At 36.8% G+C, this 72,089-nt stretch overlaps 1 protein-coding gene across 2 annotated transcripts; it reads right to left on the reverse strand.

Moving 5' to 3' along the window:
- Positions 1-18,641: 18,641 nt before the first annotated feature.
- On the reverse strand, positions 18,642-36,323 carry SPACA1 (sperm acrosome associated 1). 2 transcript variants are annotated; one of them, XM_072832102.1, is made up of 7 exons: positions 36,017-36,323; positions 30,134-30,190; positions 26,615-26,716; positions 25,389-25,495; positions 24,617-24,752; positions 19,615-19,735; positions 18,642-18,889 (listed from the first exon to the last, which is right to left on the reverse strand). In XM_072832102.1, exons 1-7 carry the CDS (start codon positions 36,234-36,236, stop codon positions 18,733-18,735), a joined length of 900 nt encoding a protein of 299 aa, XP_072688203.1. In that variant the 5' UTR covers positions 36,237-36,323; the 3' UTR covers positions 18,642-18,732. The 2 variants fall into 2 exon arrangements, with proteins under 2 accessions (XP_072688203.1, XP_072688204.1); XM_072832103.1 differs by lacking the exon at positions 36,017-36,323 and adding an exon at positions 35,822-35,971.
- Positions 36,324-72,089: the final 35,766 nt, after the last annotated feature.

Here is a 72,089-nt window from a genome sequence, read left to right on the forward strand (position 1 = left end):
TATTCTCCCCTCCCCATGTTCTCCTGACAGGAAATTTGGAGATGGCTGGTGGGGATGAGGTGGTAATGGCCACGATGGGGTGGTATGAGAGCTGTGGTCAATTCACCTGGAAGTTCATGAAGACAATGGGAAATACTTGGTCACTGGAGTCCACCTGGTCTTAGTTTCTTTTGGACTCAGGTAGCTCCTGCTAAAATATGGTGATGCAGGGACAGACTGAGTGTGACTAGATGGACGGTAAGTCGGTATCAGTCATTAGGAAATTTGGCAACGAAAACACCAGTATGGAGTCTATATGTCTCCATATATGTCTATGTCCAGTCTTGCTTCTCTTGCCTCTATTCATCTCCACTCTCCAGAGTGGAAGCCACTGAACTCTTCCTCTCCTTTCTACCTCTGCAACTTCCCCTTGAGTCTGCCTACCACTGAATTTAAAGCAAGAAGGATTTTGCAGGATAAGCCTCTCTTCCACTGAATCAAGGTTCATCCAGGGATTCTTTAGTGTGGAAGCACTCTATCAAATCACTTGGCTGAGGTATAGTTTCCCAGATTCTCCCCAAAGAAGAGATCACAGATCCACATTCTCTTCCACTCAACTTGCTTAAGGTCCCAATACCTTAATTTAAATCATCTGATACTTCGTTTTTATCCAAAAACAGATTAAGAGATTCACGTTGTAAGGAAAATGATTTGAGAGAGAGTCTCTTTCTTCTCTAGGCACTCAAAACTCTCTCAGAGGGCTAAGTTCAGTCCTAGGGAGGCTGTCCAGTTTGCACCTAACTTCTGTCCCTGTTCACATAAATACCTTCTCCACGAATCACTGTAATGTAACACTTCAATCTTGTCTTTATGTTTTATTCATAAAAATAATATTTGTTCACAAGAATGATAGATACAAAAAAACTAACCAAATAGCAATAAAAATAGAGAATGAATAACAAAACATATTAAAGCCCCTACCATTACTGAGAAGGATTAGAAAACCTAGTTTTTTTATGTTAATTCCAGTATAGTTGACATGCAGTGTTATATTAGTTTCAGGTGTAAAACAGTGATTCAAAATTCTATATATTACTCTGTTCATCATGATAAGTATACTCTTAATCCTCATCACCTATTTCACCCTTTCCCCGACCACGCTCCCCTTAGGTAACCATAAGTTTGTTTTCTATAGTTAAGAGTCTGTTCCTTGGTTTCTCTCTCTCTCTCTCCAAAAAGCTAGTTTTACTAGTTTTAAGCTTCCTGGGAGTGGAGGCAAAAAGGAAAATGTAATACTTGGAAGGAGAAAGGTTGTCACTTTTTTTAAAGATTTTTTTTATTTATTCATGATAGACAGAGAGAGATAGAAGACAGAGAGAGAGAGACAGAGAGAGGCAGAGACACAGGCAGAGGGAGAAGCAGGCTCCATGCAGGGAGCCCGACGCGGGACTCGAGCCCGGGTCTCCAGGATCCCACCCTGGGCCAAAGGCAGGCACTAAACTGCTGAGCCACCCAGGGATCCCCCGGTTGTCACTTTTTTATGAGATAAAATTTATCCTTCTTTCTAACTCAGAGAAATTATTTGCACAAGCATTGTCTAAGAGGAAGGAATGGTTCAATGGATAAGGTTCTCAGCCAAAGTTTTATAGATAATAAAGAAGGAATTTTCATAAAAATCATTTGTATAGTGACCTTTGGCAAAAGTACTACAGGGGACCCAGGGGAAAGAACAATGGAGTTTGCCACAGCATGGAGCAAAGGAGCCTTGAAATGAAAATGCAGTGTTAGTGCTGAGTGTAATTTTAGCAGATAGAAACAAGAGAACAGGGCCTTTTTAGAAGGAATGACACAGAGTTTATAAAGTTCTACAAGTTAGTTGCATGTTCAGTGAAGCATCAAAAGCCAAGTCAATTTGGATCGAAACATAAGGAACAGAAGAAGATAGGCAGTATAGGACCAAGATGTACATCTTGGGCCCTTGCCTTTGTTGGATATCCTACAAGTTTGCATAAACCATGAATCAGTGGTATTTGTGGCTCTCCTAGCTAAATAGAGAATTCCTTTACTATTCTTGAGCCTTTGCTCAAACTAAAAGTCAGACCTATAATGCTTTCAGTGTAAAGCGGAAGATTGGCTATCTTTCTGGACTCAGGCTCAGTCTAGCTATTGGGATGGAAGGGCTCTGCTTTTTGTAATCTATAATTTTTCAGACAAACTTCAGGTTTTCTTTGGTCTAAATACCAAAAGAGGGCAGCCCTGGTGGCTCAGCGGTTTAGCGCCGCCTTCAACCCGGGAGTGATCCTAGAGACCCGGGATCGAGTCCCATGTCAGGCTCCCTGCAAGGAACCTGTTTCTCCCTCTGCCTGTGTCTCTGCCTCTCTCTCCCTCTCTGTGTCTCTCATGAGTAAATAAATAAATAAATCTTATAAATAAATAAATAAATAAATAAATAAATAAATAAATAAATAAATATCAAAAGACTGATGAGGAATGGGGAAGAGGGTATCAGTTAATAAATTCAGCTACCTGTGGCCACAGATGGTTAAAGCGAGTCACTCCTCAGCAGAACACAGAAATCCCCAGAGACAGCCTGAGGTGAGGTATTAAAGGGGAAATAAACTGTCTCAATGTAATGTGACTCTTAAGAGTTTTTGGGCTAGGGTTATGAATTGAGGAACACTTGGTTTGAAAGTCAGATAAATATCTTCCATGTGGAGCCTAGACAGGAGACCACCTTTGTCAATGACTTATTGACTTACAAAAAGAAGAAAGCTCTATGTCAAATCATCTTAGGTGGAAAAGAGCCAATATTTAACAGATATTTTGTGTAGTTTTGTGATTGGAGTTGACTCTGTATATGCCCAGAAATGAAGCATTTGAAAACTCACAGCAGAAGAGAGTGGAAAATATGGCAGCAGACATGGGCATTAAACCCCCAAACTAGAGCCTCCTCTCCTCTTGTACTTAATTTCATGGGGAATGATGCAAGCCCCTGAGCTTAGCCACAAAGAAGACAAATTCAGCACTCCATGAAAACATTCTTGGGCTATCCTGAGTTTTAATTCTACACTCCTTTTGTGAGTTTTCATTTTCAATAGAAAAATCTGGGGCTAGTTTTGAAAGTTCTATAGCAGCATAGTATCATCAAAATAAAAAAGCTTGGTATTGTAACTTGTGAGTGACGGCTCTAACTACTTCTCCAGGGTAAAATTCCCACAAATTGCTTATTGATGAATCAATTGCCCTGAATGCCAGTTACCATTACAAGATGTTACCAAGAGATATGCTAATTCCTCTCCAGAACACTACTGCTTTATGTCCATTGCTAATCGTGGGAGGAAAAGCTGTGCTAGTTTCTAAGATAAAAATAATCCAAAAGCTAGACATATAATAATCCTTGCCCTGTAAATTCCATTCTAACAGTCACTTGTGTTCATGATAATAGAGTTTGAAGATATGTTCTAACCTGTCGAAGAGAGTTCCTAATAACATGCAGAAATATGAACTAGATATTCTGAGTTATTTCTTGAATATAAGAAGTACCTTATGAAGCAGAATTAACACTTTGTATCCCTGGTTTTTGAATACAACATTACAGCCTTAATTTAATGACCAGCACTTGCATAACCTGAAGACATAAATGTAACCTCCAGATTTATCTAAGGGTTCTGAAAAGTTTTGCAATAGTAAAATTTAGTTTAGTTCAAAATGTCTGTCATTATGAATAGTAACTCACAGTTACTGTTATTTCTATTTGCCAAAAAATAAATGCAAATGTTTTTGTGTAGTCTTTAGTATACCTGAACAGAGGAAGTTGCTCTCTACATCATATTAGTTGAGGATTGTTTTCTTCAAAATTCTTCTTCACTTCCACCATTGCTAGGAACTAGAACATGTATCCAAGAAATTCTTTATACAAAAAAAGATTCCTTAGGAGAATAGACATGGTAAAGTATTGACACATTAGCGTAAATTAGGTGGCAGTAGATTAATTACCATTTTCATCTCTGGGTTCTTAATTATGTTATTACTCTTACTACCTTATACAGGGTTCTTTCTTTGTGTCTGTGTCTTCAGAGATGGTGAACCCCTCAAAAATTGAAAATCTCCTTAGTCATCTCTAAATCCTCTTGTCCCTACTTCCTCTTGACCTCGTGGTGTCTGGCAACATGACAGGCAAATAGTTTTCAATAGATAGCTATTGAACAAAAGAATTAATAACTAAAAATTAAAATATAGCTAGTTGATTCAAAAATTTAGGAATGGAAGTACAGTAGCATATTTCTTTTTATCATAAAAAAGTCAAATTTATTTTAAATTATTTTATTTTAAACAAAATTATCCCCAATATCTGGTTACTGTAATGGAAAGGAGTAGATTAGGATAAAGACTGTTCTATCCACACATTGTCCATTCTACCCACCTTGAATCATTCTAGAGTTTCCAAATATCTCTATTGTGCATCATTTCCATTGAACATTTCCAGAAGGAGGGAAAGAGGTATGTTCAGTAGCTTGCATTGTGCTTCAGTATGATGGCCTTGACTTGGAAAGTACTACTTTTCTTAGGCAATAAATCACAGTTATTACTAAAAATCACAGATAAAGAGCAAAAGAGTCTTTTATCTATGATTACCTTGCTTGTAACTTTTGTAATGAAAAGAAATAGAAAAATTTCACAGAGACATTTCAGCACATATACTATGTTGAGGACATCCAATATAAGCTTGCATTTGTTTCCAGTAGAGTTACCTGAACAGCTTTGGTATATTTCTAGATTAATTTGCGACTGAGGTGAGATGCCAGTCACACAATCTATGCTCAGGTAAAGTAGAACAAGAACCATATTGCTGTATTTTATCATCAGAGTGGTTTTAATATAGAAGTAACAGAAAACTCAACACGTTTAAACAATAATATGTTGACATTGGCTAGAGTACAAAAGTTCAAAGGTAGGATTGCTTGAGGGTTAGCTAATTTAGTGGATCCCATTTTTTTCCCTTTGGTGTTATGTCTCTGAATATACTATATGTTAGCCTCATCCTTAAGATGAAATCAGGGTGGCTGCATCACTTCTGGGCCTTACAACCATGCAGGATAATAACAGGGGAGCAAAAAAAAAGCTGCCCTTTGCTGTGTTTTCACTTAAGATGGAAAAAATATTTCCAAAAGTTTGGCAAATTTCATGTGATATATTATTGCCACATGCCCAACAGGAATACGTCACACCCTGAAACTGAGGTCATCTTTCCAATCACAGGACTTCTATGCAATGTGAGGGCATGGAATGGGCATCAAAAAGAAAACTATCATTTCTAACAAGAGCATCATTGTGCCATGACTATAGAACAACTATTAAGAACAGTTCTGATGCTTTCAGCTAAAAATGAAATTTCTCCCCTTTGAAATTTACCCAAAATAGCAAAAAGGATACAACAAGGTGGGGGCACAAGCCTCAAATCACACACTGTAAAATGTCTGCCAAATATTGTACAATTGGGGTCAAATAAATAAGAGAACTGAGAGACAATATGTACTTCCTCAGACCTCTGGCAAAATATTGATAAGCTAAAATAAGTGTCACTGTCCAAAAAAACCCCTTTCAAGTATATTGTAATTAGAAGAGCAAGATTTGTCTATATATCAGGGAGCTGGGAGTGGCTATAATAAAACCAGGTAATATGATTTGACAGAAGTGATAAACATGAAAGCTAAACTGCCAAACAGAAAAGATGGTACACTCAAAAAAAAAAAAAAAAAAACAAAGAAAAGAAAAAAGAAAAGAAAAGATGGTACATACACATGGATGAAATTTCTGAAGAATAAAATGGAACATATGAACAGAGAAAATTATCCAACAATAGAGTAGAAGAAAACTCTTCTGGATAACTGATAGAATTTAATCTACAGGTTGAAAGAAAAACCTTGACCCAGAAAAAAAAATGATACAGAATAATCAATACCAAGTTATATCCTGATAAGGTTACTGACCTTCAAGAACAAAAAGTTAGAGTTTACCCACAAGTAGAAAAATAAATTTCTGAAGGAGGCCAGAAATAGCCACGTGGATCCCAGAGACTTTGGTAACAATTAATACCATAAATCACAGATCAGTGTCTACAAACTTCTAAGAGAAATTAAGTACATACAAGAATTGGAGAAGGTTTTAAGGAAGTGGAGCTTTTTTTAGATTAAATGCTGTCAGGAAATAGCAGTATTTGTGTGATTGAATACCCTAATAATTCTTATCTAAAATTTAAGAAGAAATTAACAAGGCTAAAGTTGTGATTGGTAAAGAATCAGCAATCACTCAGATTAGACAGAACAGGGAGATATCTGATGGATTATTTTTGTGGTTTGGACAATGTTCTTGTTTTTGTTTGAAGATGGTTTTCTATGAAATTGTCTGTGTTCAGCAGAACATCATGGCCTAGTTATGAGTTTCAGGCCAGCTCCCAGTGGTCAGGGACTGCTGTCCTCTTCCTCAATTGTCTGTACTGTGATTATGAATTTCTGTGTACTGTGTTTTGGACTTCTGGTATTCCTGGGGAACTTGAATCATGCAGATACAATTGATAGAGCATTGTAAGTTGATATAATGAGCAAATGTGGTTGCAAGATTTCATTATGTTACACATCTGCTGTTATAATTTTTTGAATGTGGGGTTCATGCTGCAGTAGTTACAAAAACTATAGTAGTAATAGTAATAACAGCTGATATTTATTGTGTCTATGATGTACCACATGATGTATAGATGCTCTATCTTTACATCTCTTTTACCTCTCTCAAAACCCAGGGAGGTAGATATAATTACAGATAATGAAAGATAAACTCAGAGAGTATACATAACTTCACCAAGGTTGCACACAAAATATGTGGCAGAGACACAATACATTTCCATGTCTCTCTAACCTCAAATTCCATGTCATTTAGGTTGATAAATGTTAATACGTTTTCAGAAACCTATTATCAAAACAGAACAGGAAATACTAGAAACAGCAGTAGCAGTGGCAGCAATAGCATAGAAAGTACATTTTTGTTAAAAAAACACACACACACACACACACACACAACTCTTGAGACTACCTCCTTCCCCCATATGAGGTTTTTTTTAATCTGAAATTTATCAGATTACCTGATATTTGCGTAATGACTTTCCTGTAATCATTGTTTTCTTTCAGCTGTTCTCAACTTCTTGGTTTAGAATGACTTTCCTTTTCTCCAGATTTATAATTCCACTGGTGGGTAAAATTTAGGTAGTAAGTTTCTTCAAAGCACAGTGAGGAACCCATCTGTGGTTGTATAAACCACATATGATCACAGGAACAAAGTTCCTGACCTCGGTAGCATCCGAGAGCCCTCCTCTGTTAGTCTCTTTTGGTATGTGCTGATGAGCTGAGAGGCCAAGACAAAATATGGTGCCATCTTTGGCTCATAATTCTTTGCGATTTCCCTTTCTTGAGCTGCCCTTGAACTAAAACAGTTCATAGTAGATGCCATCTGGCCAATAAAACTTTCCAGGAATTAGGTCACCAAGAATGCTTTATCTCTTATAAAAGTTTACCTCAAGCTCCCCAAAAGGCTCCTAAATGAGGGTTGAGTCCTTGAAGTTCCAACACTTTCCCATAATGCCTTGTCTGGGTTACAAGTCTCTGATTGCCCTCTATAATGTTCAAGAAATAGCAGAGGAGAGATGAGGGTTATATTGGTTTAGGGGTCCTGGTGAAGGGGTAAGCTGCCTTTAAAGATCTCAGCCCTTCGGTTATCTAGTTTGACCTAAGGGGAAACACCAGGTACAGAAGAAGATGCTCCAGCCTGTCCAGAGAGATATGATAGTCTGACTCCAATCAATAGCTGGATGAGCCCTTTTGTTTGGACAGAACAGAATAAGAAAAATCAGTGGGAGAAGAACTGTATCAAGGTATGGTATGAAATGGGGTGCCTGGGTGGCTCAATTGGTTGAGCATTTGCATTTGGCTCTCAGGTCATGGTCCAGAGACCTGGAATCAAGCCCTGAGTTGTGCTCCCTGTGAGCCGGGAACCTGCTTCTCCCTCTCCCTCTGCCCTTCCCCCTTGCTTGTGCTCTCTCCCTCTTATGCTCTGTCTCTCTCTTAAATAAATAAATAGAATCATTTTTTAAAAAGATATTGTATGAACCAATCAATAGGAACAAAGAATTTTTAATTTTTATTTAGTTGGCAATCGGAACTGGCATTTATGTGTGAAATTCTTACAGAGAGGAAAACTTTTTGGTATTTTTGTGTCAAAATTTGAATTCAGCTGTCTCTTATCCTTCTGCATTTCAAAGATGGTGCTTTTTTTCTAAGGCCTGGACAGCAACAACTCAAGTTCCCAATCCACTTGACCACAAGAGTCAAGCCCTTTACAAGGCTTCCCTCACCAATTCCACCAGGAATGTTACAAATTGCAGAAACCTGTCTGTACCCTATCCCCTCCTGACCCTTTACCAACTACTATGTCTCCTCACACTGCTGCCTCCTTTCTTTTACTACTTCTCCCAAGAGTGGGCACTGATCTATCCCTCACTTCTCCAAAGCTCAGCTAAGACCATCACATTTAGCTACATCTTACTGCTGGCTTAGGAATCACAAAAGGCAAATAAAGAAATTACAAAAAGTTGGAAAATTGACATATAACTAGAATATGCCCAAGGCCCCAGATTGTGTACCTTCAGGGTCTCCTCATTGGTACCTCCCTCCTGGTGTCTCATGATCTTCTTTCCAGACACCAGAGCCAACCTGAGCATTCTTTGTCACTCAGTCTAATCCCTCCACCCCTCAAAGGCTTCTTCTCACTCCCAGACTCAGAGAAGTTTCTGCTGAGATCTATCTCCTTTCATAAGGGGGACAAACTTTTGGCTGCACGATGGAAATTGTGCCTCCTACTTTTATCACTTAAAACAAAGAAAAAAATTTTTGCTTCATCTTTACTTAACCATGAAGCTAAAATAGATGTTTTACCAATACAAAAAAGGGCACTTTTAAAGTTGAACTCATATCCCCACCTGTAATAGAAGTTTCAGACTTTTCCCCGACCCTGTCAAAGAAATGGAGGGTCCAGTCTCAGGTTGAGCACTCTGTAAAATGAGACATAAGCAATATACTGTTGATGTTACCATAAATGTTATCAATTCCACTGTTAAAACAAAAAGCAGTTGATCCTACCAGATTTTATAGAAAAAGAAAAATATATTGATGGATATGTTTTTCCCAATATCCTTTGTTCTAGAAAGCATATCTCTGCAGAAGATCCTTTGGACCAGAATAATGTCAGATCTCTGACATATTATGGAATCGTATCAATTTGCTAATAAACAATTTAATAACGTAAAGGCACTTTTTTTTTCCTAGTGACAGCGTATTTTGTGTTTGGGTTTTTAGAAAAATGCACATGAGAATGAGCAAAGGGGAGGACCACATGTGGGGCTGGATCTATGACCCTGAGATCATGATTTGGTCTGAAATCAAGAGTCGGAGATTTAAACGATTGAACCACCCAGGTGCCCATGAAAGCATATTTTAGAACCATTCTTAATCATGTTAATGAAAGTTTCAGTGGGCTCCCAACCAACACAGCAGAGAATCTGGGATCTAATTGGGTCTCCGTAGTGAAATTAACACCACTTAAAGCCATGGTCCTTGTTTAAAATTGCCACCTCAAAAATTTCTTTTGTCACCCAGCCTCATCTGAGACTACCATTTTGCTAGAAGCCTTTAAATTATTAATGATTTTAGCACCTCACATTTCTTTTAGCTCTTTATGAAAAGATCTTAGCCCTAGGTTTTGCCAATTTCATTCAGCATGGCCACCTTTGTTAATTATGTAAATGGATTTTGGGTCATCTGTAGTGAGTTACTTTCTCATGCTCCCAGATTCCATTTCTCTTGTTGAGATAGTTGTTTCCTTGTATTTATATGACTCCTTTTACACCTTTGTCTTTCTCTGGAGGGTTTTGCATCCTGACCTCATCCTTAACCAACAAGATGACAATCCCCTGACTATTCATATGTAATCCCTTCTTTTCTTTTTTCTGAAATCCTTCAGCTCTCACTCTGCTCTCATGACCATCTTCCATTGCTCATTTTAGCTTTCCAGACAGCTGGCAGAGTCAATGTATCGGTCTCAAATTTGCCTTAGCAATTTAGTATCTAGAACCATGACCTTTAGCCTTCTGCAGTAATGGGGTGTTTTTACTCCACTTGGGTTAAAATACTACAACATGGCTTCTGCTAGGTCTTACCCAATTTCTAACCAAAGAGTACAGTTGACTGCACGATTTCATTAGGTTCCATGGCTTTGCTTATTAAATTCTGCTTTCGTTTTTAAAAACATCAATCCTATTTATGTTCAGAATTTCAGTTTATCTTATCACTATCTTAAATGTAGCATACTCATAAATTAGTGGTGTGTGGGAAGGAAGTTAGACTTGAGGTCAGAAAACTAGAGTTAAAATCTGCCATTTAACCTCATATATATTGGTAAGTTCTTTAACCTCCTCTAAGCTTTAAGTTTCCTCATCTTTAAAAGCAGGCTAATACTGACCTCACACCTATGTGACAAAGATTCAGTGAGATCATGAGCCTGGACACAAACCACTCAGGTCTGTTGATTATCATTCTCTCGAGGATATCTTACATAGCATGAAGAAAATTAGCCAAATGATGTTGAAGCACTTTTAGGTAAAAACTGTAATATGCATACATATTAAGCATATGCCACATAATTAGATCATTTTCTTCTGTTATCTTATCATCCATTGCATCTGGGAAGGATCTAATACCTTGCTTATCAGGGCCTTTCTGTAAAAGCAGGAGTTAGGTGTAGCATTCTAGTATAGTATAGGAAAAAGGAGAGCTAAGGCTGTATAGTTCTGGGGAATCTTCTTTTTTTTTTTTTTTTCTGTATCAAAGAATTGATGAAGCTGATGAAATTATGAGGGTCTAAAAGCTCCAATGCTCCTCACTCAACCCCCAGTCTTCCCTTTGGTACTGCCACTGGTTGGGTACAAAGGGGAGAAGGAACTATCTCTATATTGTAAGTCAGTCATTATACAGATCACCCGGGCAGCCTGGGTGGCTCAGTGGTTTAGTGCTGCCTTCAGCTCAGGTCGTGATCCTGGAGTCCAGGGATCCAGTCCCGCGTTGGGCTCCCTGCATGGAGCCTGCTTCTCCCTCTGCCTGTGTCTCTGCTTCTCTCTCTGTCTCTCATGAATAAATAAAATAAAATCTTAAACAGATCACCCACGGCAACCCTTGGATTGGACATAGCAGCCAGAAGTATGCATTATGTTTGCACTTTCCAAGTGTGTAGGAAAACCTTAATAAACATAGAGAAATCAAGAAACATATAGAGAATACTGGGTCCCACCATTTCTCATTTTAAGCCTCATTATATGAGAGTATTCACCCTTAAAGAGCAGCCACACACTCCCTCTTCAGCCTTCTCAGAGCTTGCAACACTCTACCTGCCAAAAAGTTTTAATGTACTGTTCAGAATAGATTATTCTTGCTCAGCTGGTGCCATAAATTCCAATCATTTTCAAATCTGAAAGGCATAATCATCACCATAGTTTGTGAGAACAACCATTTTTACACACCCACTACGTACCAAGTACAATGCTAGACATGTAAGACACAAAGACTACATAATGCTGTTAGAGTCCTCAAGGAGCTTATAATTTAGATGGAAAGGTAAGAAAAATGTAAACAAATGAGCATGATTCAATGTAAGCAGATCAGTACAGAAGATTAGAGACAATAGAGATCTTTGTGGGGTTGGTTTGTGGTTATAGCACAGGATGCTAATTCCCTCTCCACTCCATTCAACACTGTCTGTACTTCCCACCTAGCATTTCCCCCCTTCTTCCTTTTAGTAGTAGGGCACTGAATTTTCCTGGGATCAGACTCCCAGGTGGAGATCACATCTCCCAGCCTCCCTTGTGTATAAGTGTGGTCATGTGACTAAGAAGCATGACTCATGAGATGTGAATGGTAAATGTTGTGAGCAACTTCCAAGTCATGCCTTTCAATAAAATCTGCTTTATCCATTATTTTTTCTTGCCTCTATTTTAGGCTGGAACTTGAACTTGTACCTTTTGACCTCACTAAAGTTCTCACCATATAAATAGAACGATAAGATAGAAAAATCTTATTTATCTTATTGACAGGAGTGGCCTAACCTATCCAGACTGCTTGCCTACCTCTAGGCTATTGTATAGGAAAGTAAATCTCTATCTTATTTGAGTTATTAAATACTGTGGTCTCTTGATTATAGTAGCTTAACCTGTACAGGGGTAAAAAGGAAGTATCATGATGAAATGTCTTGAAGTATGGCTAGGATTTAGATGAAGAGGGAAGTGAAAATGAGGGATGGAGGGAGAAAGAAAATAAAAGTTCTGAATTTTAAAATGAGAGCAAAGATGTGGATATAGCATATGAGATGCTTGGGGGGAGAGTGGATGGATCAATTTTGTTGAAGGTAAAGATATATACACAGCAGGAATAAAAGACAAAGTTGGGTCTGGGCCAAACTATAGAAGCTCAAGTAATAAAGTAAAATTCTTCATATAGGAAATGGGACCAATGCTTTAATATAAGGCACTGAATGGCCAGGGGCTGCTGGCAGAGATGCCCTAGGAGGGCTAAGAAAACAAGAATCTGAACTAGGAATGGGAAGAAAGAATAGATTCTGGGGAGACATTTGCTGGCCTTGGTGACTATTTGGGTAGAGGTGAGATTTTTAGTATGGTGACTGGAGGATAGTATTGCCACAGAGGAGGTACTTTAAAAATATACATATAAAGGAAACTTTGGTTTTATAGACTCTGAGATGATAGCAGTGTATCCATGAGGAAATATCCAACAGCATAAATGCAAAATTAAAGCTCTGGGGATCTGTTCAAATTGGAGATACATAATTAGAGGCATCCAAAAGAGAGATTAAAGCCATATAAAAAAAAGAATGACAGAGAGATAGATGAAAAACAACAACAAAAAGAACAGTGTTATTGAAGGTTGGGGAAGATTTTTGATAAAATAGGGGCAAACTGACATGAGAGTAGGTGAGAGGGAACTAACTACAGAAATAAATTGAACTTGACTCCTGGGTTCATGTTCTCTTTATCTGTATATCCTCACATCCAGCTTTACTTAAAATTTTTTTCTCTAAAATCTGTTCTTTTTTATTTCTCTCTGCTGCCAAGATACTCATCACATCCTGCCTTGATTTACACAAACTCCTTCTCATTGGCCTCTTTCTCATCAGTTCCCTGTTCCAATCTCTGCCAAATGTTACTGCCAAGTCCATTTTCCTTTCCTGCTGTTCAGACTATGTTTCTCCCACTCTGCTTTGGCTTCTCTTCACCTTCCAGCCTTTCCATGATTCCACCTGCTTACAATTCTTCCTCATCCTTCTTACAAGCCCTCAGTCCACACCCCACCCCACTCCTTCCTTTGGCCCTGTCATCAACTCTGGCAACTTCAACCATCAGACTCAGGTGCTCATAACTTTAGGCTGATACCCTACATCATCCTCCCCCACAGACCTCCCAACTCGTGGGCATCAACACAGTTCCTAGTCCTGCTGCAAAGAAACCCGGCATATCCACTTCCTTTATGAAGCTTGTTGGCTCTAATAACTATATGCTGTGTGCCGCTTTCCCCAGAGTATACAAAAGAGTATTGCTTGTACTGTACTCTTTCCTGTCCCTGTTACCTCTAGGGCCTTATATTGTTTGTTCTGGAAGAACATGATTTCATTACTGTCAGATGATTTCTGTTCCTTGTAAAGCACTTATTGGTGTTACCTTGGGGTACTGCTTAAATAATACAAATCTCACAATGCCTCTTTGATGAGAGGGCTTAAACCCAACCAGAGTGTCCAAAAGCACCTTGAGTTTTATCTCAGTAATTGCTGGAAGAAAACCATATCTGTCAAGAAAAAGGAGAAGATTAATGTACAGAAAGAAGCTGTGACGTTGCTATTGTCCCCAAAAAATAATGTATACAAAAAAAAATGTATCTGAGTGAAAAAGAAATTCAGTGGGCCTTATAGGCAGCATAAAAACTTCCACAGCTATAGAAACATTTCTCAAGGACATATTGCACTGTCATCATATAAAAGCAACAATTTAATTGCCACCTTTGAACCTTTGCTCATGCAAGTTTCACTTAGCAGAAATACTAATGTACTTCATTTTTGATGAAAATACTCACTACAGAATCTAGAGAATTAATTTCAAATAAGATCTATATTTATAAATATGTAAGTACAAAAAATAATAAACTGATATATATGTTTCTAAGAGCATAATTTAAATGATTGTTGCTTAACCCTCAAATTATTTTTAAGAAAAAAACTTGAATACCTATCATTAATTTGAATGCACTTGATACTTTCACAAAATGTAGAAATTGAATATCAAAGAAAGATGTGTCCCTTTTTTGCATGTTACTTCCTTTAAGTGGTGAAAAAAAGTTCTGATACTCAACATCCACATTTTATTTTCAACAAGAATCAGAAAACTGTCAAAGGCAAACTGTTTTCTATCATACAAATGACTTGATCACAGATAATAAAGTTGCAGTAACCTCAAAGCCTAAATAACCATGTAAATAGGTTCTCTGTTCCATGAGACAGATGGTGGATCACAACAGAGATGGGTTATGAATTCCAAAAAGATTGTCCTTTAGTATATAACAAAAAATAACAGGAGAAGTAGATTTAAAATATAAAGTAGAACCAAAATAGAAAAGTCACATCAATTTTTAAGAGATCAAGAAGACTGAAATGGAGAACATACAGCTTATATTAGAACTACTCTGGGAAGAAAATCATTTTGAAGTATCATGCATATGTTAACAGAAGGAATTTGGAGTGTATTTCAACAAGATGAATAACGTTATCTGCTTCATTATATGTCATGTCCAAAATTGTATGAAACTGTAGCCTACTATGTCTACCAATCATCTATCACTTGCTGCTGGCCCAGAGGTATGCTTACCAACCCTAGTCATTGTTGGGGATTCTTAATCTCCTGTTTCTAGATCTTAGCTGAATAATATGTGAATTAGGGACTATTATGGAAAATAATTAGGTCTAATTAAGGAGATCTTGCATTTCAGTAGGACTCAAAAGAGCCCAGATTAAGATATAGACTACCTTATCTAGGTAAGGATCAATAGACATCATTTATCAAAAGGCCATTAGTAAATGTCCAGGAAGGCATGGGCAAATACAGCTTAGAAAAAAAAAAAATCAGTAGTAGTAATTTCAATATTGAATCCTTTGATATGTATTCTCAGGTCATTTGGCTATATTATTTTATTTGTATATGTACACACACACACATCATCTGCTCCTACATGCATTTCCAACCTCATCTCCTACCAATCTCCCCCTGCTTTTCTTCTGCATTCCAATTTAGCTAGGCTTCTCTCAGAATGTGTCATGCTCTTTCCTGACTCAGAGCCTTCACACCTGTTCTTCCCTCTGCTTAGGTCCTCTTCCCCATTAACCAGTGTAATGCCTATTCAGGCTTCAACTCTCCTTTAAATGTTATTTCCCCTAGTACAGCTTCATAGAAGCTTGCAGCTTTTCTTCAATATGCTAATCCTGGTGTGCTTAATTGTAACTTCTGTGTCTTGGGTAAATGACAAACTTCAAAAGAAGAGGGAATCTATTTTTCTCAAACTGTATTCCTAATGACTAGTATAGTACCTGGCTCATAGGAATGGCTCAATGAAGGTTAGTTGAATGAAAGGACAAAAGAAGGATTTTTTTGGTGAGTAGTGTTATCTGCACACTTCAAAAAATCCTGCTGCTACATATGCAAAGACCAATGCCAAGGGGCAGAAAAGGAAGGCTCTTTTGGATACATTATTGCCTTGCTTCATTTACTCCTAGATCCAAATGCAAACCTCAAGGCTTTCCCTGTGGATATTTTGGTGACTAAGAAAAGTAACAAATGCAAGGTTTAGAATTTTGGAGTAGTTAAGAACTAGAAGATGTCTCTGGCTTAGTCTACCTGGAGAGGGAAATTAATTTGCTCCATAAGTCTTTAGTGGTGTGCAATGGAGACCACAGGCCCTATGGGAGAAGTAGATCCCCCTTACCCCAACACACAGACTATGACCAAGTGGCAGATAATAGAGGGTCTTTGTGAGACCTGGAGTGATTTTATGGGAGACTTCAAGCATATTTTAATCTATTTCTATATAGGTTTGATGATTATTAAAACTAGTCCAGTGTGGTCATAGTACTTAAGAGAGGAGCTCCTGTTCTTAGGAATAAGGTAACTGGGATCCCTGGGTGGCGCAGCAGTTTGGCGCCTGCCTTTGGCCCAGGGCGCGATCCTGGAGACCCGGGATCGAATCCCATGTCGGGCTCCCGGTGCATGGAGCCTGCTTCTCCCTCTGCCTGTATCTCTGCCTCTCTCTCTCTCTATCATAAATAAATAAAAATTTTAAAAAAAGAAAAAAAAGGAATAAGGTAACTTCAAGAAAGACCATCAAAGTAAATCATGATCAGTGGAAGGTCTGAGTAACACCAGATAGATCTAAAAGGGCAAGTGTTACTATAGTCAAGGTATATTGTCAATAGGCAGTGTGTTATACATTGTGAAAGACTACTTCATTGAGCCCTGATGCCTTATAAACAGACCTATCAGACAGTTCTGGTCAAAACTGGATTTCTGAGTTGGCATAGTATTAACATTCATGCATGCTTCCACTTTTGTTCTATATACTACCAATAAATTTGAAAAATACTACACCTATATCCCCTCTTTGGAGAGTCCGAATGTGCATAGCATATTGATGGGCAGTTCTATACTAAAGAAGTCTTCAACTCATATGACCATGAAAACTTGTTTTTCAGAAAACATTTATGTGCCAATAAAGATAGCCTTGGTAAAGCTGCTGTATCAATCTCTTTCAGTGGCTTAAAATAACAAGGTTTATTTCTATCACTTGCTACATATCTATTGTTGGTTGACTGGAGATCATGTGCCATGTGAGCCTCACTCTGGGATCCAAGGTGTCAGAGCAGTCACTACCTTAGTATTTCTAGTTGGTCTAGCAGAGAGGAGATAAGCTTTGGATGTTTTCACAGTGAAATGTTCTAGTCTGAAAGTGACATTTGGAATTTTGTCTCATAACTTATTGATCAGAACTAGTCACATGGCCCCACCTGACCACATGCCTAGAGAGTAGACAGAGAGGAATATTCAGTAAACAGCACTGACAACTAAACCTGTTAATCTGACTGAACTAATGGTCATTGAAATACAGTTAGAAATCACTGCTATTCATGGTTCTAAAAATAATAATTACCATTCAAGAATGATCAGCACCTATGCCATATTAATCAGGAATAAGAAATGGAAAGCTGACTTTTTTTTTTTAATGCTTATCTAGGAGGAAGAAGGGTGTCACCAAAAAACCCACAATTATTTTGGAAGATTTTATTAAAACAATTTCTTTTTACTTTGAAGTCTCCAGTGGAATTCCCACAACGGATAATGATCATTTTCCAGCCAATTCTTCATTGCTTCTCTCAAGCACAAATATAAAATAGAAAGCATGGATAATTCCACAACACAGCCTATTTCTAGGCTACCAGAGGGGTGTATACCATAAATGCCCATTTATAGCATCTTCTTCACAGATGGGCAGTTAATGCTGTCATCAGATAAATCTTGTAATAAGATCAATAAAGTTGGCATAGAATTCACCTATAAAAAATTAAGTGTATTTTGTGCTACTATCATAACCTCTGAAAATTAATTTCTGATAAGTTTACCAAATTAAACTTTCTAGTGCCTTGGTATCTTGCATGATATTTGGCCATATCACACAATAATAGCACAAGATGACAGAGATGATGCTCAGAAATAAGAAATAATAATGGTTTTAAGATGTTATTACCTGTATACCAAGCACAATGAAGGTTCTTATCAGTGGATATTCAAAAAATCCTTAATTTATTTTTTTTCTGTGAGAAATACAGGGCAGTTAAATTTATATCATTTACTCAGCCATGTCCAAGTTCCACCCCACCTCCTCTTTACAGATTTCTTACCTACAATCATAATTACATTACCTAAAATAATGTAAAATGCTTTGAGTGATGTTTGGCACATAGTAGTTACTGAGTGTTACTGGTGGTTGTTGCTGTTATTATTATTTCATGTCTTATAAGTGATGCTTTGTATGTCACACACTCTGCAGAAATTCTAAAGTATGATTAATCTTAATAAATTCAACCCAGCACTCTCAGAAGATAGAATTCAACCCAGTACTCTCAGAAGATAGAAAGTCTAATATGTAAAACATCTTCTCTATTACATTTTTCTTATTTGGGACAAAACAGGCAAATCACCTTAGAAATGATCAAACTGGAAAAAAAAAAGAAATGATCAAACTGATCAAAAATGTGTTTAGAATATTATGTGTGTATGTACCTCTAGGTAAATGTGACAAAGTAATTACCTGAAATGGCAAATGTGGAGAACAAATTAAAATTATTTTTGATAACTCCATCACAAAGATACACTGACTAAAACAGCCCCTTCTCATACCACACACTGACTAAGCACATTCTCATATTACATTACATTTAGACTGTGGAAATCACTTGCAATATTATTAAAGTATTTCACCATATATTTTATTTTTATACTAATGAATCTGATATTCTCTACTCTCTTTTGGTTTCTTATATATCAACCATACATCATTCATTCCATTCACTTAAAGCATCATCTTCATTTCCAGGTATTTCTGTTGGTGACTGGTCAAGAGAAGTTGAATCTTTGTATCTCATTGAACTCAGTTCAGACTGTATCTCAGTTGTTGAGGCTTTCTCCCCCCAGAAAGACTTGACTGCCCCCCTGGAGAAAAAGCAAAAACAAAACAAATATCCTTTATGAATTGAAAACCAAAACTAAGTAGGTATATATAATTTTCTGCATATAGAAATGTGTCTTTAGTTATGATATTTTTAGTTTGTGGTGTATCAGCTACATTTGTGATAGTAGATGAATCCTCAGGCTGTACCAGGGTGTAAACTCATATAAATATTAGAAATATTCTTTCAAAAAATTAATTAGTAGTTTATACCAATCAAGTTTTAGAGTTGTGAGAACTACAACTGAACATACATATTCATTCAAAACATTTTTGGGGGGGATCCCTGGGTGGCTCAGCGGTTTAGCACCTGCCTTCAGCTCAGGGCATCATCCCGGAATCCCGGGATTGAGTCCTGCATTGGGCTCTGTGCATGGAGCCTGCTTCTCTGCTTCTCCTTCTGCCTGTGTCTCTCTGTCTCTCATGAATAAATAAATGAATAAATAATACCTTTAAAAAATATTTTTTTTTGCAATTACCATGTAAAATTATAAAAATTGCACTTAAAGCTCTCTCATGGTGAGAAGCAAGTCATGATCTTAGGTAGCCTGAAGCAGAATAGTTGCAGGAGGTATACAGGGTTGGACTATTTCAAGTCATATATGGGGGGGTGTTATGGACAGGCCTTTGGGTTCATCAAACAAGAGGGGTGTGCCAGACAAGGAGGACATCAAGCAAGGGTGATGACTCAGTTCAGTCCTTCACCTACCAGTTTATAATTAAGAAGATCAGTATAAAGATCACGAATATACAGATAACAACTCCTATGGTCAGCACAAAAACTAGGACTGCATCAGTGTCTGGTCGAGCTGATCTTTTCATTTGCAATTCTAGAGAAAAAACACACATCTGATGATTATTACTACTGGAAAAAAAGATATCTAAATAGAAACTTTATATATAAAAATTAACTCTAGAAAAACACAGAATTAATGAAAAGAAAGTTACTAATAAACTTGCTCATGAACTCTGAAATGTCCTTTACAAACATGCAGAAAATTTGAAATAATTTAACACCGAACATTCTGTATTTCCACCACCTAGATACTACCATCAACACTTTACTACCCATCTATCCATCCTCCTATAAATCCATTCATCCATCTTTTTTCAATGCATTTCAACATTATTTGCTAATGTCTGCAACCTTCCCCCGAAAAAACTTCAAAAGGTGTATCATTAACCAGAGTTCAATACTTGTTTATATTTTTTCTTTTGAGGTAAAATTTTTGATGAATTGCACAAAAATTTTAAATGTACATTTATTTAGTTTTGGCAAATGCAAACGCACATATATAATTCAAACCCTGTGAAGTCACAGAATATTGCTATACCCCATCAATTCCCTTGAGTCCCTCCAGGTAATTTCTGCCCCATCCTCCAGAGGCAACTACTATACTAATGCTCTTTTCCACCACAGATTAGTTCTGCTTGTTTTAGAACTTTATAGGAATGGAAAGATATACTATATATTCCTTCATGTGAGGCTTTTTTACTCAGCCTGTTTTAGAGATTCACCAAAAGTGCTGCATACATCAATATTTTTTTCTTTTTTTATTGATGAGTAGTATTCTAATTTGTTTATTCATTCTTCTACTGATGAACAGGTAGGCTGTTGCTGCTTTCAGCTATTATAAATAAACTGCGATGAACATTTTTATGCAAGTCATCTGCAAACATGTATTTTCCTTTTCTTGAATAAATATTTAAGAGTGGAACTCCTGGGTCATAGGGAAGAGGTATTCTTTAGTTTACTAAGAAACTGTAAGATCTTTGCCCAAACTGATTATAATGGTTATATAAGTTTTGTGAATTTTTTTCTCCCAGGTTTTGGCTTGCCTATTCATTTTTCTAATGATTTTTTTAATGAGCTAAAGTTTTTAATTTTAATGAAGCCTAATTTATCAATGTTCCCTTTTATGGTGATTGTTTTCTGAGTCATAGCTAAGAAACCCTAGCCTACTCCAGTATCATGCAGATTTTCCCCTATGTTTCTTTTTTAAACCTTTATGTTTAAAGTTTTAATTTTTACATTTGGAACTATGACATCTCAGGGCACCTGCGTGGCTCAGTTGGTTAAGTGGTCTGCCTGTGTGCCTTCCAACAACTTCACCATCACCTGACATGCTCAGATCATGATCCCAGGGTCCCAGGGTCCTGGGATTGAGCCCCGAGTCAGGCTCCCTGCTCAGTGGGGAGTCTGCCTCTCCCTCTCCCTCTGCCCCTACACTCCCCTACCTCTCGACCCCACCGCCCAGTTGAGCTCTCACTACTCTCTCAAATAAATAAATAAAATAAAGGACTATCATATATCTTTAATTTTTATATATGTTGTAAGATAGAGCTTCAAGTTTATTTTTATACAAATATCCACACAACACTTTTAAATTAGACATTCTCTCCCATATCTTTCTGCTCTTCCTGAAAATAAGGCTATTAAAGAGACAAAGCCAGGCTACCATATGCATTATAACATTGCTATACTATAAATTGGTGAAAAGCCAATTACATCAAATACTATTTATTTTACCAATTATATAGCTTTCTTATGGTTCTTCCTAGTCCTCAAAATCATAGGATCATAAAGAATTCATGTGGAGAAGGATCAGAGAGATCTCTGGATACAATTACTGAATTACACTGATAAGTAAACCAATGTTCAGGGAGGTTTAATGATTTGTGCAGCTATGTTTTATATATTGCAATATTTTAATTTTGGTAAGTACCCCTCTTTCAGAAGTAGTTTCTTTTGTATGGGCAATCTCATCTGCTTATTTGTCTGAATTTTTTTCCTATTTTTTAAACACCATGGAGTATAATTTTTCATTCTCCTTAGTAATTCTAGAGCTATAAATTCAATTGGTGATCTCACTAAATAGTCCCAAGTATTATAGAGAAATCACATCATATATTCCAACATTGTTGGATTTTTAAAATCTTTTTGTTTTTGATAATTTTGGATTTACAGCAGTGAGGTTTTTAAAGCTCAAATGAAAGATCCCTTTTAGGATTAAAACCTTAGAAGAAGAAATGCAAAATTCCTTTCCATTTATTCATTACTCTGCAATACTAGCCAAGAGGATGAAGAGTGAGAGGTATAAAGATTTTACTTTATTTCAAGAGCAGTCTTCTTGCAAGGATCACTTTTATATCTAGATTACTTTTATACCTAAAAAAAATAGGCTGCATTTCCTATTGAAATTTCTTATTGAAAAACAGGATGGATTTCAATGTTCTGACTTCTTAGAAAAATGAAGCTTATGTTTGCATTTGTTTTCTAGGGCCATGATAGCAGAGTACCACAAACTGGGTGACTTAAAAGCAACAGACAATTTATTGTCTCATAGTTCTAAAGGCTAAAAGTCTGAATGCAACGTGTTGGTAATACCCTGCTCACTCCAAAGGCTCTGGGGGTGGATCCTTCCCTGTGTGTCTTTGTGTCTTCATATGACATTCTCTTCTCTCTCATTCTGTGTTTGTGTCCAAATTTCCTCTTCTTATAAGGACACCAGTCATAGTGAATTAAAGGCCCACTCTTTTCTAGTATGTATGACCTTATCTTACCCAAACAAATTATATCTGCAACGATCCTGTTCCCATCACAGTCACATTCTGAGGTTCTGGAAGTTAAGACTTGAGAAGGGAGACACAATTCAATCCATAACAATGCCTAATTATAAAGACAACTATTGTGGAAGTGAAAAATCTGATGTATAGGGGTGGATGGGAAATTGTCATTAACTAAACCATATTTACCCTAAAGATATTTTAATTGTGGGTACTTGTTTCAGGCCAGTACCATACTGTGTTGACATTTATATACAAAATAGTTGTTTTATGTCCAAATAGCCAAAAGGGTCTGTCACAGGAGTATTCCCAATTGTCACTTTTTAAAAGAAGCTAATAGATACCAAAGTGCTCTAAAAGCATTTTGTCATTTAACCAGACCATGTACTGAGATGGCAAAGCTAACCCATCAGCGTTGGACTGCTACAAGAGGGAAGTCAGCTTTGTCTCATTTAAGGGCTAACACTTCAGGGTCTGTCTCTAGCCCTTAGCTTACACATTATCAAATGCATATTGACTTCTACAAAACAAACTGAGGGTGGCTGAAGGGGTGGTGGGTGAGGCGATGGGGTAACTGGGTGGCGGGCATTAAGGAGGGCATGTGATATAATGAGTGCTGGGTGTTACATACAATTGATGAATGACTGAACTCTACCTCTGAAAGTAATAATACATGATATGTTAATTAACTGAATTTAAATAAAATAATTTTTTAAAAAGACTTTTTTTATAAAGATTTATTTTTTATTTATGATAGACACGGGGAGAGAGAGAGAGAGAGGCAGAGACACAGGCAGAGGGAGAAGCAGGCTCCACGCCGGGAGCCCGACGTGGGACTCGATCCCGGGACTCCAGGACCGCGCCCCAGGCCAAAGGCAGGCACCAAACCGCTGAGCCACCCAGGGATCCCCAAAAGACTTCTAATCAAAAGAAGAGCTATGGTCCTAACAAGGACTAGGCTGTGGGGACAAAAACTGAGAATGGCCCCTAAAACTTTTATTACTCTAAACTAATACTCACTGAGATATTTTTTAGTTTGATGAGGTTTGATCCTTTCTTGCTTTTTTTAAGCATTTTTTTGAAATTATCCTTTTACTAATACTTGATATCTCAACATGAGATTATTAGCTTTCACCATAAATATTTTTTAAAGACAGTAAACACATTAAAGAAAGTTGTAGTTTATTCTTAAAAGTCATGCCTTAAACACTTTAGCTTATTTCCATTTTAATAAACAGTGTTATGCTGTATGGTATCTCTAAACTATAGCATAAATTCTTTACTAGGGATTCAGGAAAAGCTTCAAGAAATCCATGGATTCTATTAAAATAACAGGTAGTTTTTGGCAGGTTTGTTTATGTGGGCATTTCTTCTGGGAAAAGCCTCCTGAGTTTTGATTTGATTCTCAAAAGAACTTGTGACCAAACCCCCTCATTACCTCAAAAACAATGACAACTATAATAAAAATGGCTAAGAGCAACTGAACAAAAGGAAATAATTGAATATGTTATACATCATAGTCTAAACTGAAAGGACATGCACATGGAACCATTTTGCAAGGGAAGCATAGTTTCTAACATGTAAAATTATGTTCAGGGCAAGATTTGTCTTTTGTAACATATATTGAGGACTGTACTCTTGTTTCATCAAAAAATATTTTCTTCAAATGAATAATTTTTAAAGAGCCATGTTTTGAAATAATGTTTCTTAATTTTATTATTTTACTGTATCAAAAATTTTGTAAGCATCTATGAGAATTCCATGTATCCATTTCACTTTTGTGACAGAAGTGAGAGAATATAATTCAAGTTAGAGGACTGCCTTTGGAGATGCTTCAGGAATGCACCAGTTTCCCAAAGGGAAACACATCTGACTCTAAATTGTGAAAAAGAAATTAAGTACCACCGTACCACCTTGTAGAAAGTCTAAATGATAAACACCAGTGGTTTTCCAAAGGTTGTCCCTGAGCCAGCAACACGTGGGAACTTGTTAGAAAGGCAAACTGCTGTGCCAGCCCCACCCAAGATCTACTGAATCAGAAACTCTGGGAGTGAGGCTATCAATCTATTTCAAGAAGCCCTCCAAATGATTTTGATGCTTTTTAAGTTTGATATAAGCAAACCAAAATATAACTGGGCACTTACCACTTGTTGTATAGACTGTGAATTTAACTGTTGCTATTATTTCATTATTATCCAAGGTGGCACACTCAAAAATCAAGGGGTGAACTTCCCTGCGTACTTCCAGGATTGCTGAATCATTTGCAAGGATAATGGGTTGCTATTTAAAAAGGAAAAAAAAAGTGCCAACATTCTTCATGTATACTTAAGATCAGGAAACAATTTATTTCCCATAACAAAAGAATAGTCATTGTCTCAGTCTAGGACAGTAACTGATTATGCACATGGATTTTAGAGTCAGACAATCCCGACATTAAGTACTAACTCTACGATTTCTGTCTGTGTGACTCTCTGCTTCTCAGTTACTTATCTGTAAAATGGGTGTAATGGTAAGAATTATCTCATAGATTGGGTTAAAAGAAACTATAGTGCTTGGTGTGTGTCTGATATTTAATAAGCCCTCTATTAATGTTAGTTACTATTATCATCATATAATTCCTGTACATAAAAATGAAAACTTTGCTTCCAAAATAGAATACTTTATATAAAAGGGATGTTTTTAAGTTCTGATAATAGCTGACCCCAAGACATATGTAAAGTTTTAGCCCCACTTAATAATGCAATTATTGAATTATTAAAATTAAATTAAAATCTCAATAATAAAAAGGCTGTAAGATTTTTAACTTCATTTTTGCAAACTGCTTCTAAAAAGAAAGTTTTCTGATAGCCATCAAGTACTGGAAACAAATTTTATTGCTCACTAGAAAGCGCCACATTACATACATTCATTACTTACTTGGTCTGGCCTTAGAAGTTTCCAAACATATTTGAAACGATTTACAGGAGATATATGAACACATGGCAGTCTAACACTGTCAAGACTTTCTGTAACTGGTCTACCCCCTAAAAACAAGAAAAATTAAATACATATATACCATTAGGCATTGTAAGTTGCTTTATACAAAGACTACTTTTAAAGGCCACTTTTTTTTTTAAGATTTTATTTATTTATTCATGAGAAACACACACACACACACACACACAGAGGCAGAGACACAGGCAGAGGGAGAAGCAGGCTCCATTCAGGGAGCCTGATGTGGGACTTGATCCCGGGTCTCCAGAATCAGGCCCTGGGCTGAAGGCAGTGCTAAACCGCTGAGCCACCCGGGCTGCTCTAAAGGCCACTTTTGTGGTATGCCTGGTGGCTCAGCGGTTGAGCACCTGCCTTCGGCTCAGGGTGTGATCCTCCGGTCCCAGGATGGAATCCCACATCTGGCTCCCTGCATATAGCCTGCTTCTCCCTCTGTCTGTGTCTCTGCCTCTCTCTGTGTGTCTCCCATGAATGAATAAATAAATAAAATCTTTTTTTTAAAAGCCACTTTCAGTTTAACATCAATTATATGCAGGAAGTTATCAAAATTATTATTGAGAGTTTGAGTGTAGAAGAATAGAGAGGGGTGAGTGGATGCAAAGTAAAATCATCAAAAGGAGCAGGTGGAAAATACCATAGCTGTGTGGTCCTTTGGCAGAATAAATAGCAAGGGCATCCAACTTAGTGATCTATTAGATTAAACTTTGAGATCTGCCAGTGACTTTCAATTTACTGGTTAGAAACCCCCACTAGAGATGATGAAATCTCAAAGTAATGTAATATTATATAGAAAAGCTTACAAACTTACCAATTTAAAGTCTGCCAATCTACTAATAAAATGTCATTACCAAAGTGTCAAAGGTGTTTCACTACAGATTAGCTTTGACCACAGACCTTGAGTATAATAAAGTTCCAGTGTATTACAGAGACTATATGTTAAATTTTAAACAACACTGAAGAATGTAAAGCAAAAGCAGAAAAGTACTCAGAGCTATAATTGTCTAGGTAAGTGGAATTTTAAGTTTTATCATAATTTTCTTTCAGTATATCAATTGATCAATTCCTTCCACCCATGGCAACCTGAGGTTAAAGCTATTTCCCCAGAGTAAGCCCTTCCCCTCCAACTCCTTCCAATGCAGAGTCCAACTCACAGCCACAATCTACGGGTCCACGGCATTCTTCCACTCGTACAATACACTTGGATTCACCTCCAGGGCATCCATTTGTTAGTATAACTTCTCTAATACCAACACCTTCGGTAAAAGAAATCAGCAAATATTAAGAAAAATTAATTCTACTTTCTTTACTTTTCCACCTAGGTCTTTTTTTTTTTTTTTTTACCTAGGTCTTTTTTGAGACTTTTCTTCTGATTTTAGAAATTCCTAAATTCAGAGTGATGACACTTAGAATTTTTATGCCCCTCATTTTATTTCGTAAAACAGCATTTCCCAAAGTGAGTTACATGAAACACTAGAGTTTCCTCTAGTTATCATATGAAAAAGGATTCCAAAATTATATCCATTTGAAAATGATAAATTAAAATTAAAGGGTCTTCTTTATTACAGAATTTTCGGGGAACTTTTTTAATATGCTAGTAAATTAATGCGCTATTATGTATAAACTTTCATAGACCTAAGATGTAAAATTTTTACATTTTAACAACTTTTAAATGAGAAATCAGAACTTATCTTAGATTGACAGCATGTGACAAATTGGTAGCATTTTTCCTTTTTAGAGGTGCATAAAATATGCTTCTCACAGCTAACAAAAGTCTTAGATTTGATGAAATATAGTAGTAAACAGGATCTCCCAAATTTGTCTGGCCATGGAAGTTTTAGAAGTGGTTTTGGAGCACTGAAGGACTTTCCAAAAATCATATTTTAAAACATAAATGATGCTTTTTAATATTTAGATTAGTAAAGTCTCTGTATTAAATATAAGAGGACAAAGTATTAATGACCAAATCTCAATTTCTAACAAATAGTGTCTTGAGAATTACCACAGTTTTTTTACCACAAGAAATCAAGTTTCTACTAACAGATCTCAGATCTCCACTGGGTTTGCCTTTCATCACCAGAATTGAGGAACATGATAAAATGCTCTATCAGTGACATGCTAAACATGTCCTAGGATAAGTGACCTATGATATGACTGTGTAGCCACAGGCTAAGGAACAGTCCATCTTGATTTCCTTTTCTACCAGATTCCCTCTTTCAGCCCCTAAAGATGTTAATCACAAAACCCATTCTCAAGGGCAAGGGAGAGTTGAAGTCGAGAGATGACTTACAACAGTGCTTCTCAAACTTTAGAGTGCATGCAATCACCTGGAAATCTTATTAACAGGCAAATTCTGATTCAGTAGGTCTGGAGTAGGTTCTGAGATTCTGCATTTCTAACAAGCTCCCAGATGTTGCTGATGCAGCTGGTCTGTGGACCAAACTTTGAGTAGCAAGGGAGAGGACTCTACATGAGATAAGGAGATGAAAGGTTGGAAGAGGAAAGATCTCTTTTTAATTTTTTTCAATTTTAAGTCTAGTATAGTTAACATACAGTATTAGCTTCAGGTGTACAATATATTGATTCAACAATTCTACACATTACTCGGTGCTCATCATAATTGTACTCTTCGAGGAAAGATCTCTTGATTAATAAGAGATGCCTAAGAATGGCTGCAGTATAGCTCCGCTTGAATTTGTGAAAGGTACCTCTCTAGATGCACAGGCTTATTCTAAAATGCACAAATATTTTCCAAGCAAGCTTATTTGTGAATTTATTTAGCCAAATACAGTTCATTGTGATGACATGTGTAGGCGTGAGATTTTCTGTAAGTCTAAGTAACACCTAAAAATCTGCCTGGGTATTCCAGAAAAAGTAAACTTTTTGACTGCTGAAATATTATTTTGAGAGTTCAGTAGAATTTTCACCAAAGTGCTTTTTTCCCCTCTAAATAGTTTTTATAAATTGAAAATATTTTAAAATATTTTAGATGTAAAATGTTGCCTTTTAAGGTTTTTCTTTCTCCTTAGAATTTATCCCCATCTGATGTATTACATGTTTTAATATTATTTTTGTCTTTGCCCCTATACACTTCCTGTAGGGAAGGAATTGTTCTACCACTTATAGCAATGCCTGGTACATAGTAGGCAAAATTCAAAAAATCATTTGATGAATATGTAATTTCTGAAACACATCTTTAAAAAATAGAGTAATACAATATAAATTACTAGAACTGTCATAAAAGTAATTCTCTACCTGTGAAATTTCTCAAGCTGCAAAAGAAAGATGTAAATTGCAAATGAATATTCACAGGTTTATTACATGTATTCCTTTCATTTTGGACTCTGATCCACTAAGAAGTTAAGGAAAAAATTAGGTTTAAAATTATCTTGAGACAGAAAATAGAATACTGATTGTCAGGGGTTGGGCAGGGACAGCAGAGAGTTAGTGTTTAAGAGGAACGGAGATTTGACTCCAGGATAATGAAAAAGTTCTGGAGATAGATGGTGGTTAATAGTTGCATAACAACGTGAACATGTTTAATGTCACTGAGTTGTATATTTAAAGGTTAAAATAGTAAACTTTATGTTAGGTTTATTTTGCCACAATAAAGGGCAGCCCTGGTGGCTCAGCGGTTTAGCGCCGCCTTCAGCCCAGGGCCTGACCCTGGAGACCGGGACCAAGTCCCATGTCGGGCTCCCTGCATGGAGCCTGCTTCTCCCTCTGCCTGTGTCTCTGCCTCCCCTTTCTCTCTCTGTGTCTCTCATAAATAAATAAAATCTTTAAAAAAATACACTAATTCAAATATAAACAATTCAGGTGTAATTTAAAAAAATCATTCTGCTCTAGGTCTGCATGGATTTTGCTTCTTATCATTTGGTTTTTATCTTTGCCTCCCTTCACTATCCTTTTTCCAAGGCAGTTTTATTTAGGATAAACTTAATTTCATTGCAAATTATCTATTGTCTTCTCAGCATTCTAGTCTATCGTGATTGTCAAAAGATGGTCTTCTAACCAGCAGCATCAGATTTATTTGTGAACTTGTTTAGAAATACAAACTCTTAAGCTCCTCCAAAGGCCTAGGGAGTTAGTAACTCTGGGGTAGGTCTAGCAGTCGTGTTTTAACAAGTCCTGCAGGCACTTAGGTTTGAGAAACACTGGTCTATTATGGTATGTGTAGCCTTAATTCCACCTCTATCTATGTAAGAGATTTTATATCCAATGTCTATTCATGGAATGATAAAGGTCATAGTTTTTTTTAATATTATCTTTCCCCTCAAGCTAATACCTCTTTTCTCCAAGACATAACATATGAATTGGAGAAATGTAGAATTTAGAATAGACTATTACAAATAGGCAAATTTCTTGATTTGCCACACAGTCTGTGGGAAGACATCTCTGAGATGCACGGAAGATCTTTCATCTTCTGAACACCTGTGAGATAAAGTTTCACTTGATAAAATCAGTTTAAGTGCCAAAAAAATATAGGGAGCTGGCTTAAAATAAGGCTTAGAGGTTATAAACTGAAAATATCTTACCTTTTGAGTTTTGTATGTGAATTATAATTTGAGAGATAAATGAAAGTACACAAATTACATATAAAAATTGCCAGTTTTTACCTTCCCTTCTCCCCAAATTACATATTGTTGATTTGTCTGCTCTATGCTACTTACCACATGTAACAGTGCACATCCCAAATTCTACTTCTTTGACTACTGTCTGATTTGAAGCTAAACATAAAATGCAAATATACATTATTCAATCATATGAAAACTTTTCAAATGGAAAAATTGTTACTTGAGGATGAAGGATACAAGCACTTATCATATGGGAAACAAAGAGTTTTTAAGTTTTATTAAATCAGAAAATCAGTGTCATTCCTAGTACATCTTCTAATATTGTTAAATCAAAAGAAGCCTAAACCTTCAAAGTACTTAAATAAGTTAGGAAATGTCTTGCAAAGGTCTATATTCAAACTTTAATATAAATTAAAAAAAAATTCCATCAGCTCAACACATGGTGAGTTAAAGTTCTATAGGTCAGAAAAACAAAACAAAACAAAAGCCTGCTAATTGTAAGGCCCCAATTTTGTCTATTCTCTATTTTTCAAAAAAAAAATTGAGTATATCATTTCCATCCAAAAAGAAGTCTTTATGCCATGTGTTCATTAAAAATATGTCGTAGAATGGTTCTATACCTTCTTAGGTTAAGATGATAAATTATTCCCAAGAATTTATTTCAACACTTTATTTAGCAGGATAATTTAGGAATATACATGTATTTGAGTAGTTAAATATTGTTGATTTTAAATCACGTTACTCTGTTTCTAATTGTTTTGAAGTTTGGCATTATTTCTACCAGCTATAGTATATAACCAATTCTTCATAGCAGATAAGAACTGATGTTTCAATATAAAAAATATTACATGAGGTGTTAGAATTTTTTAAAGCATTGTATCCTAAATTAACAATATTACATGGGAAAGTGCATAAGATTGGAGTCCAAATTGCTCCTTCTACCACTAACTAGGTGAATTTGAGCAAATTACTTTAACTCTATCAGGCCTAGTTAACACTTCTGCAAAAAATTGGAAAGGAGAACCTATTTTATTTTATTATGAATTAAATGAGAGTATCTTTAAGAATTAAATGAGATAATATATGTGAAAACAATCTGTAACTTTAGTGCTATAAAAGTGATACTTTTAGTGATACTTAAGATATCATAACTTCATTCACACTCAGTGCACATCACATTTTTTTCCTATTTTGGTTACTGTAAGACAATATCTTCACAAAGACTGCTATTCTATACTTACAAGCACCAAATACAGTTCCCTGAATACATAGTATGCTCTTGATGTATATATGTTAAGTAAATCAATATTGACTTTGTTAAATTATTTGGAATATCATGATCAATTCTGAATTGATGCTTTTGCTTCAAATACTTGGATACTTTCTGCTGGCACATTGTGGGATATATACTAAAAGCCAAATCTAGAACATAGAAAAAACAGGTAGGAGGATGAGTTAATACTTTCAGACTCTAAATATAGCTTCTTTTCAAAAACCATTCAAAAACTATTAGTTAATCAATCAGCCCTACTATTCACTACCTATGCTACTTTGGGAAAGTTATTTAAGCTCTTCTAACTTCAGAAAAAAAAAATGGATTTAATCAGATGATCTCTAAGGTCCCTTTTGACTGTGAGTGCCCATTAGGTCATTCAATGACTTCCATTTTTTATAGGGGTCGCCTAATGGTGGGTCAGAGAAACTACATGTATCCGGACTTCAGTGTGGTATTTGCCAAAATTTCCTGTCATATTCTTATGAGTAAAAAGGAAATATGTGGTCTGAATGCTAGTAAACTTTTATATGTAACTGTTTTTATATGTAAACAGTAATATCCAGTGTTGCTATTGGTTAGTGTCAATGTATAAGGAAAGAGTATCATAGGACTCTGTCCTGTTTAATATTTTTATTAATGACCTGGAAATATTGGTATTATCATGCTAAGTCCAGAGGTTCTGAAAAACTAGGAAGGATAGCAAATAAGTTTGAAGATAAATCTGGCTCTAAAAAAATGCCAGGATGGAATACTAGGCAAGTCTACCAAAATGAAGCCTTAGAGAAATGTCTTACACATGGAGCTGAAAAGTAATTCTCCTCAAAATATGGATAGTCTTAATTTGACAGAACAAGTGAAAATAAGTGGAGATTTCAATAGTAAGTTCAATATGAGTCAAGATTGTTGAGGCCTCCCTAAAAATCTATTCAGTTTTAGATTTTACTGATAAAAGCACGGCATCCATAATGATGCAGATAATGATCACACTCGTTTTTTGTTCTGGTCAGATCCTGGAGTGTTCTCTTAAATTCTGGACAGCACAATTTAAGTGTTGGTATATACCATCAGAGCCCAATTTTAATTTTTGAATTTCTTGAGAATTGATATAGAAGGTTGATATTTCATAATTTTTATTTTTTCTTAGAGGTGTTCCAAAGAAAAAGAGAAAATAGTTATATTTATAAAGGATAAAACTTATTTTAGAGAATGAAATGCATTCTATTTTGCAATTATTATGTAGATCTATTGTTGGTCCCTTTTATAAATGTACGGGTATAACTATAAATCTAAGGGTCTAAGTATACCTTCAGATTTATCAAAAGTTTAACAGTGTATAAAAGGTATGGGGGGGTTAAGAGTTATTAATATAAATCTAACGTATTTTAGTAATTTTTCCTAAGTTTTTAAGTGTTTTGTTATTTCATCATTCATAATGCTGGATTTTATTATTTCTTATTGATTATTCCCAATTATGTCTTTTTTTAAAAAAAGACTAAGATAATAAAATGGAAGAATGTTTGGAATTGCTTAGAAGGATGATGTAATTGCAAAATAAATCATAGCTATTATATCATCCTTTGTTTCCTTATTTTTTGCCTGAAGTATATTGCATCATCTTTAGGAAGCTATAAAAGAACTCTAGAAGCACCTTTCTGGTAGTCTTATTTTTAGCTTTCATTGAACACTGCTGAGGTTTTTAAATTTTTCTTTCTTTTTTTTCTTTTCTTTTTCTTTTCTTTTTTCTTTTCTTCTTTCTTTTCTTTTCTTTTCTTCCTTTCCTTTCCTTTTCCTTTTCCTTCCTTTTCCTTTTCCCTTTCCTTTCCTTTCCTTTTCTTCTTTCTTTTCTTCCTTCCTTCCTTTGCCCATAACGGTAGAGAGAAAACTGACAGAGAAAAACACTTCACAAATGTTGGATGAATCAGAAGATGAACATAGACAGCAGCACCTTAGATGCTAATGCTGATGGTGAAATTGACTGCATAAGCAAAATGAGTGAGAAATGATAACTTAGATGAATACCCTAGATGAATTTTCTCTAACTCAAAAATCAATGAATTCATATTACATTTCTAAGTATGAAAAGGATATATGGTATTCTCATCCAGTTAGTCTTTCAACAGGAAGGACTTAATCCTGAAATGTTTTATGAACAGAAGCTGGACCACACTGTTTTGCTAAAAGGATATGGACAATATTCTTTCCTTTTTAAAGGTGTTTATCCACCAAAATTTACTTGATAGCATTTGTAAATGGACAGATCATGATGGCAGGTATATTTACAAAAGTGACTAAAAAGAAAATAGATGATTTAGAAATGAATAAAATTCATTGGACTAATCATTCTTATTGGTGTTTATAAACCTAAAATGAAAATATTTTGCAATTATGGAGCAAAGAACATGGTGGTCTTCTCATCAACAAAATATGTGGCTTCGTAGTTTTCAAAAGTATTGTGTTTTGACAATGCACAAATTAATAAACCAGAATCTATTAGAGATTTGTCTGAAATCTGGAATCAGCATTTGTAAGATGAATATATTCCAGACTCATGCATAACAGTAAATGAGCATCTAGTTGCATTCAAAGTATCCTGCCCATTTATGATATTAACATCTTCAAAACCAAGAAATATGGAATAAAAGTTTGGAGTTTTCCATATTTATATTCTTATTAAAATTTCAAATTAGTTGTTTTCATTAACCCTTTATTTTTACTTTTGTAAATTACTTGTAAAATTACTTAAAAGTAAAATTTTTTTAAAAGTCCATTGGATAGCAAATAATGATGACTATTTTTATTGGTCATTGAGGGTTAAAAGGAGCCTTGTCAAATTTTAATAACAGCTCTGGAAATTTTCTAATCTTCAACACCTCCAATTATTTACACTTCTGGATTCTCACTCTCCCCAGGAAAAGCAACTATGCACAAAATCATACATATAAAATTTCAAAAGGTACACAGACTCCCTACAGTTTACAGATGAGAGAATGAGAGAAAAATAACTTGCCTGCATTTTAATTTGTACCTAAGGCATTGTAACTTCATTGCTTGGGTTTAGCTTAAACTCTACTTAGCATTTCACAGGTAGAACTATCCCTTGAATGGTTTAATACTAAAACTGTTAATTCAATTATTTTTAAAACTGGAGTGAAGCAACAGCTATCATGCTTTAGATAATGTTTTCTTGTCTAGTCTCTCTCACATTTCCAAGGTCCAGGACCTCTCCAAGCTCCCTGTAATGTAATATTATGAAGGCGATGCAAACTCCCATCCCATCATTAACCTCCAATAGTCCATTTCTTTCCATCACTGCGGGTCACAATCTGTTATCAGAAAATAAACAGAAAGGCTGATAAATACAGCACCTATTCTATATGTATAGGAGACAGGAGATTGCCAAGGATATTAAAGAATAATAAAAGAATCTCTGCTGGGTCATTTATAGAGAAAGGGGATCATTTCTCCTTTAAATGGCTGCAAACCAGCAATTTACCTGGCTTTCTACCTACCTACCAGCAGCATGTGAGTTACTAACCAATACAACATGTATAACAGCTTGTCAGGTTTTATTGCTTAATAAGCCAGCAGAACAAGGTAAATTTATGAACCAAGCACAGGTTCATTTTCCCTTGTATTATCAAACAAAACCACTAGTTGGATCCCTTGATAGGTGTTTTCTACTGCCATCATTCCTTTGTGTATGCAAGTTGAAGGTGCAAATATTACATACACCACCATGCTACAGAGGTGCTCAAGGATAGAGCTGTATGAAGCTGACATGGGACTTCTGGGCAGTTTTGTCAGCATTTTGGTCTAAGATGTGTCACAGTGAGGGGAATTCTTCATTCCACCGAGTTCCAACCTAAACAGCAAACGTGGAAAGGAGTAAGATCTCAAGCAATTTGGGACTTAAAAAAAAAAAAAAAAAAAAACTACAATGGGAAAGAAAAACATGTAACTACCAAGAATCAAAATAATTCCCATTGGATGTACCAAAAAAATCACTCTCCTCACTGGCTTTTAAAAAAATATTTAAGTATTTTTCATTTTAAGTATGTGTTATAAGACATATGTGGAATTGAAGAAACGAAACTATGAATGTATGGGAAGGAGGAAGGAGAACAATGAAAGAGGGAAACAAGCCCTAACAGGCTCTTTAATGACAGAGGGAGACGGTTGGCGAATGGCTGGGTGGATTAAGCTATGAAGGAGGGTACTACTTGTGATGACCACTGGGGTTGTATGTATGTGAGGAATCACTGAATTCTACTCAAGAAATCAATATTAAACTGTATGTCCACTAAGTAAAATGTAAATTTAAAAAATAAATGTGGGTTAACATCATCATCATCATCATAATAATAATAATAATTCCCACTGGTAAGAGGCTACTCCCCAACTCCTATCCCTTAAAAAAAAAAAAAAAAAGTGGGAGGGAGGGCATCTTTTTCCTTATCCAGAGCAATATTTAATAGTAATCCTGTAACGACTTCTATGTACGTGCTCACTTATCTTTCTTGGGGCGCCTTGGAGAACTAGCACATTCTCCTCAAGGCCACTGGGCATATGAAGAAAGTGTAAGTTCAAGGCTGTTTGCAAGAGAGCTCTACAGATGTTAACAGGGATAACGGTTCCCACGGTCCTAGGTCAGAGGGCAGGGCTTGGCCCTCCACTGCCCCCGTCGCGGGGCCTCCCGCCCTCACCATCCTCCTCAGTCGCAGACTGGGCTTCGTTCTCCGCCTCGCTCTCGCTCTCGCTCTCGGCCTCCTCCTCGCCCTCGCTCTCGCCCTCGCCCTCGTGGACCAAGCCAGGATCCTGGGCGGCGGTGACGTTCGTCCCACACGCGGAGTGGAGGCCCGCCAGGAGCAGCCAGCCGACCGTCAGCAGCAGCCTGTGGGAGCAGCCCGCGCCCCCGGGGCTCATGGTTCTCGGCCCCGACGGCCGACCGAGGCGCAGCAGCAGCCGCCCGCTCCTGACAAGAGGTGCGTCGAAGAGCGGAGCCCCCGGCCTCCGAACCCCCGAGCCGCGCCCCGGGTAACCATTGAGGCGTCACGGCTCGTCACCGGCGAGCGGAAGGCCTCCCGGGCTCCCAGCGCTGTTGGAACGCGCGCGGGGCCGCTGTCGCGCCTCGTCCGGCACTTCCGACGGCGCGGCTCGCTTTCCGGCCTTGCAGGTGTGCAAGCGGCGCCGCGGGCTACGCGCGCTCCCGCCGTTGCTAAGCAACCCAGAGCCGCGGTCGCCGCCGCCGCCGCCGCCGCCGGCCTCGCGCCCTCGCGCCCTCGCGCCCTCGCGCCCTCGCGCCCTCGCGCCCTCGCGCCCTCGCGCCCTCGCGCCCTCGCGCCCTCGCGCCCTCAGCCTTGTCCCTTCCGAAAGACCTTCGTCCTTCCTACGTTCACTCCTCTCCAAACCGTATCCCTAGACCCCGACGCACTCATCATGTGACTTGGTTTCAAATTCCTCACACGGATTATCCAACTCAGCATGCATCAAAAAGGATCTGTCATAGCCTTATTAAGCATGGTGCCCCCCAGACTAGATCCATATCTGCAGGGGAGGCTGGATTGGCAGAGGATACAGGAACGCACTTTCTTTCTTTCCTGGCTCTGAATCTTTTGTTAATGATACACTTGGGTGTGTATTTAGGTTTTAAGATCAAGTCCGTGTGGGGCTTCTTTATGCTAGATTGGGGGTGGGGAGAGAGGAAGACGGAAGGGTGCAACTTGTTGTCAAGCTTTCTCTACTCCATTCCGTGTTTCATAGCTGATGTTTTTGGAACCAAACCTAAAATGTAACCTTTGTCCCCATTAATTACTGTCTTCAGGCATCCCAGGTGGCTCAGCGGTTTAGCTCGGCCTTCAGCCCAGGGTGTGATCCTGGAGACCGAGGATCCAGTCCCACCTCGGGCTCCCTGCATGGAGCCTGCTTTTCCCTCTGCCTCACTCTGTGTCTCTCATGAATAAATAAATAAAATCTTAAAAAAAAATTACTCTCTTCTTACTTTGCCCCTATTTTTTAAGCCTCATAGAGATTTTTAAAATTCTGATTCTCGTCTTATCATATTGCATATTTCACCCAAGTTTGATTTGGAAAATATGTCTTTCAGGTCATTAACAAAAATGTTAAACAAGGTGCAACAGGCCTTTTGTTGAATAAAGAATAAAACCGTAAGATGCCACTTTCTGACAATAATCCATTAATCCACACATTGATTTAACCCAATAATCGATTCCTCTACCAAAAAGAAATCCTGTCTTTTGCTAAGGTGAATCAGACTAGAAGCAAGAATACCTTGGCACTGACGCTTGAACCAGAACATTTTAAAGATAAATGTAATTTCCCCTGCCCTCTTAATGGTATTCAGTATCAATATGCCCGATTATATAGAAAGAAGTGAAATCCCATTAAGTTCCTTCCATTAGTGGTGTTAATTTCAAAAAAATCTGCTTTAATTATTTCAGGATTCTTCTTTAGGAATATAAACAGACTTTTTGAGTCAGAAGTTTAGAAATCATATAATACTCAATCCCCTCATTTTTAAGTGAGATTAAGAACTGGCTCTCCAGGGATCCCTGGGTGGCGCAGCGGTTTGGCGCCTGCCTTTGGCCCAGGGCGCGATCCTGGAGACCCGGGACCGAATACCACATCGGGCTCTCGGTGCATGGAGCCTGCTTCTCCCTCTGCCTGTGTCTCTGCCTCTCTCTCTCTCTCTCTCTCTCTCTCTCCCCGTGACTATCATAAATAAAAAATTTTAAAAAAATGTAAAAAAAAAAAAAAAAGGAACTGGCTCTCCAGTAATTGACCCAGGTAAGATCATCCAGCAAATTATTTGTAACAGAGGCTCTCACAACCGCATCTTCTGAATGCTCATTCTGTGCTTAGTGACTCATATAAAGTTAACAATGAAGAAGCATTCAGTGGGGGTAATTGAGAGTCAAGAGTTCAAGCACTAAAAACAAATTAGGGCTGAAATTTTTTGGCCTGTTATTCCAAGTTCAATTAGATCTAATAGCAACAATGTGGTAGTAGAATATTGATGAATAGATGGTTCAATAGATTTATATGTGAGATTTGAAACAGAACTCATTGGGCTATTTTTCTACATGATATTATCCTATACTTTTGAGGTTTAATGTCAATTCTTATGGCACATGGGCTGAAGAATAACCTACTGCAAAGTGAACTTAAGGCATAAACTCTGGCTTTTGGAACATATGTATATTCAGCGAAGGCAGACTAACAGATAAGTAACTGAGAAAGATGTTAGGAGGGTCTTTAGAGCCATTTATTTATAACAAAAGTAGATTACTTAAAACAAAAGCAGAAATTTTATTTGAATTTTTCTCAAAGTCTTCTAGTTTGTTTTTTTTTAAGATTTTTATTTATTTATGAGAGACACATAGAGAGAGAGAGAGAGAGAGAGAGAGAGAGAGAGGCAGAGACACAGGCAGAAGGAGAAGCAAGCTCCATTCAGGGAGCCCAACGTGGGACTGGATCCCAGGTCTCCAGGATCAGGCCCTGGCCTGAAGGCGGTGCCAAACCAATGAGCCACTTGGGCTGCCCAAAGTCTTCTAGTTTTAAAGTAAGTAAAAGATAAGAACTGGTAAAAAATGATCAGTATTAAAGTTTGAATTGGAATTGGTAAGGAGTCTCTGGTAATATTTTATATTAACTAAAAATACCATAAAATACTATACTGCCTGACAAGATTAGGAGGGAAATTAAAATGGGAAATTTAGGAATGATCTTGAGATACAAAATCCTCATGTCATGGTCTAATTAATAAGTCAAAATTTTTCCTTTTTAAATACTGCAAAAAAAAATGTTTCAAATATAAACTTAAAAAAATATCTACGAAGGGTTGCAGAAAGAGAGGTGGGGGGGGGATAGGGTAACTGGGTGATAGGCATTAAGGACAGCACATGATGAGGTGAGCTCTGGGTATTATACTATATGTTGGCAAATTGAATTTAAGTAAAATTAAAAACAAAAAAGAAAAAGATCTATAGTGGGAGTGCCTGGGTGGTTTGGTCCGCTAAAGGTCTGACTCTTGTTTCTGTTCAGGTCATGATCTCAGGGCCATGTGATTAAGCCCATGTTCGGTTCCACACTGGGCGTGGAGCTTGATTAAGATTCTCTCTCTTCTCCCTCTGCCCCACTCCTCTGTGCAATCTCTCTCTTATAAAAAGAAGAAGAAGAAGAAGAAGAAGAAGAAAAGAAGAAGAAGAAGAAGAAGAAGAAGAAGAAGAAGAAGAAGAAGAAGAAGAAGAAGAAGAAGGAGAAATAATAATGTAGTATTTCCCAGGCAATATTGTTGAGTGCTTCAAAAGTCAATTTAGAACACATATTTTTCTGAAAATACTCTTTGGGCAAAGGAAGTCCCGTAAACTCTAAGGTATGTAATATAACTTAAGGAAAAATTAATGATGAAATAAACAGCTTCAAAGACAATCTAAATGGAAATTAAAGGTCTCAAAGACAAGCTGTGAGACTTGACTCTGAAACAAAGAATGTTAAAATAGTATCTGTAAGAGCAACAATACAAATCACTTATAAAATATTGTGAATATTGTTATTCATCTAAGTTATAAGAAAAAGTTTAATACCTGTCCTCAACAAACTTACACTACCTCCAGTTGAAGCCATAAATAAGCGAAAGGTAAATAAATATTAAGGACACACTATTGAGAGGGATTGACCCTATTCCAACCTTTGGATACCAAGCACCAGGAATTACATCCTCAATCTTCTGACCCACTCCACTTTAGTTAACTCAGCTCCTCTCACTCTGCCTGGCTTTAAACATCTCTACCTGTAGCTCTAGTTTCCAAGAAGCAGAGGTTGTGCCAGTCTTCTGTGATTCCTCTTCCCCACTCCACCCAAACATATCTTGTCTCTCTTGGTCAGACTTTACCTTGAACTTCCTTTGGTGAGGACACTTGGCCTACTTAGAGTGGTAAAATTCCTTTATCTGATCTCCACTCCTATCTACCCTAGAGGCCCTCCATGCTCTGAAAAGAAACACCAATTTGGAGGTTGATGATATAAACACAATATAACAAAGTCCTAAGTAAAGGATCACCATAAAAACGAAAAAAAAGAAATGAACAGGATTACAAAGGATTAACAAAATGGAGTGACTAGCTGCCTAAAAGAAATCAGGGAGAGGAGCCAAGGAAAGGGAATTAGGAAAATCAGCAGATGTTTTATTTAGACAGGTAAAGTTGGAGATCAAAAGATTGAGGTTAAAGTTAAGTTGCAAACATCAAAGGAAGTCAAGTGGAAATGTCTAGTGGGCAACTTGAGATGACTGTGAGCACGCATGCACACACACAACCAGAAGATAAAAACCACTGCCAGTAAAAAGATGGGCATGAAAAATACATATGTACTTCCAGTTAATATAACATTCTAAGTATCACTGTAAAATTACATTACTTTACAAAGTTACTAACATTACTGTATTATGAAAATAGGTGTCTGGGAGATAAATTTATTTTGGTGTTAATATGCTTGAATTGGTTAAAAAAAAATCCCCATAATAATCCCCCAGAGAGAAGGCCCTCAAACCATCTTAATCCTATTTATCCTTTTTAAAAGAAAATAATTTTTTCTTTTCCTGAAGCAAGTTCCTAAGAGCAGAACTTCTCTATCTTTTTGTTTGGCACCCTTACCCCTGTTGTGACCTCATTCTCTGTCCATCAGTTAAAACTGTATTGCTACATAGTGGGGGAATTTTGTGGTAGAAACTCTAGGAAGCCCCCTGGATTTTTGTCACATCATCTCTAACTATCACCTGTTATTTTAGTAGCTTTGTGCTCTTATTCCAGCCTCAGCCTCTCCAACTCCTTTATTTTCTCCTCTAATGCAGCTGCCCACAAAAGGCCCTTCTTTTTTAAAGGCCTTCTTAAAGCAATAGCAATTTACAAGGTGTCAGGGAAAAAGGAGTACCCAAAAGATGTTCATTCTATATTTTAATAGCAAAGGTTGAAAAGGTCATTGAAAATTAAATCATAGTCTAGACAAATATGGTAGTATTTTGTGAAAGGTAGGAAGTGTTGCATTGTGAGTAAGTCTTGATAGAAGGCAGATGGTACTCTCAAATTCCTCTACAGATAGGGCTTTCTAAGCCACATTTTCTAGGATTGAATAAGGTGCCTGTCTGTGGTTATTCAAGTTATAGGCCCCATTCAACTGCTTGTGCCCCAGATAAATCCATAAACCAATTTTAGAATTTGCCCTCATGCAGGTTTCCCCTGCAATTTTTGTGATCTATAGAGTGCTTCTTTCTTTCACTTTTGAGTCCATGGTAAGAACCAGTACTCTCATTTCCTTTGGTGACTCAGGAACAAAGTCTATCCCACAATCTCATTTCAGTACTGTTTTACCTACACTCTCCAAACCCAACTCAACTTCTTTCCTGTTTTGTTCATCTAATTCCTCCAAAATGGATATGCCTTTCACCCTACATTTTGGACAGAGACTTCTAGGTGACAAGTCTAAATTGTCCTAATTTCTGAACTCAAAGCTAATCACCAACCCCAGTCTCATTTCTTTATGGTTCTACCTCTAACTCTACTCTCTACCACCACACAGCACAAACCCCAAAGGGTGTTATAACTCCCATAGTTTCAGGATATATGTTAACAACATATTTACTATTCTTTGATACACTCAGGCTCCATCATACCAGAGCTATTATACCCTTTCTGCATGTAAGTTGAGAAGAAACATAGAACTGCATCTCTTTTGAGCCTTTAGTAGGAATTTTTGTGTGGGATCACTAAGTATCTTAAGCACCTAAAATACTATCTTAGGATTTCCATTTTACTTTCAAATGGCTAATTGCAGAGGTATTCTGGGGAAGAGAACCTTAGAAGCAGGTAAAAATAAGTTTTATACTTACCAAAAGTGAAGTTTTGCACTTCACATATACTCACCTTAAAAATATACTGAGGGCTTTGGGATACTAGTAAAGAATCTGTCCCAAAATGAGAAAATGAGATTAAAAAAAATAGCATTGCAATATGCCATCTGATACATGGCACATATCTAAAGTGTACCTTTTGAGAGATTTTGAGATATATGTATATACCTGTGAACTCTCACCACAATCAAGACAGTAAACATATTCATTACTCCAAAAGGTTCTTCATCCCCTGTGTAATCACCTCCTCTTCCCTATGTCCACATCCTTGTCCCAAGGTAGCCACTGATTTGCTTTCTGTCACTATAGTTTGTATTATTTTAGAATTTATATAAATGGAATCTTGGAGTATGCTTTTGTATCTGGCTTCCTTCACTCAGCAACACTGTTTTGAGATTCATCTGTGTTGTCATGTATGTTAATAAGTTCATTCTTTTGCTTTGCTGGATAGTATTCCATGGTACAGATTTAACACTGTTTATCCTGTTGGTGGACATTGAGGAGATGTGTCTAGCTTAGAGCTAGTATAAATAAAGTTACTATGAACATTCTGATACATATATCTGTGTGGACATATGCTTTGTTCTCTTGAGTAAATTAGAATGGCTGAATCACATGTTAAATGGATGTTTAACTTTGTAAGCAATTACCAAACTGTTTTTGAAAGTAGTTGTGTGATTTTACATTACCCCAAACAGTGTAGGAGAGTTCTATTTCCTTCATATCCATGAAAAACTTGATATGATCGGCTTTTAAAATCAGAAAGGGAGACAGAACGTAAAGACTGCTAACTCTGGGAAACGAACTAGGGGTGGTAGAAGGGGAGGAGGGCGGGGGGTGGGAGTGAATGGGTGACGGGCACTGGGGGTTATTCTGTATGTTAGTAAATTGAACACCAATAAAAAATAAATTAAAAAATGCCAATAAAGAGGATAATATGAAAAATATGTGATCAAGTAAAAAAAAAATAAAAAATAAAAAAAAATAAATTTATCCATTCTAACAGGTATGAGGAAATATCTTAATGTGGTTTTAATTTGCATTGCTCTAATACCTAATAATGTTGAACTACTTTTTATGTGTTAGTTGGTTTTTTGTATATCTTTTGTGAAGTGTCTGTTCAAGTCTCTTGCCCATTAAAAAAAAAATGGTTTGTTTTCTTAATATTTACTTTTTAGTGTTCTCTATGTATCTGGGATAAAAATCTTTTGTTAGATACATGTTTTGCCAAGTTTTCTTCTGGTCTGTTAGTTTGGCTTTTTATTCTTTTAACTGTGTCTTTTCAGGAGCAAAAAATTTTAATTTCCATTTACTCCATTTTATCTATTTGTTCTTTTATGGATGTTGTTGGGCATCCTATTTAAGGAATATTTTTTGGGAATCATGGGTTACATTTTTTTTTAATGAGTAGAGGTATTGTTTGAATTTCATTTTTTAACATATGGGTATTAAGTAGTCCCAGCACCTTTTCTTGGAGGAAAAAAAATCTTTGAATTGCCTTTGCACTATTGTCACAAATCAGTTATTCATATATGTATGAGTCCATTTCAGCACACTATTCTGTTCCTTTTGATAATGTCTATTTTTACTCTTATATCACACTGTTGTGATTATTGTAGCTTTATTATAAATCTTGAAATCAGGTAGTAGTTTTAGTCCTCAAACTTTGTTCTGTTGTTTTAATTTTTTTTGACTATTCTAAGTCTTTGCATATCCATATTAATTTTAAAGCCAACATGTCCATTCCAACAAAAAGTCCAATAATATTTTGATTCATTTATCTAGGGATAATATACTTCTTACCATTTGTGAATCTTCAAACTCATAAGCAAACTAAATCTCTTTAGATCTTCCTTAATATTTCTCAGCAATGATTTGTAGTTTTAGCATACAGACCTTTATATCTTTTGCGAGAATTATCCCTAAGAATTTCATATAAAATGGTTTTGTTAATAGTATTACTTTTTATTTTTGATAGTTTCTGAATTATTCATTTCTAATTGTTCATTGCTAGTATATAAAAATAAAATAAAATTTTGTATATTTATCTTATAACCTGCAACCTCCCTAAACTCACTTACTAGTTCTAATAGATTTTTTTTTATACATGGCTTTGACTTTTCTATATAGACAATCATGCCATATGTGAATAGACACATTTACTTTTTCCATTCCAGTCTGGATATAGTTTATTTATATTTCTTGCTTAATTGAAATGGCCATAACCTACAGCCTAAGGTTAAGTAGAAGTAGTAGAAAATATAGATAAATATAGTAGTAGAAAATACACCTCCTTGTCTTTTTCCTGATCTTAGAGGGAAAGTATTCTGTCTTTTGCCATTAGATATGATGTTAGCCGTATGTATTTTACAGTTGCTCTTTATCAGATTCTGTTCCTAGTTTGCTGAATTTTTTTTTTTAAATCAGGACTCTATGTTGGATTTTTGTCAAATGTTTTTTCCTGTTCATTGAGATGATTTTTTTGAGTTTGTTAACATGATGAATTATATTGGTTAATTATCTAATGTTAATCCAACCCTGCATTCCTAGGATGAAGTCTACTTGGTCTTTATGTATTATTGTTTTTTTTTTTAATGTTGCATTCAGTTGACTAATTTTTTAATTTAAACTCAATTTGCAGTTGGCTAATATTTTGTCTACGTTCATGAAGGATATTAGTCCATAGTTTTCTCTTGTTGTAATATCTTTGTCTAGTTTTGGTATTAGTGCAATTCTGAGCTCATAGAATGAATTGGGGAATATTCTTTCCTCTTCACTGTTCTAGAAAAGTTTGGTAAATTGTCATTAATGTCTTTTAAATGTTTGGTTTAAGTCACCTGTGAATTATTGTCCTATATATTTTTTTCATGGGAAGATTTTTAAATACAAATTCCATCTCTTTAATAGATAGAGTTCTGTTCAGGTTATGTTTCTTTTTGAGTGAACTTTGGTAGTTTGTATCTTCTAAGGAATCCATTTCAATTTCACAGGCATTACAGTGTTCATAATACTTTATTATTATTATCCATTTAATATCTGTATAATAGTTATGTCATCTCTCTCATTACAGATGCTAGTAATTTATGCTTTTTCTCTCAGTCTGACTGGAAGTTTATCAGGTTTATTAATATACTCTCAAAGAACGGTTTTTGATTATAATGACTATTATTTTTATACTTTCTATTTCATTGGTTTCTGCTTTGCTATTTATTTCCTTTATTGTTCCTAATTTGGATTCAATTTGCTCTTCTTTTTTTTAGTTCCTTAAGATGAAAGATGAGTTAATTTATTTGAGACTCTTTATTTAAAAGATTTTATTTATTTAATCATGAGAGACACAGAGAGAGGCAGAGACACAGGTAGAGGGAGAAGCAGGCTCCCCGAAGGGAGTCCAATGCGGACTTGATCCCCAGATGGGGATTGCGCCCTGAATCAAAGGCAGATGCTCAACCACTGAACCACTCAGTCGTCCCCCTTTCTTATTTTTTAGTATAGGCATTCGGTACTATACATTTCATCCTAAGTACTGCTTTAGCATTAACTCACTGTTTCTGATATGCTTTTGTTTTATTTTCATTCAGTTCAAAATACTTTCTAATTTTTATTTCAATTTCTTCTTCTTCTTTTTTAAAGATTTTATTTATTTATTCATGAGAGACACACACAGAGAGAGAAGCAGAGACATAGGCAGATGGAGAAGCAGGCTTCATGCAGAGAGCCTGATGTGGGACTCAATCCCGGGACTCCAGGATCGTGCCCTGGGCTGCAGGCAGCACTAAACCGCTGAGACACTCGGGCTGCCCTCAATTTCTTCTTTGACCCATGAGTTATTTAGAAGTGTTGTATTTAGTTTTCAAATATTTGGGAATTTTTCAAATGTCTTTTCTATAATTGGTTTTTAATGTAATTGAATATTGGTCAGATAACATATTTTGTATCATGTGAATCCTGTTAAATTTATTGAAATTAGTTTTATGGTCTATAATATGGTCTATGTTGGTAAATGTTCCATATGCACTTGAATGTGTGTTCTACTCATGATAGGTGGTGTATTCTATAAATGTTAGGTCAAATTTGTTGATAGTGTTTGCCAAATCAGCTATATCCTTGTTGACTTTGTTTACTTGTTTTATCAATTATTGAGAGAGGGGTATTGACATCTCTAACTATGTGAATTTTCCCATGTTCCTTGCAGCTCTATCAATTTTTGCTTTGTGTATTTTGAAGCTCCATTATTAGGGGCATATATATTTAAGATCTTTATGTTTTCATTATTAATGACCCAGCTATTTTCTGAAATAACTTTCTTAATCCCTGGTTGTATACCTTTCTCTGAAATCTGACTTTTTCTCATCTTAAATAAGCTAAGCCAGCTTTCTTTTGATGAATGTTGGCATGGTATATCTTTGTTTATCCTTTTATTTTTAACTTAATTGTGGCTTTTTATTTAAGTTGTGTGTTTTTGGTAGGCAACACATCGTTACTCTTTGCTAAATTAAACTTTTTACTTTGAGACGACTATAGATTCACCTGTAGTTGTAAGAAGTAATATAGAGAAGCTCTATGTCCAGTTTTCCCTAATGATAATATCTTATAAAACTATAGTAAAATATCAATCATAATTTAATATTTATACAGTCAAAATACAGAACATTTTCTTCACCTCAAAGACGCCTCATGTTGTCCTTTTAGAAAACACCTACTTCTCCACTATTCAATCCCCCCTTTACCCTTGGCAGTCATTAATGTATTGTTCATTTCTATGATTTTGAATGCTCTATAAATGGAGTCCTACAATGTGTAATCTTTGGGGTGTACATGCAGTGTGTAACCTTTTTTCTTACTCAGTATACTGTGTATATCAAAAGTATGTTCCTTTTTATTGTTGAATAATATTCCATGGTATGAATATAACACTTTAACATTCACCTATTGAAGGATATCTGGATTATTTCTAGTTTTTGGCTATTACAAATAAAGTTGGTATAAACATTTGTATATAGATATTTGTGTGAACATAAGCTTTCACTTTTCTGGAATAAAAGACAGGAACACAATTGCTGTTGTATGCTAAATGCTTGTTTAGTTGTTTCTTTTAATTTAAAAAAAATTTACTTTAGAGAGAGAGCATAAGGGAAGGAGCAGAGGGAGAGGGAGAGAGAGAATCTCAAGCAGACTCCCCACTGAGCACAGAGCCTAGTGCAGGTCTCCATCTCCTGATCCAGAGATCATGACCTAAGCTGAAATCAAGGGTTAGCCGCTCAGCCCTGAGCCACTCACATGCCCCGGTGTATGTTTAAAAGAAACTGCCAAACTGTTTTTCCAGAGTGGCTCTACCATCCCTACCAGCAATGTATGAGCAATATAGTTTCTCTGCATCCTCACTAACATTTAGTAATGTACTTAAAAACATTTTAGAGACTCTAGTGTATTATATAGTCTAGATACCAGGCCTTTGTCAGATATATGGCTTACAAATATTTTTTCCCAGTCTGTAGCTTGCCTTTTTAACTCCTTAAAAAAAAAAAAAAGAAAAGAAAAGATTTTATGTATTTGAGAGAGTGAGAGAGAGAGAACACAAGCAGAGAGAACAGCAGAGGGAAAGGGAGGAGCAGGAACCCCACTGAACATGGAGCCCAATGGTGGCTGATCCCAGGACTCTGGGATCATGACCCCAGCTGAAGGCAGACGCTGAGCCAACTGAGCCACCCAGGACCCTCTCAACCTCTTAATAATATCTTTCACAGAGCAAAACTTTTTAATTTTAATGCAGTTCAATTTATTAGTTTTCCTTTGATGAATTGTGCTATTGGTATCAAAAACTCTTTGTCTAGTTCTAGATTCTGAAAGTGTTCTTCTGTTTTTTTCTAAAAGGTTTACAGATTTATGTTTTATGTTTAAGTTTGTGATCTATTTTGAATTAATTTTTGTATAAGCTGTAACACTTGGAGTTTGTTGTTGTTGTTTTACCTGTGGATAATCAATTACTCCAGTGTAGTTTGTTGAAAAGGCTGTTCTTGCTCCATTGAATTGTGTTTGAACCTTTGTCAAAGATCAGTTGGCCATATTTATGAGTCTATTTCTGGGTTCTCTGTTTCGTGCCAGTGATCCATGTGCCTATCCCTCTGCCAACACTATAGTCTTGATTACTGTAGCTACATGATAAATTTTTAAATAGAATAGATTGGTTTTTCCCACTTTATTTTTCTTTTTCAAAATTTATTCTTAGCTATACTAGTTCTTTTGCTTTTTTATATAATTCTAGAATAATCTGTCAATATCTACAGGAAATTTTGATAGGAATTGTGTTAAACCTGCATATCAGTTTGAAGAGGCTTGACATCTATACTATGTGAATCTTCTGATCATTAACATGATATTTATTTCCAATTATTATTTATTTATTTTATAGTTTATACCATATGTGCTATGTACATTTTGTTAACTTTATATCTATTTTTAAATGATTTTAAATGGTATTGTATTTTCAAGTTAAGTTTCTGTGTATCCATTGCTCTTGTATAGAAATACAATTGATTTTTGTATTTTATCTTGCATTCTATGAACTCACTGAACTCACTGGTTCTAGAAGTTTTGTGCAGATTTCCTGGGATTTTCTATACAATCAACATTATGTGCAAGTAGGGGCCATTTTATTTCTTACTTTCCATTTTGTATCACTTCCTTTTTCTTGCCTTTCTATACTGATTAGAACTTCCAGTACTAGGTTGAATAAAAGTGATGAGAACAGACATCTTTACCTTGTTCCCAACTTGGGAGAAGAGTGTGCAGTCTTTCACTATTAAATATAATGTTAGCTATAGGTTTTCATAAATGTTTTTAACAAGTTGAGGAAGTTTTCTCTAACTCTGCTTCTCTGTGAATTTTTGTAATGAATGAGTGTTGAATTTTGTCAGATGCTTTTTCTGCATCAATTGATATGATCATGTGATTTTTCTTCTTTTTATGTTAATACGATGGATTATATTGGTCAATTTTTTGATAATTGAATTAGCTTTGCATTCCTGGAGTAAACTGCATTTGACATTATGTATAATTCTTTTTTTATATGTTGCTGAATTCTACTTGCTAATATTTTAAGGACTTAAAAATCTAAATCCTTGAGCGATATTGGTCTATAGTTTTCTTTTTCTGTACTGCCTTTGTCTTTTTGGGGTATCTGGGTAAAGCTGGCCTCACAGAATGAATTGAGAAGTATTTGTTTTCTAGAAGAGATTGTATAAAACTGGTTTTGATTCTTTAAACGCTTGTTAGAATTCTTCAGTGAAACCATTGGGCCATGATATTTGCGGGGGGGGGGGGATTTTTAAATTTCAAAATCAATTTTCTTAATAATTATAGGGTTTTGCAAATGATCTATTCCTTATTGGGTGAGTTTTAGTAGTTTGTGCTTTTTGAGGAACAGGTCCATTTTCTCTAAGCTACCAAATTTATGGGCATAGAGTTCTTTGTAGTATTCCCTTATTATGTTTGATGTCTGCAGTGTCTGTAATGACATCCCTTGTTTTATTCCTGATATTGATAATTTGTGTCTTCTCTCTTTTTTTTTTACTTTGTCAGCCTTGCTAGAGGTTTGTCAATTTTATTGATCTTTTCAAAGAGTCAGCTTTTTGTTTCATCAATTTTATTTTCTGTTTTTAATTTCATTGAGTTTTACTTATATGTTTATTTCTTTTCTTGCTCTTGGTTTGGGTTTATTTTATCCCTTTCTGGGTCCTTATTTCCTTTGAAACTTCCTCTTTGACCCATGGATTATCAGTATATTCTTAAATTTCCTTGTGTTTGGAGTTTTTTTTTTTTTTTACCTCTGTTTTTGAGTCCTAGTCTTATTCTACTATGGTCAGAGAACACATCCTATATGATTTCAGTTCTTTTTAAATTTGTTGAGATTTGTTTTATGGTCTGGGATATGGTCTGTTTGGGTATATGTTCCACTGACATTGAATCTATTCAGTTGTGGGGTGGAATGTTCTATAAATGCCAATGATATTTTGTTGGTTGATGGTAATATTGAGTTCTTCTATATCCTAGCCAATTTTTCTGACTAGTTGTTGTATGTATTGCTAAGAAAGTGATGTTGGAATCTCCAACTATAATTTTGGATCATCTCTTTCTCCTTTCAGTTCTGTCAGCTTTTGCTTTACACATTTTGCACTCTTATTTGGTGCATACACATTTAGAATTGCAAAGTCTTTGTGGTAGATTGATCTGTTTATAATTATGTAATGTTAACTCCATCTCCTCAAATCAGGGGGTCCACCAGGGTCTGATTGACTTCACCCTCCTTGTGCCACAGGCTGGAATATTTCTCAAGACAATATATTGGGGCGGGGGGGGGGGGCAGGTGGCAGAGGAGTAGGGTCCTCAACTCACCTGGTCCCACCAACTTACCTAGATTTAAAGAGAGAACAGCCAGAACGCTACAGAGAGAAGGGTTTTTGCTTCTAACAAGGTAGGAAGATGGAAAAAAATAAAATAAAAAAGAATCAAGTGAGGGAGGGGCCCCGCGAGGAGCCAGGCTAAAACCGGAGGGCAAGAGCCTCCAGGACAGGAAGGCCCAGCCCCAGAGAAGCAGGAACTTTAAAAATCTGCACCAGATTCTTCCCGGGCGGAAAGGCGCTTAGCAGAGACCTCGGGCAGGATCCCAGGAGGGGCGGTGAGGTCTCCAGTCTCCTGGGGTCACTAACAGAGGAGTCCCGGGGTCACTAACAGAGGAGGTGCGCCCGGGGGAGAGCGCCCCACACCCCGCGGGCCGAGGGCGGTAAAGGGCTGGAGCGCGCCCGGGGAGGCCTTGGGGAGAAGCCGGTGGGTCAGGCGGGGGCTCCGGGCCGAGGGGGCTGTGCCCTGCTGCCTTCGGGAGCCGCAGCTCCGGGAGCGTGATTCCAGCGGCGCACGCCCCAGATCCCAGCGCGCCGGCAGACACAGCCCAGGATCCTGCACTGCTCTCGGGACAGGCGGAGGGGGGAGGGCACAGGACAGCGAGGACACTCCTGCTGCTGGGTGCCCCCGAGCTGTGCAGGTCAGCGCCCTCCCCACCCGCCCCCCCCCCGCGCCCCGAGAGCATCAAAACCAGTGTGGACTGGGAGGCTGTGGTAGTTACTGGGGGAGCTGACTCCAGGGCTGGGGAGCTGGCCACCCCAGTGCTGTTGTTCCTCTTGGTGTCACCCTGTGCCAGGGACAGAGCAGGGCTGCCAGGGAACAGGGGCCTCTCGGGATAACTAGGTCCCACTGAGCCCAGCACCCGGCGGGGGGGTCGGGGCAGCCCCCCCAGGTGCACAGACCTAGAATCCACACAGCAGGCCCTTCCCCCCAGAAGACCAGCTGGAAGGACAGGGGAAGAGCAAGTTCTTGATCCAGCAGCTGTGGAAAGCTCCACGGGAAGTCGAGGGATTTACCTTATATAGAACTAGAGGGTACCCCTCCTATTTTTCCTATTTTTCCCCTTTTTCCGGTACAACTCGTTTTTATTTCAGACTCAAATTTTCCAATATTTTTTCTCTTTTCCCATCTTAACTACAATATTTTACCACCTCTTCGTTTTTAAGTTTCTTCCTTTTTGAACTCTCATATTTCTACAATTGCATATCTTAGATATATTTTCCACTCTTAGATTCCCTTCAACATACTCAACTTAATTTTGGGAGATATATGAGATATGTTTTTTGTCTTGTGTTTTTTGTTTTCTCTGCCTCATTTTGTTCTACACTGGCGGAAGTTGATAACTTCTAAAACATGACCAGCATGCACCCAGAACCAAGTGGAATACTGTGCTGGTTCATTCTGTGAGATTGTATTTTCTCTTCATTCCCATTCTGCTCCCCTCTTTTATCTCGTTTATGTTTTGGTGGCCAATGGTGGGGATCTCTACAAGTATTGATGGTTTCTATAAATTTGGGAGTGAGCATCTTCTAATATACAGAACTTAATACACTCAGAACCAAGAGGATCACCCTCTAGGACCCCTCAGGTAAACTATATTCTCCCTCCACTACAACTTCTTCACCACCACCATCTCCCAATCCCCCCCCCCTTTTTTCTTTCTTCTCTCTCTTTTTTCTTTTTTCCTCTTTAGTTTTGCTTTTTTCTCTTCTTTTTTTCTTTTTTCCTTTTTCTTTCTTCTTCTTTGGGATTCTTGGCCTTTATTATATTACTACTTTGAAAATTTGTTTTTCATGTTAGTGGTCCTTTTGTTTCATTTTGTTCTGATCTTTTTCATTTTCTGGTCTCTGACCTCCTCAGAATCATCTAGGGTGAAATTTACTTAGGTAGGGGTTGATATTCTTGACTCAGCCTACTCATACAGCCCCTCTGCACTGAGCAAAATGAATAGAAGGAAGAACTCACCGCAAAAGAAAGAATCAGAAATAGTACTCTCTGCCACAGAGTTACAGAATTTGGATTACAATTCGATGTCAGAAAGCCAATTCATAAACACAATTCTAAAGCTACTAGTGGCTCTGGAAAAAAAGCATAAAAGATTCTAGAGACTTCATGACTGCAGAATTTAGATCTAATCAGGCCGAAATTAAAAATCAATTACATGAGATGCAATCCAAACTGGAGGTCCTAATGACAAGGGTTACTGAGGTGGAAGAAAGAGTGAGTGACATAGAAAACAAGTTGATGGCAAGGAAGGAAGCTGAGGAAAAAAGAGAAAAACAAGAGATGATGAAGAAAGGTTAAGGGAAATAAATGATAGCTTCAGAAGGAAGAATCTATGTATAATTGGGGTTCCAGAAAATGCCAAGAGGGCCAGAGGTCCAGAAAGCATATTTGAACAAATCATAGCTGAGAACTTCCCTAATTTGGGGAGGGAAACAGGCATTCATATCCAGGAGATAGAGAGGTCCCCCACAAAATCAATAAAAACCATTCAACATCTCGACATTTAATAGTAAAACTTGCAAATTTCAAAGATAAAGAGAGAATATTTAAAGCAATGAGAGACAGAAGATTCATAACTTGTATGTGGAGAAATATCAGATTAACAGCAGACCTCTCGACAGAGACCTGGCAGGCCAGAAAGGGCTGGCATGATATATTCAGGGTACTAAAGAACATACAGCCAAGAATACTTTATCCAGCAAGGCTCTCAATCAGAAAAGAAGGAGAGATAAAGAGCTTCCAAGATAGGCAGAAACTGAAAAAATATGTGACCACCAAACCAGCTCAGCAAGAAATATTAAGGAGGACTCTGTAAAAGAAAGAGGAAGTCCAAAGAAACAATCCACAAAAACAGGGACTGAATAGGTATTACAATGAAACTAAATTCATATCTTTCAATAGTAACTCTGAACGTGAATGGGCTAAATGATCCCATCCAAAGATGCAGGGTTTCGGACTGTATAAAAAAGCAAGACCCATCTATTTGCTGTCTACAAGAGACTCATTTTAGACCTAAGGATATCTCCAGCCTGAAAATTAAAGGTTGGAGAGCAATTTACCATTCAAATGGTCCTCAAAAGAAAGCTGGGGTAGCCATACTCATATCAGATAAATTAAAGTTTATCCCAAAGACTGTAGTAAGAGATGAAGAGGGACACTATATCATACTTAAAGGGTCTATCCAACAAGAAGACCTAACAATTGTGAATATTTATGCCCCTAATGTGGGAGTTGCCAAGTATATCCATCAATTAATAACCAAAGTAAAAACATACTTAGATAATAATAAACTAATAGTAGGAGACTTCAACATAGCACTTTATGAAAATGACAGATATTCTAAGCACAGCATCACCAAAGAAAGAAGGGCTTTAAATGATACACTGGACCAGATGGATTTCACAGATATATACAGAACCGTCCATCCGAATGCATCTGAATACACATTCTTCTCAAGTGCACATGGAACTTTCTCCAGAGTAGACCACATACTGGGTCACAAACCAGGTCTCAACTGAAACCAAAAGATTGTGATTGTCCCCTGCATATTTTCATACCACAATGCTTTGAAATTAGAACTCAATCACAAGAAGAAATTTGGAAGAAACTCAAACACATGGAGGTTAAAGAGCATCCTGCTAAAAGATGAATGGGTCAACCAGGAAATTAGAGAAGAACTAAAATATTCATGGAAACTAATGAAAATGAAAATACAACCATTCAAAATCTTTGGGATACAACAAAAGCAATCCTAAGAGGGAAATACATCGCAATACAAGCATCCCTCAAAAAATTAGGAAGAACTCAAATACACAAGCACCTAAAGGAACTGGAGAAAGAACAGCAAATAAAACATATACCAAGCAGAAGAAGAGAGTTAATAAAGATTCAAGCAGAACTCAATGAAATAGAGACCAGAACTGTAAGACAGATCAACAAAACCAGGAGTCGGTTCTTTGAAAGAATTAATAAGATAGATAAACCATTAGCCAGCCTTTTTAAAGAAAAGAGAAAAGTCTCAAATTAATAAAATCACAAAGGAAATAGGACAGATAACAACCAATACCAAGGGAATACAACAATCTTAAAAATGTATTATGAGCAGCTATATGCTAATAACTTAGGCAATCTAGAAGAAATGGATGCATATCTGGAAAACCACAAATTACCAAAACTGGAACAGGAAGAAACAGAAAACCTGAACAGGCCAATAACCAGGGAGGAAATTGAAGCAGTCATCAAAAACCTCCCAAGACACAAAAGTCCAAGGCCAGATGGCTTCCCAGGGGGATTCTATCCAACGTTTAAAGAAAAAATAATACCTATTCTACTAGAGTGGTTCTGAAGGATAGAAAGGGAAGGAATACATCCAAACTTGTTTTATGAGGCCAGCATCACCTTAATTCCAAAACCAAAGACCCCACCAGAAAGGAGAATTATAGACCAATATCTCTGATGAACACAGATGCAAAAATTCTCAACAAGATACTAGCCAATAGGATCCAATAGTACATTAAGAAGATTATTAACCATGACCAAGTGGTATTTATCCCTGGAATGCAAGGTTGGTTCAACACTTTTAAAACAATCAACATGATAGATCACATCAACAAGAGAAAAAAACAAGAACCATATGATCCTCTCATTAGATGCAGAGAAAGCATTTGACAAAATACAGCATCAATTCCTGATCAAAACTCTTCAGAGTGTAGGGATAGAGGGAACATTCCTCAGCATCTTAAAAGCCATCTATGAAAAGCTCATAGCAAATATCATTCTCAATAGGGAAGCACTGGGAGCTTTCCCCTAAGATCAGGAACAAGACAGGGATGTCCACTCTCACCACTGCTATTCAACACAGTACAAGAAGTCCTAGCCTCAGCAATCAGGCAACAAAAATAAATAAAAGGCATTCAAATTGGCAAAGTAGAAGTCAAACTCTCCCTCTTTGCAGATGACATGATACTGTACGTAGAAAACCCAAAAGATTCCACCCCAAGATTGCTAGAACTCATACAGCAATTTGGCAGTGTGGCAGGATACAAAATCAATGCCCAGAAATCAGTGGCATTTCTATACACTAACAATGAGACGGAAGAAAGAGAAATTAAGAAGTCAATCCCATTTACAATTGCACCCAAAAGCATAAGATACCTAGGAATAAACCTAATCACAGAGGTAAATGATCTATACCCTAAAAATTACAGAACTCTTCTGAAAGAAATTGAGGAAGACATAAGAGATGGAAAAATATTCCATGCTCATGGATTGGAAGAATTAATATTGTGAAAATGTCAATTTACCAAGGGCAATTTACACATGTAATGCAATCTCTATCAAAATACCATGGACTTTCTTCAGAGAGTTGGAACAAATCATCTTAAGATTTGTGTGCAATCAAAAAAGACCCCGAGGGGATCCCTGGGTGGCCCAGCGGTTTAGCGTCTGCCTTTGGCCCAGGGCGCGATCCTGGAGACCCAGGATCAAGTCCCACGTCAGGCTCCTGGTGCATGGAGCCTGCTTCTCCCTCTGCCTATGTCTCTGCCTCTCTCTCTCTCTCTCTCTCTCTCTCTGTGTGTGTGTGTGACTATCATAAATAAATAAAAAATAAAAAATAAAAAAAAAGAAAAGGCCCCGAATAGCCAAGGGAATATTGAAAAAGAAAACTAGAGCCAGGGGCATCCCAATGCCAGATTTCAAGTTGTACTACAAAGCTGTGATCATCAAGACAGTGTGGTACTGGCACAAAAACAGACACATATCAATGGAACAGAACAGAGAACCCAGAAATGGGCCCTCAACTCTACGGTCAACTAATATTCAACAAAGCAGGAAAGACTATCCACTGGAAAAAGGACAGTCTCTTCAATAAATCGTGCTAGGAAAATTGGACAGCCACATACAAAAGAATGAAACTAGACCATTCTCTTACACCATACACAAAGATAAACTCCAAATGAATGAAAGATCTAAATGTGAGACAAGAATCAATCAAAATCTAGAGAAGAACACAGGTAACACCCCTTTGAACTTGGCCACAGCAACTTCTTGCAAGATACATCTATGAAGGCAAGGGAAACAAAAGAAAAAAATAATTATTGGGACTTCATCAAGATAAAAAGCTTCTACACAGAAAAAAAAAAAAACAGTCAACAAAACTAAAAGACAACCTACAGAATGGGAGAAGATATTTGTAAATGATGTATCAGATAAAGGGCTAGTTTCCAGGATATATAAAGAACTTCTTAAACTCAACACCAAAGAAACAAACAATCCAATCATGAAATGGGCAAAAGACATGAACAGAAATCTCACAGAGGAAGACATAGACATGGCCAACAAGCACGTGAGAAAATGCTCCGCATCACTGGCCATCAGGGAAATACAAATCAAAACCACAATGAGATACCACCTCACACCAGTGAGAATGGTGAAAATTAACAAGACAGGAAACAACAAATGTTGGAGATGATGTGGAGAAAGGGGAACCCTCTTGCACTGTTGGTGGGAATGTGAACTGGTACAGCCACTCTGGAAAACTGTGTGGAGGTTCCTCAAAGAGTTAAAAATAGAGCTGTGCTCTGACCCAGTAATTGCACTGCTGGGGATTTGCCCCTAAGATACAGATGCAGTGAAAGGCTGGGACACCTGCATCCCAATGTTTATAGCAGCAATGTCCAGAATAACCAAATTGTGGAAGGAGCCTCGGTGTCCATCAACAGATGAATGGATAAAGAAGATGTGGTCTATGTATACAATGGAATATTACTCAGCCATTAGAAATGACTAATACCCACGATTTGCTTCATCGTGGATGGAACTGGAGGTATTATGCTGAGTGAAGTAAGTCAATCAGAGAAAGACAATCATTATATGGTTTTACTCATATAGGGAAGATAAAAAATAGTGAAAGTGATTATAGGGGAAAGGAGAGAAAATGAGTGGGAAAAACCAGAGAGGGGTGACAAAACATGAGAGACTGCTAACTCTGGGAAACAAACAAAGGGTAGTGGAAGGGGAGGTGGGCGGGGGGATGGGGAGACTGGGTGACAGACACTGAGGGGGGCACTTGATGGGATGAGCACTGGCATTATAGTATATGTTGGCAAATTGAACTCCAATAGAAATATACATATAAAAACAAACAAAACAAAAATCACAATATATTGAGGCAACTATAGGCTCACCTCATTTATTTACCATTTTTTGGATAACTTTACTTTATTGCCTGATGGCCTGTGTCTTCAAAACAGTTTTCTCATATGTTTGTGTTTTTTTTCCTGCTTTTGGGGAACTGAAGTGTGGGTAGTTGCTAGAGGTAACAGGGTAATATTGGTTCCTCTTCTTCCATCTTTGGCATAAGTCTCAAAAGGGGTTTTAGCAATATTGTATGTAGTGGACTTTTTTCTGTGCTCCTATTCTCTAAATGAAGATCTAGGAAATTCAGATCTTTAGAAAGCATCAGTTGAGTATTATAACCAAAGAGTCCAATTTTGCATTACACTGCAATGATGAGATCAGATTTCACAGACAATGCTCTGGGATTTTCTCTTGAAGGACAAGTTTTGTAGCTTCTCCAAGTCCACATATTCTTTATATATCAAGCACCACTTTTGATTGTAACAGCGCTTCATCTCTGAATTTTTATCATTAATAGACTAACAGGCAGGGTAGTTTCCTGGTAGGAGACAAGTTTGGTGGGGGGCTAGCTAATAGACATCATTACTAAACATCATGATTAGACATCATTTCTAGATATTAACTTTTCCAAGTTTGAGATGGCTTTTTTCTCCATAGATCTGAGTTGAACCAGCATTTATGCAAGTCCTGTGTGTTAATCAAATCTAAGAACCTTTAAAATAGATTAATCATGTATACTTAATAATCTGAGTTTTAAAATAATACTTGATATAATTAAAGGGCCTTCAGTTGTACAGGGGACATTATGATGGCACCAGTCTCTACCCTATCAGTTTGTCTTGGCTGAACATTGTGTAACATGATAGGGATACTCTCCCGTCTTTACAACTATTTCACAGAAACTTTTCACACCAAACTTAGAACTGCTTGACTCAAATAGTGGTATATTTTCTCTTTTCCTTTTCTATTTTTTTTAGTTGTAATTTAAATTCCAATTAGTTAACATATGGTATAACATTAATTTCAGGTGTACAGTATAGTGATTCAACACTTCCATACACCACTCAGTGCTCATCACAAGTGCACTCCTTCGTCCCCATTACCTATTTCACCCCTCCTCCCACCCTACCTCCCCTCTGATAACCATCAGTTTGTTCTCTATAGTTAAGAGTGTTTCTTGGTTTGTCTCTTTCTTTTTCTTTTCTTCCTTGCTCATTTGTTTTGTTTTTTAATTCTACGTATGAGTGAGATCATATGGTATTTGTCTTTCTCTGACTGATTTTTTGCAGTTGGCATAGTACTCTATAGCTCCATCCATGTCATTGCAAATGGTAAGATTTTCATTCTTTTTTATGGCTGAGTAATACACACACACACACACATACACACACACACACACACACACACACACACACACACACACCCCACATCTTCTTTATCCAGTTATCAGTCAATGGACACTTAGGTTATTTCCATAATTTGGCTACAGTAGATAAAGCTGCTATTAACATTGGGGTGCATGTATCCTTTTGCATTAATATTTTTGTATTCTTTTGGTAAATACCTAGTAGTACAATTATTGGATCATAGGACAGTTTAATTTTAACTTTTTGAGGAACCCATCATAGTGATTTCCAGAGTGGCTGCATCAGTTTGCATTCCCACCAGTGCTGCAAGAGGGTTTCCCTTTCTCCATATCCTCACCAGCACCTATTGTTTCTTGTGTTGTTGATTTTAGCCATTCTGACAAGTGTGAGGTGGTATCTCATTGTAGTTTGGATTTCCATTTTCCTCGTGATGAGTGATGTTGAGCATCTTTTTATGTGTCTGTTGGCTGTCTGTATGTCTTCTTTGGAATAAAGGTCTATTCATGTTTTCTGCCCATTTTCTTTTGTGGGATTATTCATGTCTTAGGTATTGAGTTTTTTAAGTTCTTTATATATTGCAGATACTAACCCTTTATCAGGTATGTCATTTGCAAGTATCTTTTCCCATTCCACAGGTTACCTTTTAGTTTTGTTGACTGTTTCCTTGGCTGTGCATAAGGGTTTTATTTTTATGTAATCCCAGTTGTTTATTTTGTTTCCCTTTCCTCAAGAGACATGTCTAGAAAGAAGTTGCTATGGCTTATGTCAAAGAAGTTACTGCTTGTGTTCTCTTCTAGGATATCTATGGTTCTGGGTCTCACATTTATGTCTTTAATCCAGTTTGAGTTTATTTTGTGTGTAGTATAAGAAAGTGGTCCAGTTTCATTCTTTTACCTGTTGCTATCCAGTTTTCCCAACACCATTTGTTGAAGAGACATTCTTTCCCCCATTGGATATTCTTTCCTGCTTTGTCAAAGATTAATTGACCATATAATCTATATAATTTTGGGTTCATTTCTGAGTTTTTTATTCTGTTCATCTATGTGTCTACTTTTGTGCCAGCACTATCCTGCTTTGATTACTACAGTTTTGTAGCATAACTTGAAATCTGGAATTGTGACGCTTCCAGCTTTGTTTTACTTTTTCAAGGCTACTTTGGCTATTCAGGGTCTTTTGTGGTTCCATACAAATTTTGAGATTGTTCTAGCTCCGTGAAAAATGCTGTTGGTATTTTGAAAGGGCTTGTATTAAATGCGTTGTTTGTTTTGGGTGTATAGACATTTTTAACAATATTTGTTTTTCCAATTCATGAGCATGGAATGTTTTCCATTTCCTTGTGTCATCTTCAGCTTCTTTCTTCAAGTTTTATAGTTTTCAGAGTACAAGTCTTTCACCTCTTTTGTTAGGTTTATTCCTACATATCCTACTGGGTTTGGTGCAATTGTAATTGTAATTGATTCCTTAATTTCTCTTTCTGCTACTTTATTATTGGTGTATAGAAGGCAACAGGTGTCTGTACATTGATTTTGGATCCTGCAACTTTACTGAATTTATCAGTTCTAGTAGCTTCTGGGGGATTCTTTTGGGTTTTCTATATATACTATCATATCACTCGCAAATAGTGAAAGTTTTGCTTTGTCCTTGCTGATTTGGATGCCTTTTATCTCTTTTTGTCATCTGATTGCTGTGGCTAGGACTTCCAGTACCCTGTTGAATAAAAGTGCTGGGAATGGACATTCCCATCTTGTTCTTAACTGGAGAGGAAAAGCTCTCAGTTTTTCTCCATTTAAGATGATCTTAACCATAGGGTTTTCATATGTGGCCTTTATTGTGTTGAGGTATGTTCCCTCTAAATCTACTTTGTGGAGATTTTTAAATGAATGGATATTATACTTTGTCAAATGCTTTTTCTGCATCAATTCAAATGACCATATGGTTCTTATCTTTTCTTATATTAATGTAATATATCATGTTGATTGATTTACAAATATTGAAATACCCTTGCAATTGAGAAATAAGTCCAATTTGATCATGGTGAATGATTTTTTTTAACACATTATTGGATTCAGTTCACTAGTATTTTATTGAGAATTTTTGCATCTATCTTCATCAGGGATATTGGCCTGTAGTTCTCATTTATAGTGGTGTCTTTATCTGGTTTTGGTATCAGGGTAATGCGGGCATCATAGAATGAATTTGGAAATTTTCTTTCCATTTCTATTTTTTGGAACACTTTGGAAAGAATATTAACTCTTCTTTAAATGTTTGATGGAATTCGCCTCTGAAAGCCATCTGGTCCTGGACTTCTGTTTGTTGGGAGTTTTTTTATTACTGATTCAATTTCTTTGCTGGTTAGTGGTCTAAGTTTTCTATTTCTTCCTCTTTCAGTTTTGGTAATTTATATGTTTCTAGGAATTGATCCACTTCTTCCAATTTGTCTAATTTGTTGGCATATAGTTTTTCATAGTATTCTTTTATAATAGCTTGTGTTTCTATGGTGTTGTGATTTCTCCTCTCTCATTTGTAATTTTATTTATTTGGGTCCTTTCTCTTTTCTTTTTGATGAGTCTGGCTAGAGGTTTATAAATGTTATTAATTTTTCAAAGGACCATCTCCTGGTTTCATGAATCTGTTCTATTGTTTTTTACCTTCTATATCATTTATTTCTGCTCTAATCTTTATTATTTCCTTCATTCTGTTAGCTTTAGCCTTCACTTGTTCTTTTTCTAGTTCCTTTAGGTGTAAGGTTAGGCTTTTTTATTTGAGATTTTTCTTGCTTCTTGAGATAGGCCTGTATTGGTATACACTTCCCTCTTTGAACCACTTTTCCTACATCCCAAAGCTTTTGGACTGTTGTGTTTTCATTTTCATTTGTTTCTATGTATTTTTTGAAATTTCTCCTTTGATTTTCTGGTTGACCCATTCATTGTTTAGTAACATGTTGCTTAACTTCCATGTATTTGTCATCTTTCTAGATTTTTTCTTGCAGTTGATTCCTAGTTTCATAGCATTATGATTAGAAAAAGGGCATGGTTTGACTGCAGTGTTTTTGTATTTTCTGAGGCCTATTTTGTAACCAAACAGAAAGAAGGCAAGGATATCTGCTATCACCACTTCCATTCAACATTATAGTGGAAATCCTAGCTAATGTAGTAAGACAAGAAAAGGAAATAAAATGTATACAGAATGAGAAAAAATAAATAAAACTATCTTTGTTTGTAGATAACACGATTATCTATATAAAAAGATAAGAAAGAATCAACAAAAAAATCTCTTGGAACTAATAAGCAATTGTAGTAAAGTTATAGGATACAAGATTAATATATAAAAGTCAGTTGCTATCCTACACGCCAGTAATGAAAAATTGGAATTTGAAATAAAACACAATATCACTTACATTAGCACACACACACACAAACACTTAGATACAAATCTAGTATGATATGTATAGGATCTATATGAGATTAACTGCAAAACTATGATGAAGGAAATCAAGAAAGATCTAAATATATGGAATGATATTCCATGTATACAAATAGGAAGCCTCAATATTTTCAAGTTCAGATCTTTCCAAATTGCTCTGTAAATTCAGTGCAATCCCAATCAAAATTTCAGGTTGTGGATATTGACAAACTGAGTCTAAAGTTTACATGGAAAGGTAAAAGAACCAGAATAGCCAACACAATATTTAAAGGAGAAGAACAGGGGCTCCTGGGTGGCTTGCAGCCAGTTAAGCATCTGTCGGCTCAGGACATGATCCTGGGATCAAGCCCTATGTCAGGCTCCCTGCTCAGCAGGGTGTCTGCTTCTCTCTCTCTCTCTTTCTCTCTCTCTCTCTCTCTCTCTCTCTCTCTCATGAATAAACAAAATCCCAATTTTTAAAAATATTTTATTTATTTATTCATGAGAGATACAGAGAGAAAGGCAGAGACATAGGCAGAGGGAGAAGTAGGCTCCCCGCAAGAAGCCTGATACAGGACTTGATCCCAGACCCCAGGATCACACCCTGAGCCAAAGGCAGACACTCAACCACTGATCCACCTAGGCATCACTAAATAAAATCTTTAGAACAGAAGAACAAAGTCAGAGGACTGACACTACCTGTCTTCAACATTTAATGTAAAGCTACAGAAATCAAGACAATGTGATATTGGGGGAAAAAATGGACAAATAGTTCATTGGGACAAAAGAGAGCCTGGAAATAGACCCAAACAAATATAGTCAACAGATCTTTGACAAAGGAGCAAAGGTAATCCGGTAGAGAAAGGATCGCCTTCTTAACAAATAGTGCTAAAACAACTGGTTATCTACATGCAAAAAAAATTAAGTCAAAATTGGTTCTTAGCCTTAAATGTAAAATGCAAAGTATAAAACCACTAGAAGATAACATAAGAGAAAATCTTGGAGACTTTGGATTTGAAAATAATTTCTTAGATATAACACCAAAAACTCAATCCATGAAAGATTAAATTGTTTAGTTGAACTTCATTAAAACTTTAAAATTGCTGCTCTGTGAAAGACACTGTTAAGGGAATAAAAAGACAAGCCACAGACTTAGAGAAAATATTTGCAAAGCACATACCTGGTAAAGGACTGGTAATCCACATTATACAAAGAACTCTTAAAACTAAACAATAAAAACAAGCCACTTGATTTAAGGGCAAAGTATCTGAACAGACATCTCATCATAGAAGATATACAGATGGTAAATAAACCTATGACAAGATGCTCAACACTATATGTCATTAGGGAATTATGAATTAAAACAACAGTGATCTATCTCACTGCATACCTAAAATCTGAAACACCAAATGCTGGCAAGGATGTAGAGCAGCAGAAATTCTCATTTATTGCTGGTGGATGTGCAAAATGGCATGGTCACTTTGGAAGATAGATTTGCAGTGTTTACAAAACTAAACATACTCTTACCATATCATACAGCAATTGAACTCCTTGGTATATTCTCAGAATGAGTTGAAAATGTGCATTCACACAAAAACCTTCCCACAAATGAATGTGTTTATGGAGGCTTTATTCATAATTGCTAAAACTTATAAGCGACCAAGAGGTGAATGGATGAACAAATTGTGGTATATCCATACAATTATTCAGCAATTAAATGAAATGAGCTATCAAGCCACCAAAAAAAAAAAAAATGGAGGAAACTTAAACACATATGGCTAAATGAAAGAAGCTAATTTGAAAAGGCTACATACTGTATAATTCCAAATAGATAACATTATGAAGATAATAAGATTAATCATACTAGAGGTTCAGGGGAAGGGAGAGATAAATAGGGGGAGCACAGGTGATTTTTAGGGCAGGGAAACTATTCTGTATGCATTATTGTAATGGTAGATATATGTCATTATTTGTCAAAATTCACAGAATGTACAACACTGCAAACCCTAATGTAAACTATGGACTTTATTTTTTTAAAGATTTTATTTATTTATTCATGAGAGACACAGAAGGGAGAGACATAGGCAGAGGGAAAAGCAGGCTCCCTGCAGGGAGCCGGATATGGGACTCAATCCTGGAACTCTGGGATCACACCCTGAGCCAAAGGCAGAGGCTCCAATACTGAGCCACCCAGGTATCCCTAAACTATGGACTTTAGTCAATACTAATATATCAATATTGACTCTTCATTGTAAAAAGTGTACCACATTAATGCAAACTGTTAATAATAGGGGAAAGTGGAAGTAGAGAGTTGGGGGGAAAGGTGGAGTTTTACTTATACCATATAGGAACTCTCTACTTTTTGCTCAATTTTTCTGTAAACCTAAAAGTGCTCAAAAAATAATTATATTAATTATTTTATTAAGAAGAAGAATGAGAAAGAGAGCCAGAGTAGAGAAAATGGTGAGCATTAGCTGCACTTCCCAAACTTTTCTCAATCTGATCATGGTAGTGGATGACTTCCAGGAGACTTTAGCTGCCTCCAGCCTTATTCAGAAAATTATTGAGTGCAATATGTCAACACACCTGCAGTGCATTTATGGCTAGGCTGCAGAACACCTGTTGGGAAATTTTGCTCTAAGAAAACAAAAGAGAAAAAGTGAATTTTAATGGTAGTTTTAATTATCATTGTGAAAATTATGAGCTGCATACTGATTAATTAGCAAATTTGGAAATAATTATTTCTCTTGCTGGCAAGATGTGGTGAAGCTGGAATGCTTTAATGATGCAGGTTTCAAAATGTTATAGACCTTTCTAAAATATACAAGTTTTTAAAACCAGATAATATTATATATACTTGAATCTGGTAATTCTATTATTGGTAATTTATGCTATGGAAATGAATTTAATGAATTAAATTATTGTACAAAGATGTTTGTTACTACATTATTTATAATAACAAAGCATGGAAACTATCCGAATATCCATAAAATAGGAGAATGATTAAATAATCTTTGTGCATCAACACAATGGAATGTGACAGAGCTATTACAAATCATGATTAGGAAGTTTGATTATAGTTGGAATTATTAATAAGTATGATTATAATTAGCTCAACATAGCAGTATATAAAAAATATAAATACAAAAGCTTTAAATATCACATTCTTTTCATTGAACCTCTACAAGTTTGACCACTTTGACCCCTTAGCTTGAAATAAACAAATCAGTGTACAATAAAACTATGTAAACATTGTATGTGAAAATACAAATACCAGCAAGGGGGCAGCCCGGGTGGCTCAGTGGTTTAGCGCCACCTTCAGCCCAGGGTGTGATCCTGGAGACGTCGGATCGAGTCGGACGTCGAGCTCCCTGCATGGAGCCTGCTTCTCCTCCCTCTGCCTGTGTCTCTGCCTCTCTCTCTCTCTCTCTGTCTCTCTCTCTCTCTCTCTCTGTCTATCATGAATAAATAAATAAAATCTTTAAAAAAAAATACCAGCAAGGCTTTGAAATTGAAAAGCCACATGGTAAAATTTGAGTTTTCTTTTTAATTTAAAAAATTTTTATCATTGCTCATATAATAAATAATGTATCTTTAAATGAAGAGCAGTGTCATCTAGCAAAGCACTCTCCCAATCCATTGGGAATTAAAAATACTTGAATGATCTATCACCTTTGAACAGTTGTCATGGCAGTACCAACACTGGCAAAAACCCTGAAAATTGGGGCACTTTTCCAGATAATTTAACATCCTGATCATCCCCCTCATCAACCCCCTACAATCACTTTTTAATAATTGTAGATAATTGAAACACGCTTTCTCCCCCATAGATAACTGTCTCAATTCTCAACTCACTTTGCTGGTTAAAATATGTTACAACGATGCTTCTCAAAGTTTAATTGTAGGTGAATTACCTGGGAATCTTGTTAAAAGGCACTTTGATTTGGTAGATTCAGGGAGGGCCCTGAAAGTCTTCCTTTCTCACAAGTTCCCAGGAGAGACTGCTCGTCCAAGGACCATTCTTGAGTAACAAGTCATAAAGCATTTGAGTAATTTACTTATCTAGTTAATCCAGATAATTCTTGTACTTACACACACATATATATAGATATGTTTGTCTGTGTCCGTGCATATCCTTGCATGCGCACACATATATTTAAGAGTTCTATCAGGTTTGGCCATTAACATCAAGGAAATTTTGGAAACTGTCCAATTTACACTGCAATTAATGCTATCTAGACAACCCAGTTACCTTAGTTTTCTTATTTTTTAAACGAAGATAATAAACAGTGGATTACATACTATTCCTAAATTCTGTAGAGAAGAAAGAGAAATGAAATGTTGAGTTAGATCATTTTTGGCAGAGGTTCTACTTGTTCAATGATAAAAGCAAAATTTGGTTGTAAATGTTCAAAAAGCATCAGTAGACTCTCATAATTCTTGCTGATGGAGTTGACATCTAGCATTCTTCTTTTTCATAGACTATACTCAGTAAACATTTGTTCAGTGAATGCCACATGAACACCTACAACTATATCTTTGTAATGCATCCTATGCAGCAATTTTCAGCTACAGACTGAAAAAAATCTTTTTTTTTTCATGGTGTTCTCAAATGATGACCTGATAGACTTCAAGTATAATGAAAGCATTCATTTTGTGGAAAATCTTAAATCAGTGAGATGCTGTTTTCTATGACATAGTGCTTGAATTGCTAATATCTTCCAGAGTCAGTGAGTAACTCTCATGGATTTTTTCTCCCAGACACTGTCCTCAGCAAAAATAATGCTGAGAGGTCAGGGCACATCTGCAGGGTGTAAAAAGACAGCATCTGAAATACTCTTCTCACTTTTCTTTGCATAGATAATGCATTGCTTTCCCCCCACTGAATAGGGATTGTTGCCATAGTAATTTTTTAAAACACTCCTAGATCAATATTAGAACTGCAGAAAAGTATCTTAGATATGCTAAGCAATTTGGGAGTCTAAAACCATACCCTCACTCTTGTTTATTTGCTCAGCTGTGGAATAAAGATTTGAGCAACTCCTCATGACTGGTCAGTTCTATGATGTGAATAATTAGTCCACAAATAAGTGTCCTGTGAATGCTTCCCAAGCAAAGATCTATGTGAGCAGCTCAATAACAACAATGTTAAATGCAGAAGCTGTGGATCTGCCACTTTGGAAAAAAGTACATTGCTGTATGCATCAGAGAGCCAGGATCCCAGCTGTTCCTTAAAATGCACGTGGTAATTTTTGCGTTTTATCAGTTCACCTAAGAAAATTAAATATCTTCCTTGTTTTACTATTCATTGTTAGCTTCCCATTACAATTTCCAACTTGCTCACATAAATACTACATAGTACCACACACACCCTGCACAAAATATGAGAAACAAGTTTCAATTCCTTATATTACAGAATGTTTAGAAACATTCAGATGGTTTAGAATCAAGAGCTAGAAGAAAAAAATATATACCAATTATGTGTCTGCTTCCTTCTGTAACAAAGCTGCACATACACAGGCAGTGCTTATTATGCCAAGATGTAGACATTTATTCCAAAAGAGCCCATTATCTTCAAGTGCTATTACACAAAGCTCCTCAAATTATCCCAATAATGAATGTGCCTCTGAGGAGCTGAGTAGGAAGAAGCCTGGGTCCCAGCTGCAGCCCTGCTTCTAGCCATGTGATCCTGAGCAAGTCATTTTACCTTTCCCAAGCCTGGTTTTGTATGTGTAAAAAAGATGGAGCTATTCTTCACGATCTCTGAGTACCCTTCTGCTTATAAAACCCCAAGGCTACATGAAACAGTAAAATGTGGGATCCCTTCATCATTCTTTGCGGGGTTTTATGCTCCACTTTAATGCTCCTTGCTAATACTCCCTGTAGTACTAAGTATGTGTTCTCATGGAGACTTGGCAATAAACACAACCTCTCTGTCAAAAAGATTTAATTCAGGTTTTCCCAGTCATTCATAGTATAGGAATAAATTCAAGGATTCACTCTGGGAGCTATAACTTCAGGGAAGATGATATCAAAATTTAAAAATATATACATGATAACTAAAAAGTGAGCATTATGATGTAATTGATCAAGTTACCTTAATTTTCTGTAGACCCAAACTTAGAAATATAAAATAATTCCTTTCGATGTATGGCTTCTAACCAACAGTCCAGTCCTATGTTATTCTCCTGTTGTGGACCTGATTGAAATTATGTGAAGTTAGTCCATTGATTTGTCATATTAGGCCTTTAAGATACAAGTTATTTTCAGTATGAATTATCCTTTGTTTTACTGGTTGTAGCTGTCACTGTAGTCTTATGAAAAGTACTCGAAGTGTGGAGCTCAGAATACCAAATTATAACTTAAACATTATTTGGCATAAGGTTGTGCCACTAAGTGAGTTCCTGGTTGTCTTCATCACGATAAAGTACCATCTACCCAATTGCAAATTGACTGTATTTTCATTAGTTGGAAATTTCCCTTGGTCTTCTCCTTTTCTCCCAGACATCACTGGCCACTAAAACTTTCCTCACCAGTCTCTATTTCTTTAGATAGAAAAGGATTCAGAAACAATATTGAGTGGGATACCTAGATATCTAGATGCTAGAGAAGTAGTGATATAAGTAAGAAGTATATTCAGGATCTCTCAAAATAAGTGGAGTGAATGTGATTACTGTGATTTCCAGTATTAAACATAGCTTTATACTATTCTGTCGACATCACGCAACGTGACAGAATGGGCTGGTGTGAGCAGGCTCCCTCTCTGCATTATCATTCCTACGGATAGCTCCCAAAACACAGACATGCTGGGTAAAACAGGACAACATCACATTTCAAGCCTAGCACAAAAGAAAGCTAAAAAAGTAGGAAGCAGACACCAAGAAGTCAAAGTGAGAGCAGTGTGCCATAGCAGTAGCCTAAAGGGACCAGAAGGGGAGGCCCTAGGGACAGCTAACTCAAGGACAAGCAGTTCAACCTGGGCCCCATGAGGCTGGAGCCTAACTGGACCCTGGGAATGAAGACTAGAGCTATGAAGAACTGCCTGCTCTAGGAAGAAGGAGCCAGAAAAAGTCCCCACTAATTTGGACAAAGATTGAGGAAGGTTGCTGTTCTTCTGGGACCTTAGGTTGGAAAACAGCAGAAATCAAAACCCAAGTTCGGTTACACTTGTGTGTACAATTTGAATTTATACTACTTGCATGGTGGGGAAGCCCCAGGCCAAGAAACAAGCCTTGAAATTGTCCCACAGCTATTGACACCCTAGGGCCCAGAAGAAGGAATTCCAACTGAGGGGATCTAGTGGTATTTAAGTCAGAGCTTGGGGGATAAATAGAATTTCAACAGACATAATTAGGGGAGGAATTCTACAGGTGGAGACCTACTTGGGCAAAGTCGCAGAAGGGGGTATGTGCCACGAAGTAAGAGGTTTATGAACTGAGGAGAGTGAGAAAACAGGCTGTATGGGGTTAGATTAAAGAGACAATACAGTCAAAGTTTTTCATTGTAAAAATAGTACAATCAACTTGTGTTCAAGTTGATCGCAAATGTCATAATGTATATATAAGGCAAGTAACCAAGGCTTATTTTTTTCTGCTGTATAATGAATAGTATGAGTAATGAATTATATGAACGAGTGAAAGAACTATTTAATACTGGCTAACCTCCCCCTGAGTTTTCTTGGACAAGATATTGCTCATCTTCAGATAGATAAATCATTGGTGCTGCTGCTCACCATGCCATTTCCTATAAAGAAGACCAAATGAGAGCAGCTCATCTTCACGTAATTGGAGCATCAGTCCTTGTTATTTTCAATTTAGGGCTCATATTTGAAACCATTGTTTGTCTGGTATGTCTCACTTAATCATAAATAACCTCTCACTGAATCTCAGTTTTAGCTGCCTTACGAGATCACTACCTATCTCCCAATACCTTCCATGAGATCTCCCTAAAGTCTATCTTTTATATACAATGAAAGTCAAATCATACAAATAAGAGCCTCACGCCTGCTGTTTTGCACGATGAGGTAGGTGTCACATAAACAGAAACTTAATTTTATTAATAAGCTTTTTCAGTAAAGAACCAAATAGTAAATATTTAAGCTCTCTAGGGCTACACCTATTACATATTCTTCTTTGTTTTTGTTTTTATAATACTTAAAAGATGTAAAAAAACAATCTTAGCTCACAAGCAATACAAAAACAAGCGAAGATCAGATTTGGCCCACCAGCTGTAGCTACCAAACCTTGCTATAGATTAATCCAAGGAATACAACATTTTTGGCATTTAATTACAAAGAAGTCCAGAGCTAGCATGAGTGAATGCCTGAGACCCTGAGGGATGACTGTTGGAGTGCTGAGACCAGCTAACAGCAAATGTTAGGAACGCAAGACCATGCTTGCCTGAGCAACCAGAGCATCCATCAAAAGGAAATCATTTTCAAAGTGAAATCATGCTTGCATGACGAACAGCAGAATATCAATCCAAACAGATGTGTAGGAGGCAATGGAAAGTCAGAACCATGGAACAGTAGATTATTAAAAGCAAATGAAGTTAAGTGCCAGAGAAGATATATAAAATAGCTAGAATGGAAGTTTAAGGAAGACCCTATATCAAAATGAAACTGCACCCTGCTGCACCACCCCCTAGCTTCAAGTCATTTAAGACCAGCTGACCACCTATTATGAACTTACACATAAAATATCAAGCTCTGATTCTGGAGGAAAAGGGAAGAATGATAAGAAAGAGTAAGAGATAGAAGAGAAAGGAAAGGAAGAAAGGTAGGAAGGAAAAGGAAAGGAGGGGAGAGAAAGGTGAAAGGAAAGGGGGAAGAACAACAACATAACATTTAATAAATCTTTAAAGATGACCATTGACATTTGTCTTAAGCCTAAAGACACTGATAAGAACAACAACAACAAAAGTATCTGTTTTTCTTTCTCTTCATTTCTTCCTACAAGAAGACACAGCATAGCTCCAGGATTAGTCACATGACAGCACCCAGCTGCAAGGAGGCTGAGGAGTGTATAAAATAGCTAAGCACATTTCCCTTGCTGATAAAATCAGGAGAAAATGGGCCTTGGTGTTGAGGTAGGCTATGACCATCCTTGCCACATACAGCTAATATGACTCTCACCTCATTTTGGTGATTGAATATTCTTCACTCAAGCCAGATATCTGAAACCACAGGATATTTAAGAAGTGTTCAGAGCCACAGGTGTGTAATTGGTCAAAGTATTTTGGTGGATGGACATTAAATAGAAATGAATGTGCATAAGATGTACTGCTCTCTCTGTTGGACAGAGAGAAAATATTCACAATACACATACCTGACAGAAGATTTGTATTCAGCTTACCTAAAGAACTCTTAGAACTCAACAATACAAAGGCAAACAACCAATTAGAAAATGAGCAAAAGGGATCCCTGGGTGGCGCAGCGGTTTGGCGCCTGCCTTTGGCCCAGGGCGCGATCCTGAAGACCCGGGATCGAATCCCACGTCGGGCTCCCGGTGCATGGAGCCTGCTTCTCCCTCTGCCTAT

This window comes from Canis lupus, chromosome 7, assembly GCF_048164855.1.
Source record: "Canis lupus baileyi chromosome 7, mCanLup2.hap1, whole genome shotgun sequence".
Taxonomy (NCBI): Eukaryota; Metazoa; Chordata; class Mammalia; order Carnivora; family Canidae; genus Canis; species Canis lupus.

Excerpts from the sequence above, each read along its gene's own strand:
- SPACA1 (XM_072832102.1), bottom strand. The coding sequence starts at position 36,236 with ATGAGCCCCGGGGGCGCGGGCTGCTCCCACAGGCTGCTGCTGACGGTC. Across the intron at positions 26,717-30,133 it reads GATGTGCACTGTTACATGTG|GTGTTGGTATTAGAGAAGTT; the intron begins GTAAGTAGCATA and ends CTTTTACCGAAG. Across the intron at positions 18,890-19,614 it reads ATCTTCTTAATTATAAACTG|GGGGGCAGTCAAGTCTTTCT; the intron begins GTAGGTGAAGGA and ends CTTTTTCTCCAG.